At 34.3% G+C, this 66,320-nt stretch overlaps 2 protein-coding genes across 6 annotated transcripts; both read left to right on the top strand.

Moving 5' to 3' along the window:
- The first annotated feature begins 21,442 nt into the window (after nt 1-21,442).
- Nucleotides 21,443-37,568, top strand: LOC110706670 (DDB1- and CUL4-associated factor 6-like). 5 transcript variants are annotated; one of them, XR_002508382.1, is made up of 20 exons: nt 21,445-21,740; nt 22,533-22,601; nt 23,523-23,600; nt 24,112-24,246; nt 24,324-24,431; nt 24,591-24,719; nt 25,940-26,055; nt 26,172-26,289; nt 28,304-28,409; nt 30,051-30,196; nt 30,314-30,481; nt 30,569-30,679; nt 31,936-32,047; nt 32,929-33,254; nt 33,643-33,733; nt 34,675-34,770; nt 34,875-34,945; nt 35,074-35,213; nt 36,400-36,575; nt 37,190-37,568. XR_002508382.1 is itself a non-coding variant. In XM_021884624.1 (19 exons), the coding sequence occupies exons 1-19, from the start codon at nt 21,669-21,671 to the stop codon at nt 36,479-36,481; spliced, it is 2,268 nt and encodes a 755-aa protein (XP_021740316.1). In that variant the 5' UTR covers nt 21,444-21,668; the 3' UTR covers nt 36,482-37,568. The 5 variants fall into 5 exon arrangements, 3 of the variants coding, with proteins under 3 accessions (XP_021740317.1, XP_021740316.1, XP_021740315.1); XR_002508381.1 differs by having other exon boundaries at nt 37,146-37,568; XM_021884624.1 differs by having other exon boundaries at nt 21,444-21,740; nt 32,935-33,254; nt 36,400-37,568.
- A 9,052-nt stretch (nt 37,569-46,620) lies between these two features.
- LOC110706669 (homeobox protein 10-like) lies at nt 46,621-47,935 on the top strand. The gene is made up of 2 exons (XM_021884622.1): nt 46,621-46,876; nt 47,357-47,935. Exons 1-2 carry the CDS (start codon nt 46,770-46,772, stop codon nt 47,874-47,876), a joined length of 627 nt encoding a protein of 208 aa, XP_021740314.1. The 5' UTR covers nt 46,621-46,769; the 3' UTR covers nt 47,877-47,935.
- The last annotated feature ends 18,385 nt before the right edge of the window (nt 47,936-66,320 follow it).

Below are 66,320 nucleotides of genomic sequence, written 5' to 3'. Positions count from 1 at the left end.
AAATATGATTTATTTACATAAAACCAAAATAGAATTACCTTATGCTTAAGCTAGCTTGCTCCTTTTTGTATATGGTTTTGCATCTTTTTGGTGTCTACTTTGTACTTGATTTATTAATGTGAATGTGAATTCTTATAATTTTTAAGTCAAGGGTTTGATGCAGTAATTATGGATTTTTTTTCTTCTAATTATTACCATACCTAATTTGTTACAATGTCTAATATCTTTGGTTGACATTGGAGTGGATTTTATTATCATTGATTTATTTAGTTGAAAGAAGATTATTATTTGTTTTTCGTAGTATGTAAACATATTCTTATAATGTGTCAGCTTGACTCTAGAAAACATCTACTAAAATTAATAATGTTTATGTCGCATAAGTATGTAATGACAATATAACCCTTTCATAACCCTTGAGAATTAGTTGAAATAAAAAGAGTAGATTAAAATATTTTATTGGTGCTAGATATATGATCTTTCATTGGCTGTCACATTCAATTCTCCATATTAAGTTGCACACTTATTGATTTTTTCAAAATACATCTAACCTTAAGCCCAACTATTTGAAGCCATACCCTACCCATTAAAATGATTTGATCTATCTTGATATTTTTATGGAAGAAAAAGATTAGTCGATTGTATCTATTTTCAGTGTCACATTCTAATAATTTAGGAATCCAACATACATAATGTAGAGAAAATAGAAGAGACAAGCATCACCCAACAACACCCATATCGACCATATAAGCAATGTGATTGTGGCCGATTTCTTTTCTTTTGGTGTGAAAGCAACATAAGCAATAACACAGCTATATGGCAAACTGGATTTTTAACTTTTATTTAAATTGTTCTCTGTCCATGGCTCCATCTCGTCCTCTAGTTGCTTTTTTCAGTTTTTCCATAAAAATATGTTAAGTTTAACTTATTCGAACCTTAATAAAAAAAATTAATAAAAAAAAATACAGTATATATTTTTTTAGTTGACATCTTTCTCTTTTCACGTTTGCCAATGCACTTTTTTTAAATCTAAATATCTCTAAATCGCGACATTGTAAAATTATAAGAAACTAGCATAGTGATCGTGCGATGCACGATTTATAAATCATATTATTAATCCCACAGGAAAAAAAAAAAACCAAAAATAATTTAATTAGTAATAAAGGGCTCATTTTCACTAACAATTTAATTATAAAATTTTTGTTCAGTCGTAGTAATGGCCGACACAAAAATTACGGAATGTGATTTGAATAATATTTTATGTCATTGGCATTTGTATTAATATTTTATTCGCCTTTTTTTTAATGGTGTTTTATTAATTGAAAATAAATGAATAATGCTCCACATAACTATATACGAGAAAATAAACAAAGCATCAAAAAAATATATAAGAGAATTAGACAGATTCATTTCCTATCCTCGGTCAGGAAAAACTAATTTTTTTTCTTGTCATATAATGTGCTTCAATCGCTATATAATCTAATATTTATTTTACCCGTCACAATCATCAAATCTATAGACACAATAATAACCTTATCACTTACACACTTTATATAAATTTTTGGCATATTTTTGGCTAGGAATATATTGATCAACTTTTTGTAATAAATTATTTGGAATCAATCAAATTCAATAAAATATATTTTGAATTCACTATAATTTATATAACAAAAACAAACCAAAAATATGCAACAAAATATATAAAGTCTTTGTTATCTCATTACAAATATAAGATAAACGAATGAGTGATTGATTGATTGATTTGTTTGTCTTATTATAATATAACTAGGTTAAAATTCCGTGCAATAATGCACGGTTGTTAAATATTTTTTACAATCAAAATATAAGGGATATTCAGCAATATTTTATTTAGGTATATATAGAATAGGATAAAAAAAAAAAGATTTTGCAAAAAAAAAATAAAAAAATAAAAAAGAGATAAGTGAAAAAGGCGGGAAATTTTTTCACAAGGTAATGACAAGTGTTATAAATGGATTTGCTTTTAGTATAGGTTAATAGATTTGGAGGTTTGGACAAAGAAAATGGTGATGGATTTGGAGGAAGGCGATGACAAAAAAATTGTGAACACCTCTCACGTCAATGGCGGAGTTCAAGAGGTGACTGCTTGTGATATAGCGGAGGATGTGGCTCGTAGTGGTGCTGCTATTTTAGGGTGAAAGTTTGGAGAGAGAAAATGGTGGTGGATTTGGAGGAAGACGATGACATAAAATTGTGAACATTAACATTATAAGAATGAACATTTGATAGTGTGAAAATGAATATTTAATTTTGTAAGAATAAAAAACCTATAGCAAGAAAATGTTCACTTTTTGTTATATTATAAATGTTCATTTTCAAAACGAGGGACCAGCCAGAAATGGCTGGACTTGGGACCAGCTAAAAATTTGCTCGCATCCAACACTATAAACACAGCCCATAAATTTTCGCCCCAATAAAACGCAACCCACCCCACGAATTTTTCATGCTCTGCCTTGTTCAACCGGCATATTAATATTTTTTAAAAAAATAAAAGTTTTAAAAAAAAATCAATCATTTTTACACTTCTGAAAACTTACTTCTACGCTTTTGATTTTCTCTCCTCTCTATCTTTTTCTCTCACTAATCTGGAAAATCACCATGGATGTTTAATAAGAAGAATAATAATAAAATAAATTCTCCCAATTAAAAGTAAATTTATGTGAATATTAATTGTTAGATACTTTTGTTTGAATTGTTAGATACTCTATTAATTTATGTGAATATTAAGTGGCAATATTACTTTTGTTTGAATAGTTAGATACTCTATTAATTTTGAGTAACATGTACTATAATTTTATTGAAATTTCTTGAAAAACCATGAATGAAATCTACAAAAAAAAATGAGATTATATGATGCCCTCATTTCACTTTTTTTTTTTTTTGAGAAATTAAAAAAAAAAAAAAAAGTACTTCAATAACTAATGAAAATCAATTTTTCATTTTATTGTTACATAATTGATCTACATTATTTTTGTTTTAACTTAAAAACCTAATTAACTTGAATAGCCCACTTAGTCAAATGTTCAAGATCTAATTAAAAAAAATGTGAAAAGTCTAATTGTAGAGGAAAAAAAAAAAAAAAAACTGAAGGAAGGAAGTTGGAGAACAACATGAGGAAAATTGGGAAAATAAACATGTTTTTAATTCTTATGTTCATTTTTACAAAACTTTCTATTCATAACCTTTATTTTCTTTTATACATTCTTTGAGAAACTTTATATTCATAAAAAATATGTACTTAACTAGCATAGTGCCCGTGCGATGCACGGTTTATAAATCAAATTATTAAATCCATAGAAAAAATAAAAATAAAAACAAAGGTAATTCATTTATTATTAAAGGACTTGGTTACTAATGGTCAATAAAAATAAAATTAAAGGAACGTTACTTGAATAGTATTTTATGTTATTTGAATTTCTTTTAATTTTTTATAATATTATTTTATTAATTGAAAAATAATTGAATAATACTCCACATAGCTATATAAGAAGTGGACTAATTTATTTATATCTCCCGTTGAGAAAAAACTAAAATTTTCTTATCTTACCATCCGCATCAGTAGCTACAATCAATCTAATATATACATGTTTTATTTACCCGTCGCACTCATTAAATCTATAGACACAATAATAACCTTATATTTGACCTACCAGAACATATATTTTCCTAAGTTAAGGATTGTGCCAAAAACTATATACGTAGTATTATATAATAGTCATATATATAACCAACAGCTAATTAAATATAGTACAACACAAATACTTCGTATATAGGTGTGGATACTGAAAATTTTATATAAATAAAATATACGGAGTATATATTACTAAGATTTATCCCTACCTTAATTATAAAATGGTTAACAAAACTCTTATAATAGTGCATGGACATTTATATATCTAAAAATGTTCTTTTTACATATATTTTTCCCCATTTAATTTTAAAAGCCTTAAAAGTGTCTCTTGAATTCGCTAAATTGATTTAAAAGGTTATGTTTATTTCAATATTTAAAGCCATTTACTATTTTCATTTCCTTTTGTTTTAATTTTTCTATTTAGAATTTATTAGACTATTAGGTTTCAAAATCGAAGTCAATATCTTTTTACCGTACAATCACTAAATCAAAGTCGCTCAACTAAAGTTTTGGACATTGCATAGCTACACAACATTCAAGACATTTAATGATTACATGCAAATAATTTTAATAAAACAACGCATTCGATATAAGTTATTAAACAATTTAACTATATATACATTTTGATAGGTTTATATCTTTCATATTAACAAAAGTTTACAAATGTTATTATTATATTTTGAAAAACATTTAGACTTTGGAGTTTTATATAAGATAGATAAAGGATAGGTTAATTCCCTTCATATATCCATTGAGTTTTGGGTGTTCTATCCGGTTCACCCTTTGGGCTAATCCAGATTTGAGGATCTGTTCTAGGCTATTAGGTTCCACTCCCCTTCCAATTGTTGTTGCAGGGGAGCGAACACAGGTTCTCCCTACCAAGTGTAGTCTCAATCACCACTTTACCAACAACCAAACACTTGTTATGGAGGACACGTGTTATAAAATATTATATTATATACATGTACTTTTTTACATTATAAAAAATATTATATTATATACACATACTATTATAGTTAAAAATATTATTATGTATAAAACAACATAAATTATTGCACATGATTGTTGTATATCTAGTATAGTACATAAGCAATGCACGATTTTTAAATCAAAATGTTAAGTTTTTCTAAAAAAAATTTCATAAGTAATATCATTGTTAATACGAATATTACAATTTAAAACACGAGTAGTAATAGTTATAATACATTTTATATCTATCCCTTTTCCGTCAAATGTCTAATTCAATTTAACTTTTATTCTTCTTGTTTAGATTGGTTATTGGTTCAGGTTTTTTTTTATGCAAGAAAAACAAAAGGTCATTGTAAAATTAAAGAAATTGTATAGAAAATGAAAGGCCGATTAAAATTAAATTTATGTTCAAGATTATGTTTTTTTCCAAGCCAACATTTCGGCTCAGCATTCAGTATTTGTCAAGGAGTACAACAAACGATAAAAGTAATTTTTACACTATTTTGTATCTTTATCAAAAACTTTTGTATTCATCCGATTACTTGAATTGAATTTAGGATAACTTGTAGACTATTTTGGGTAACTTTTATCAACAAAGCATAAATAACTTTCATTCATTACAGGGTAGCTTTTATAATTTGTGCACAATATTTTATTGTACATCTGATTTTTTTTTAAATGTTTGTATTGATTTCATAATTGACGTCAAACTAAATTCTATCGATTTTATTTAATTTTCATAAAAAAAAAAACAATATTAGTCTTTCAAAATACGAAATATTTGTTTCCTTAATTATGCCACTTTAATCATATTGCTTCAAATTAGTTATTATTCTTTAACTTGACTATAAATAAAGATTGGAAAGACTTTATGGATTATTTGTAGTATTGGAAAGTATATATTTATTATAAAAAAAATTAAATCAATATTTATGTTAGGAAATCATGAAAATCTTATGCATGTATAAAAACTTGCTTTTATTGTTTGAAGTTTAACAAAAATAACTATGCTTGAATATGTAAACAGTAATTATATAGATATATTTTATACTTAAGATTAGCTAATGAGAGAGTGACATTTGTCATCCTCACATTGAGGCGCTTGTCTTTTAGTATAATATATAGATGCATTAATTGATTGATGTAAATTAGAATATTCTAATTAACAACATTACTATATGTAGAACAACATAAAACTATTGCCAATAATGGTTATATATAGTATCCACCCGTGCAATGCACGATTTTATTTTGAATCAAAATAATATTTTTTTCTCAAAATCTTAAAAGTAATGGCATTGTCAATATACGAACAGTACTGTGTTAAATACAAGTAGTTGTTGTAAAACATTTTACTCCTATATATATACTTTCCTATCAAATGTCTAATTTAACTTATATTCTTCTCGTTTAGACTATTTTTTTCTTATTTAAAAAAGAAAAGGAAAATGTCATCGCAAGAGACATTGCACAAAAATTGAAAGGGCAATTAAAGTTAAATTTATATTCAAGTTTCTAATTTTTTTTAGAGCAACATTTCAACTTAATATTCAATATTTTTCAAGGAGTACAATAACCGATAAAATTAATTATAACACTATTTTGTATTATACCTTTATTGACTCCATAATTGATCTCAAACTAAAGTCTACCAATAATTTGTTTATTTTTCAGTGGAAAAAACAGTATCAGGCTTTCAATATACAAAATATTTTGTTTCCTTATACCACTTATATATATTTATTCTGTAACTTGATGACTTTTGTATAGATGAATTAAATGTTGGAAAGATATTATGAGTTATTTGTTGTATTAGAGTAAGTAAATCTACGTAGTTACACTATAAAAATTACGACTAACATTTAAGAATTACAATACACATAAATAAAATATAAAATTTTGTTAGGAAATCATGAATATCTTATGCATGTATCGAACTTGCTTTTTATTGATAGATTTAAGTTTGAAGTTTAACAAAAATAACTATGCTTGAATATGTAAACAGTAATTATTAGAAATATTTATATAAATAATATAAGCAAATGAGGGAGTGACATTTCTTGTTAGTCTCATATTGAGGCGCTTGTCTTTTAGGCTTTTAGCATAATATATAGATAGATGGATTTTAATAAAATATAAATATTGAGACGATTCTAACAAGATCCCACTTGACTATATTTTATCATAACTATAAATCACAAAAGCTAGTCAAATTGTAGTTAATGAATAGTGTAAAAGTCAAATGATATCAACTAAAAAAAAACGAAGGTAGTACTAAATAATAGACTAAGGGCCTGTTCACATTTACTGAACTGGGCTGAACCGAACTGAACAGAACAAATTGGAGCTGAGGTGATTGGAGTTGAACTGAACTGAACCGAACTTAGCTGATTGGAATTGAACTAAAATGAAATTAAGTAAATGTGAACAGACCCTAGATAGATTATGAGAATTAAAAAAAAAAAAAAAAAAAAAAAAAAAAAAAAAAAAAAAAAAAAAAGCTCAAAAGCTTATTAGAAAAAATTTAATCAAATTGTACAAAAGACTATTAAAAAATTGAATCACATTTACTACAAGTATAATTTATTTAGTAGGTTGTCAAAAAAAAAAAAAAATTTATTTAGTAAAGATATTGTCACAAGGGTGCATCTTTATAAGTTACACACATATTTGGTCATTTTAGCTAGTTTGGCGTGGTGGTGCGCGAAAATTTCATGGGCCAGGATGCGATAGCCCATTATTTCAGACCTCTGGGCTCATGACTCAAAGTTGTAGGCTTGTAATGTAGGATGAGTTCAAATTTTATGTTAAGAAGAGAAATTCTTATGTTTCAAGTTTTCAACTACTTAGAATTGAAATAAAGACCGTATTTATATACTTGGTCAACTTGGAATTAAAGTTTAAGCCATGAAATAATGAATGTTTGAAAGTTGATTATTTGTGGGATTTTCTAACGTGTGTTGATGAACCTAATACGAAAGACTAACTCCCTTATTTTATTTTATTTTTGGGTTTTGAGGTAAAAAAATTATCTTTATAACTATAATAACATATATTATGAGAATATTTCAATAATTAATTAAATTATCAAAAAAATTCCATTCAGCCTGCCCTTATGTACTCCTATAATTTTTTCTAAAATCTTTCTGTTTTTTCATAAGAATTTCATGATATTATTCAAGTAAAATAGCAAGTGTATTAGGACTTACCAATATAAAAAATTATATTTTATTGTGATATATATTATTCATTTAGATTTTGATGTTATTTAGGAAAGTTAAATATCTGATATCTTAAGCAAAAACTTTTGCTAATTTTATTATACATCGAACATTTTACAAAAAATGACCCTTTTTCGTATAAAGTGACTTTTTTCTTACAAAAGTGACTTTTTTTTTTTCACAAAAAGTGACCCCCTTTTTTTAAAAAAAGCTGACTATTTTTTTTTTAAAAAAAGTGTCCCTTTTTTTCACACAAGTGACTTTTTTTTTTCCACAAAAGTGACCCTTTTTTTTTCACAAAAGTAATTAAGCTGCATATGCAAATAGAATATCAAAATCAACAAAAATAAACACAAAATTAACAATAGTCATGAAAAAACACTACAAAGTCTACAATCACTCAAACAAATCAAAAGTCACCGCCGAAACCACCGCTAGCGACGCCGCTTTCCACCATTTCCGACCATCTCGCCGAGCAAAGACGACGATGGCGATGACGATGACGACGAATGTGCACTTCAAGCTTATTAACTATGAAATTCCATTAAATAACAAAAATCAATAAATAAAAAAGGCAAAAACCTTTGAATCTCAAAATAAATAGAGATAAATCATGGAAGAAAATGAACTGCAGTAAAAAAAGAAGAGAAGAGGAAGTAAGAGTGCATAGAGTAAGTGAAAGAAGAAAGCAATCAAAGAAGGATGTAGATCCAGAAAATGAAAAAGATAGGAAGAAGGTGCTCACGTAGTCACGTGCGAGTCCAAATAAGCTGATTTACAATAATGATATTGTAAACCGGATTTTAATAAATTTTTTTGTTATTATATTGCATATGTCGGAAGTTGTTAGATGCATTACTCATTGTAATTTTGTTTAGGATTTTATCATGTTTACTATATCTCAAATTGCATGCATTAGTTTATATATAGTATTTGTACTATATGTATATAGTAAATCATATTTACAACTTTGATACAAAAAAATATTTATATTTCAATGGTTTTACACTAATGATAAATTAATGATAATGTTGATTTAATAATAGCATGTTATGAATCATGTAAGAAGAGTTCCTGAAAAACTTATATACGACGTATTTAAATACTCAGCCCTACAAAATTTTTGAACATTGTAATTATTATCTAACTCTTGAAAATTTTATGTGACTACATCATTGACATCTCAACCTGAAGTTTGAGTATATAAGAGTTAGTGAGATAAACTATTTGTATTCCAAAAAAAATTATCGTGTAGTTAATTACGAAACTTCTAAAGAAACGGATACTTATGCCATTATGCGTGAGACTGTTTTCTTATGGTCCAGAAGAACCATGATCAATGTATATAATTACATATGTTATTATTTCATATAATATTGAAAGACAACATTAATATTACCATGTATTGCCATATAATTATTATTAAGGAATGTTTGATCAAATAATGATCATCAATTTGTATTATTCACGGCCTCCAAAAGAAGGTATGGTGATATGAAGACTCACTTGTTCGCGTGAAGAGTTAAGAGAATCGAAAATCAAGGAATGATACTATTCTTTATCTCGTGAGAAGACACTCAACTATATTGGATTCATTGCATTAGAAGACCAAAAGTTGTGTATTCGTCAGGGGGAGAAAATACATGCTGCACTATTTTTCCCTTGACTATGGTTTTGTCCCACATTGGGTTTTCCTGGTAAGGTTTTTAATGAGGCGGCATATCGAGCGTATTACGAAGAATGTTGTACTTTTTTCCTTCATTAGGTTTTTATCCCACAGGGTTTTCCTAATAAGGTTTTAAAGAGGCACAGTCTTCGATAATGGACATCCAAGGGGCAGTGTTACGAAATATCGTGTGGATGACCATTATGCTCATTCCGGAATATTCTAGATATAGGGTTTATTCTTATCTAAACATATTTGTGGATGTCCATCTTGTATCACTCTAGAACTTTCTAGATTTTAGGGTTTATTATTCTCCAAGAAAACTCTATCAATTTTATTGTATATATATATATATGTATACCTCCATCATATAAAATATAAGTAAAAAACACATTTCAATTCTCTCTCCAATCTTTATATTTCTCTTTATTTTACAACACTACAATATTTATTTTTAGCCATCTCTATCTTGATTTTTTTTAACCTTTTAGGGGGCGTTTGGTAGCAAGTTAGTAAATGTAAGGGAATGAAAACAAATTAGGAGGGAAAGGGTAATATATAGTGTTACCCTTACTAGTTGTTTAAACACAAACAATTATAACCAATTCCTTTCCTTTTATATGGCATAGAAAAGTTGGAAACAAATAGATTTCCTTTTTTTTTTTGTTGTCTTGGCTAACTATTGCTATATATTATACAATATAGAGCAACACTAATTACCATAATAATATAATATAAATGCATAATAATTAGATAAAAAAAATTACCAGATCATGAAAAACGCATGAAATTTGCAATGAAAGGAGTGGGGAGATGAAAAACGCAGAAGATTTGCAACAAATAAGTCAATAATAGCAAGCAAATAGGTCAATAATAGTCTTCTGCTAGTAATAATCAAAATAACCAACAAATGAACCATCCCAAATCAAAATTCTAATTAAATTAGGAACTTCCAAATAATTGGGGATAATTTTAGGAGGAAACACAAAATAACCAACAATTATAGAGCAATAATTTCAATCGAACAATCAAGTAAAGAATACAAACCAGATACTAAAGTATTTGTTAAAAACAAAAAATTCACTGAACTGCAGTTAAGCTATTGAACAATAAGGTTATTATTATGTCTGTCAGAATATTTTGTAAGTCTCTGTTGCTTAGAATTACAAAGATCAGGGAAAATAGGTGGTAAAATTAATTTGGTTTTACATTTGAGGTGACTCTTTGTGGATTGATATTGGTTTTTGTTGAGAAGTTCCTTTTCCATAACCTTCTTCTTCGTTTTGCATGTGTGTGTGGTGTGATAAGTGATGTGCAGAGCTGAGTAATGTTTCTTAGATTTCAATGTTCTATTTGCTATTGATCTCATGTATGGGTGTTATTGATTGTTTTTAATTTGAATATATGATGGGTGTTATTAATTCTTCATTCTTACTGATGCTCCTTGTATATGACTATATGGTATGCTGATTATAAAATACTTTTGATAGTAAGCTTGTGTGATACATAACCATTTCTTATTGGAGTTTCAAACTACAGGTCCAGAAAGTGAGACTCATGTTAGAGGACTTAGAAAATGTCTATAAAATACCTCCATTTCTTGCTCCTTGTGTATTTAGGACTTTGGATTGCAACTACAGAGTGTTTAACTCTCGAGGTTCTAGGCTTATATATTGTCACATTGAGGGTATGTTGTATCTCTGCTGTTACTTTGTGAGGTAGATCAACATCGAGCACTGAAATTAATGGTAACTGTCAATGTGTTTGTGGCATGTAATTGAGTGTATATTGTTTGAAATCAATTAAGATTAAAATTACATTTTGTAATCATGCAATTTTGATTTTACGCCTATTTTTATAGGTGCGAGGTATTCTGAACTGCTTGAAGGGCTCTTTCATCCATGCATACTACAAGTGTACAAGCGAGGAAAAAGAGGTGTTGAATGTTAAACAAGAAAAACTCAGTAATCTTGTAATGGAAGTTCTCGAACTGTATAGGAGAATTGTGGAAGAAGACCTGTCAGCAGTGGAATTCTCATCGTTGTTGTCTAAGCTAAATTTTCTTGGTGAGTTAATGAAAGCTGACATATCAATGTTCAGTCTTCAGTGAGTTAAACCCGTGAATATCAAGGAACATAATAATTAGCAAAGTAGCAGGAGGGTGCTACTAGTAGGAAAGTAGAATGTTATTGGCCTGAACTAATATTAGCATGTTGTTTAGATTTTTTTTATTTTTTATTATTGGTGCAAGTGTTATTTATATATCTTGATAAACATTTACGGTTTCTTTATGCAAATATATAAAATGAATATATTGTTTTTTTATGCAAATATATACAAGGAATATATTGTTTTTTATGCAAATATATACAATGAATATATAGGTTATCGTGTTCAATTTTTTTTCTTCATAAAAATCATTTATAAGTTATTCAAGGGCGAAGCCTGGAATTATTTTAAGCTATATCGGGAGAATAAATAGATAAATAAATTGCTTATTTAATTTGCTTACGCATCGAACACGTTTCCCACCTAATCCCTACTACAAAGAATTGGGGTAAACTATACCAGGAGCTAACTGGATAGGAAAATGTCACATGAACTGACAGACATCCTGCGCATAATAATAAAAGGAAAAAACATCATCTTGTACTTCCAGTAAAAGCTATGGTTAAATATAAAACCCCATAACTCCCTTCCCCCCCATATGTACATACTCAAGGTATATATGTTTCAAGAGTTTTGGTGCGTAATCTCTTTCACTTTACGTTACTTACATATTTTTAGACTTGGTGATGACTCTTAAACCATAACACAATTAATCATAATAATTTATTCAAGCAATCAAACATACCAATTTAATTCTTGAACAATTAGTGACCACATAAATTTTATGTTAAACCCTTTTAAAACTACCTCGACATTAAATAACACCTTAAGTGCATAAAGCACTGTAAATCCTATCCCTTTATGTTTAGAACACCTTAAGTGCACATAGGCACCGCAATATATTTTACTCCGTCCTGGGTATACTAAGACACTTGATAACTCAATTCCCATGGTTAAAGTATCAATAAAAATTATATGAAATATAATAAAATTCCCATTTTATTCCGAAGCAAATTAAACACTTAGGGCCTGTTCACATTTACTGAACTGAGCCGAACTGATTAGAGCTAAATTGAACTGAATGGAGTTGAATTGAACTGAACTGAATTGAGCTAAAATGAATATTTAATGAGAGAGGGAATCAGGAGCTGAACTGAACTGATTAGAGCTGAACTGAACTGGACTGAACTGAAATTAAGTAAATGTGAACAAACCCTTAGTTTAATTAAACATGCTCTCAACCATGCCAATAATAAAAGTGTAGTTCATATTCAACATGCCAACATGATTAATTCCAATCATTAATCCATCATAAATAATTCATACATAATAAATAAATCACCAACATCAATCCAATCACCAATCCAATCCATACCTATCATGATACTACCATGGAATTAATCACACAAAACCTAGCATGCTTCTATATACTTAAATAATTACCGAGTACGCAAACATATCTCCAATATGATCTCAAAATCGCCACGACTAAATAAAGTCACTCACTTGGAAGTCTCCGGCCTACAACCCAAATTATAAAGAGACATTAATTCCTATTCAATATAATAAATTTTCAGTAATATATACACTCTTTAAATCATTTACAAACCCTCTAAAATAAGTTGAAAATTAAAAATTAATTTAAAACTTTTACTTTTGTTCTCAATTAATGGATACTTAAAAATCCTTTCAAGAAACATAATTATAACCTTTATATAAAAAATTCAAGCTATATAAAACACATGTAAAATTGTTGTAATTATGTTTTAAAACACCTATTTCAATATTTTCAATCATCTATAATCAATTCCCATCAATATACATTAATTTAGAATCCTCGGGTTTTCAATTTGGGGATTTTTAATTTAAAAACTAAATTTGAAAATTATATACATAATAATCATAATCAAACATCATAAAAATCATCACACAACCCAAAAACAATAGTTAAATCAAGGATAAATTAATTTAAAACAAAAGAGAGAGAGTATTTTTTTAATTATTTATTTTATAAAGCCGCACCACACGTCGGGGAGGGGGCTGCTGCCGCCCTCTACGCAGGCGACTGCTGGCGACGGTGGTCAACTGATAGAAGGTTGTGGTGGCGGTCGACCACCTTGGGTGTGTGCGTGTGATGAGTGTAAAATTAAAAGAGGATGGGAAAAATTAAGGGAGAGAAAATAAGAGGAGAGAGCTAGAGAGAGAGAGTTTTTTTTTTTTTTTTACCTTTGGGTATTCTCTACCTTGGGCAAGATCTAACTTGCTCATAAGATGAGTATTTATCTAAAACTATCTCGAGCTTAAATTACCTTTCTACCCTTAATGATCCCTTATCCTATTCAAAATAGTCATTCGACTTCTTTAAAATTCCATTGACTTTAAAACTTCCTTGTATAAAATCATATGCCCCAAGTTTTCTAAATCATGAAATAAAATATTTTCAAGACTATTAAATAAATAAAAATGGACCTTTTATTACAATAATAAACCTTTTTAAATTAATAAAATACCATAAATAATCCATTTCGAATTATTTAAATACTCTACGAAATACTGATTTAAATTAAAGTAATGTATAAAAATACGAGGTATTACACCCACCATCCTCCACCCCTATCCACGAACAAAAATGGGATTTGTTAAACATCGCCCACAAATTACTACATAAAGCCCACAAAATTCACTTGGTTTCCCAAAATTGCCCTTGACCTTAAAAAAAAAAAACACTCACACTCTCATCACTCACACTCTCATTGCTCATCTTCTTTCAACCTCTCTAAAAAAAAAAAAATTCAAAATAACGGCAATGTCGAGGCGGCAAGGCAAGGAAGTGGCGGCGGCGGAGGAAAGGATGTCCCAAGGTGGAAAGGTATATTTTGTTTAAAAAAAAAAAAAAAAAGGGGAAAACCACCGTTAACGCGGTGGGGCGCCCTGGCTGGACGCCCAGCCGGCGGTGGTGGCGCCAGATGCAGACGCCGCCACCAGTTGGCTGGCGCCTGGGCTGGACGCCACCGTCACGGTTGTGGCGTTTAGTCTAAGCGCCGCAGCCGTGGCTGTGGCGTCCAGCCCAAACGCCAGCCAACTGGTGGCGGCGTCTGCATCTGGCGCCACCACCGCCGGCTGGGCGTCCAGCCAGGGCGCCCCCCCCATTTTTTTTTTTTTTTTATTTTTTTTTTAATTTTTTTAAAAAATTGTTTTGAATTTTTTTTTTTTTTTTTTTTTTTTTTTTTTTTTTTTGTAATATAATTTTGAATTGTTTTTATATTTTGTTGTTTATTTTTATAAATTTTTTCAATTTCGTTGTATTTTTTCTACGTTTATATTTTGTTTACTATTATTTGTTTGTTTTTAGTGTATTTGATTTGCGATGATGATTATTTATCGTATAAATTTTTGTATGTTTATATATTTTAAAATTTTGTGTAGGGTCGTCATGGTGGGGGGAAGAATATAGAGCTTCTTAGTAGAAGTTATTCAGTGGAGAGGTCGGGGCATAGACATGTCAGATCCCGTGGTATTTCGGCCTCAGTTCGTAGAGAACGGATCCACCGTCGGGATGAGGATGACGATGACGATGATGATGCTGAGGAGGGTGACCAGGAGGAGGAGCAGGAGGAGGGCGCAGATGAGGATGAGGATGTGGACGATGGCAGTGGACCGTATGATGATTACGGTCCATTCAGTCAGAGGGTTGATGACATGTACGAGACGCATATGGTGGAGGTGCGTAAGGGTAGGGGTGGTAGGTTTGTTAGTAGATCTGGCACATCATCTGCGTCCACTGTCTCTGGGGCAAGCAGGAAACGGTCGAGGGCGGGTAATGATTCTTGGGTTGTTAGGAGTGAGGTGCCCGGTGGGCCTGTTGACGGGAGTGTGATTCCTAGCTTTCTAGGACACATAGCTGCCCGTATTTGGGAGGACCAGGAGAGGCCTTCAGTTACGGGGTTGTTGAAATGTCATACCCGGGAAAAGACTTGTAGTTTTTTGCGTACATGGGCTGAGGCCTGGCCGGCGGAGAGCGAGATGTTCGAGCGACTGGAGGGCACTGGGGTGAAGCACGTTCCTGCCACCATGCACGATAAGATTGACAGTACGCTGATCACGGCTTTCATTGAGCGATGGCAGCCGGATACAAACTCTTTTCACCTTCCGTTCGGTGAGATGACGATCATGTTACATGACGTCGAGGCCATTCTGGGGATTCGTGTTGAGGGTAAACGACTTTGTGCTGTGGCTGATGCGGATCAGGCAGATTCGCTGGCGGAGTTGTTGGCGGTGGACAGGGCTGCACTGTACACCGAGGCGCTAGGTGTTTGGGAACACGGAGGTGTGAAGATCGCATCTGTGTTGCAGCGGTGTTTGTACCCGAGTGCACGTAGGACGCCCGACGCACAGCTGAGTGCTTATGTTTTTCTACTCCTCGGATGTACCTTGTTTCCGGATAAGAGCGGCGGAAACAAGCTCAGGCCACGCGACATCGTAGAGGCGTGTGACCCCGACAGTGTAGGCCAGTTTTCCTGGGGATCGGCTACGTTGGCGTATTTGTATCGCCAACTAGGATTTGCGAGTCGGGCTGACGCGGCAGGTATCACTGGGTGTCTGACTCTATTGCAGATTTGGATATACGAGTACTTTCCTGCATTGCGACCACATCGTGACCCAGTTCCTATTGATGAGGGGATGCCGCGTGCTTGTGCGTGGAGTCCGCGCTCGGAGAAGAAGTCCGTTGACCGCCTCCGATCGATACGGTTATTGCTGGACAGGCTGTCCCCCTTAGAGGTAACGTTTATTTATAGAGTCTACATTTTATTATTTGCACATATTATATTCATGTTATTATATTTTATATGTTGTAATTGTACAGGTGAACTGGATGCCTTTCGGCCCGAACCCTAGTGTTAGGGTACCCAGGACCCTGTACACGGGACTCATTCAGTATCGTGACATCGTCGAAGCGTACATGCCCCAACGTTGTCTTCGCCAGCTTGGATTTGTCCAAGTTGTCCCTCCTCCCCCGGCGTGCCCGATGAAGGCGGTCCGACCTGCATCGTCGAGGGAGTACGTCGTGGAATGGCCGGATATCATGACCGGGACGTGGGACCAGTTTCCGATGGTGGCTCGATTATGGACAGCGGAGTTGCAGCGGCCGCCCTCTGGGGTTACTCCCATGTGTGACCATTACTACATGGAATGGTTCAACCGGTATTCGCACCCGAGGTTGATCGCTGATCTCGACCACAACGATGATGATTATGTGCCACCGCCTACTGCCACGGAAGCGGTATGTCTTTTATTATATTTATCGTTGTCTTTTAATTAAGTTTTATTTGTTGTTATTGTATTTCATCTTCTGTTTTTTGTTGTATGCAGTGGATGGGAAAGATAATGCAAGACGTTCAGAAACTCTCTCTTGAGAAGGACAGCATGAGTGCAACAGGGAGAGCTGTTGTTGATAGTCTGGAACAGACCCTTGCGCAGTGGGAGTCGTCGTCGAGGAGGGATTACTGATGGTTATTGTATTTTATTTATAGAGCATTATGTTGGACATTATGTTGTAAAATTGTAACATTTTAGATTGTTCTTTTAGCTTCCAACTTAAACATATTATCAGTGCTGTTTTTAAATTTTGATATAACCGTTCGTGGATCCGCGCAACTTACCCATGCAACATATAGAATGCAGTAAGCAATACAATATAAAATATTAATGTTCTCATTAAAAGAGCAACGTACAAATAAGATTACAAATAAAGAATGTAAACAAGAAAAACTAAAATGCAGCTAGGGTGTTCCATTCGTGGATCCGGTCATTATATAGCGCATCCCAACCCTCTACGCTCGCTGTGCGAATGTTGTACCACCGAGGTATAATCGGTGGCACCGGAAAATCGGTTGACATGTCTAGTCGGATGAAATGTCTGTATGACGACCCAAGAAACGCAATAGCTAGCTCTCTGACCGGTGTGGTGACAGTCTCACGCGACCGCCAAGGGAGAACCGTGGTACAAGGATAATAAGCTTGACTATACATCGTACCATGTCGTCGTCTGGAGTCCTCTAGAGAGTTCCTGATGTCGTTCTTCTGAGTTTCAATTGACTTGTTCAGTCTAGCGAACAGTGTATCCAAAGCAGCGGTCGATGAATCAATCCAGTCCTTGGTAGCTCTATGAGCGCTCTCAACTCTACATGTTGTAGTGTTCCCAAAATGAAGTACCTGGTTTGTCCAATATTTGACAAACTTTTCCCTATGAGGGACCCATTGATGCATCACATAGTCCACCAGTGCCGGACACCACTGGTACGAATCCCTGAAGTTAGCCAATGCTCGCTCATACGCTTCCTCTGTGGTAGCCTGTAGGATCTTCCGCCACTTACCATTCACCAATCTCTCTGCCATTTCCAAATTCTTCTTGAAAAGGTTGTAGGCTTTCACTTTCACGCAGTTGTTGATGTGCCATGTGCACAATAAGTGGTTCGATTCGGGAAACAGCTCTGCTATGGGGGCAAAGAGACCTCCCTCACAGTCGCTGACGATGGCTGCTGGATGAACATTAGGCCCGATGTAGTTTCTCAGCTTCTCCAAAACCCAATAATAACTTGGAGCCGTCTCATCCCTGATGATTGCATGACCAATCAGAAAGTTCTGGTGCGTTGGAGCCATCCCAACCATCTCAACCAGAGGGAACTTGTACTTGTTTGTCTTGTACGTTGAGTCGATCAAAATCACAAATGGCCAAGACTTGATCATATCAGCACAATCAGGATGCACAAGGAAAAGATGAGTCACCTCCGCTGTATCTTCATCAGAATCAAACCAGAACAGGTAACCACGTGATTGTGCCTGGTGTAGCAGCTGCTGTATAGGGTTCCTTCCCTCTGACCGTTCAAACCTGAGTTGCTGTCTGACGTTGTAGATGTGTCTTCGGTTTGGATGGTCTTCTGGAAATTTCTCTAACACAGATGCTAATATTTTAGCAGGCTTCACTTGAGCATCACTCATTTCTTTCACAACTAGTTTCGCAGCAGGACTTAAGCCGCTCAGTTGTCGATGACCCTCTTCATATACTATCATCTCATGGTTGTGATACCCCCATTTAGAGTAACCTATCACTTCCCAACCGTCACGACTCCGTAGTTGTCGAACCTTTACTCTGAACTCACACCCACAACCTTTCCGCTTTGTGTCAAACCGAGTGGCTGTACGAAAATCTCTTTCTTCTCTTTTGCGATAACGGTCACATCTCAAAATGCGATCCATTCTACCATCCCGTTGAGATTTATGAGTTGCTACTACCAAGCAAAATCCAGCTGCAATTGCAACCTGTTTTGCCCAATCAATCGCCTGTTGAGCTTCTTCGAATGGACCATCATGTCCAAATATCTCACTGTAATCATTTCCGTCTCCACCATATTCCTACATCAATTATATATTACAATAAATACATTTAACGGATAATACATTTAATTTCTATATTTCCACATAATTAACACAAAAAAAAAACATAATTATATATAATCAAACTTAATTTTTATAAAAACCCAATTCGAATTTTCAAACTAAATTTAAAAATATACCATTTCGAATTTTCAAATTTAATTTAAAAAAAACCTATTTCGAATTTTCAAATTTAATTTACAAAAAACCCATTTCGAATTTTTTTAAAAAATCATTTTCGATTTTTTATTTTCACAAAAAAATTAAATAAAAAACAACAACAAAATCAAAAAGGAAAAAATAAAAATTAATTATTAAAGGTGGCGTCTGCCAGGGCTGCCACACCCACTGGACTGGCGCCTGGCAGGGCCGCCTCACCCAGTGGAGTGGCGTCTGCCCAGGACGCCAGTCTGGTAGTCTGGGCGTCTGGGCTGGACGCCACTCTGGTGGTCTGGGCGTCTAGCTTGGACGCCACTCTGGTGGTTCTGGCGTCCGGCTTGGACGTCCAGGCTACGGTTTGGGCGTCCACCCTAGGCGTCGTAGCCACTACGACGGTAAACCGTGAATTTAGCGGTCACTTACCTCGTTTTCCGTCGACGACGACGTACCTCCGGCGTCCCCCGCATCTCCGGCCTGCCATCCGGTCTCCCCCGACGAGCCAATACGGCTCCACATTTTTTACACCGAGATTATCTCAATTTTAGCAAAAGGGCATAATGATCAAATCATAACATATTTGTGGGCTTTATATGGTAAATTGCGGGCGATGTTTAGCGTTTCACACAAAAAATACCGCCCTACACCCATCAAAACCTGTCAACACCACCCTTACTCACCACGGACCACCACCAACACGAACCCCAAACGACCCTTAAATTTTAAATCCCAAACTTATTTTTAAAATTTCAATTATGGTTTTATTTGGTTAAATTTAACCATCAAAACCTCACACTGGAGAGCTTTAATGGTGGTGAAAAATTGGAAAAAAAAGGGAATTTAAAGTAATCTGAATGGAGGTGGCAGTTATAATATGGAAGGAGGCGGATGAGGGAGAAGAGAGTGTGAAAGCAATTTTGACGACAGTGGTGGTGGGGAGGAGAGAGAAAGACGCGGTAGTTAAAGGAGAGAGAAAGAACTAGTGGTTAAAGGGGTTTCGACCGGGTTTGTGGTGGGGGTGACGGAAATGGAGGTGGGTGGGAATTTGGGGCCAGATTTGTGGTGTTTCTTGTGGGTTGTAGTGATGTTGTTGGTGGGTAAGTGGGAGGGGAGGTAAGGACATAAGGTGGTAGTGAAGGAGGTGGTCATGGAGAAAGAGAGAGGAGAGAGAAAGAAGTGGTGGTGGTGATTTTATTTTTTATTTTTTTAAAATTGTAAATTAAAAAAATATATTAATAAGAAAATAAAATGTAGGCAAGGTAACCGCTATACCGGCTATATTGATTTTTATATGTAACAGCTAGTCAACCGCTACTTTACCGAACACTCACATCTAAATTATTTATCTTCACAGCTAACAACTTGTTGACAACTAATAGCTACCCACACAACTAACAGTTACCTCCACAGCTACAACTACCTTCACAGCTATATTTTGTCGAACACGCCCATAATATAAAAGTTGATTTATTTTGAAAGGATGGGGCAAAGATTGAATTATTTAATCTAATTTTTCTAATAAAATAAAATCAATTGTCTATTCAAAAAAAGAAAAAAAAAAATCAATAAAACATCCCAGGTGGCCGACGTTCTACATTACATGACGGTCCCTCTGCAAAAGGAAGTGCTAAAAAACTCTATTTCCCTCTCTATTTCTCTCTCCTACTTCTTCAACTTCTTCTTAACAATATACTGAACGTTTAATAAACTACTTCAATTGTGATCGTTTATAGGCGAAAATTTGCATGTTCGGCATATTATTTGCATAATACAATGACACGGTACACCTAATGAAAAAGTAAACAAGTAATAAAACTGATAATACATGTATTTTGGGAAAATGTTTCTTTATACTTCCCCCGTTATGTTAATATTGCAACAAGGAAGAAATTACGCATCTCAAAACACATTTTATATGCTAAATATCTATAATTGCGTAAGATTAAAAATTATAAAAAGTTGATATTGTGAAAGTATTATATGAGACGAATCCAACAAGATCTCAATTGAGTATATTTTGCTTAACGTATAACTCATATATGGTCAAATAAGAGTGATGAATAGTGCAAAATGTCCATTATTACAATATTAATAGACGGAGGACGTATCTATTGAATTACAAGTAGAAAATAAGAATATCTCTAATAATCCCAAGCATTGCTAGCTAAGAAACGGCCTATGACGTGCGTTAGCCACCCTAGTCGAAATAAAAGGGGAAGAGTGCACTCCCCTTCTCCGTAAGAACATCCCAGATTGCCAAGTGATTGACGTTCTACAATACACGAGGGGCCCTCTCGCCAGCAAAATGCTACGAGTGCAAAAGTAACAAAACCCTCTCTAATTGTTTCCCTCTCTATTTCTCTCCTACTTCTTCAGCTTCAATTCTTAACTACTTCGTCTTCTTCACCGATCATCTTAGGGTTTCAGAATTTCTCTCTCCTCGACCATGGATTCCTTCCCCTTTCACGACGGCAACATTTCCAGTTTCATTGACAGCCGAAACATCGACTTCCGCCATGTAATTTCTCTCTCTTATTCATTGTGTAATCGTACTGTTTATTCAATTTCGATCATTTTCTTTATTTTATTCAATTCGATCATTTTTTGTGCTTTGGATTATAATTTGATTGGTTTTGATTTCAGTTTAAATGATTTCAGCTTTGATTTTGTGTTTTGAATGTTTGATTTTGGAAGTGAATTTTCGCCTGAAAGTATGAGATTGAAATTATTGTAAATTTGAATTTATTTAATACTTCGTAACAATGCTAGCATAAGGTTAACGTCTGTGGCATTGTATAATTTTGAAGCAGGAAAATAGTTAGAGCTGATTCTTGATTGTTCTCTGTGTTATTATGCGAGGGATGATTGTTATTGTTTTTAATCATCGAACGAGGTATATTAGTAGGATGTTTGTGAGCTTGGAAGAGTATCTTGCCCTGACTGGTATAACTGGCGTCACAATAATTTTCGCCTGAAAGTAGGAGAGTGTAATTGGAGGGTTGTTGATCAAATTCTATTATTCGGAAGCTAAAAAACAGTTTCTTGAGGGTTCTTTGTATTGGTAGGCTACGATAATTGTAGCGTGTGAAATTGTTATTGTTTTATCAAGTCATTGAATGAGGTATTTGAAGGATGTTTGTGAACTCTTTGGAGTATCTTGGTCTGACTGTTGTAAGCTGGTGTTGCAATGGTCTACTGTTTTGCTGAAAAATTATGGTTTTCAGCATGTTTGATGTGCATATATAAGTGTGTATATAGTTGTTTTACTACCAAAAATTAGTACTTATTTTTTTTTTGTTTTGTATTGTAGGATGTCAAGCATACTTTACAAATGCACTCGTCCATGGTGCGAAGGCTGTCATTGGAAAGGGAAATGGAGGTTTGGTCTGCTAAGCCAGATTTTTACCTTTGTTTTCATGAAGTTTATGTAGTTATCATTATGTTCCAGCTTGAGAGTGTTGCATTTTTCAATTAATTGCAAAACAATGTGAAGTTTACTTTTACTTTTCTTCCGGTTTGCGTCATTGATTATCAAAACGCAGTAAAATTTGCTAGATATATAGTGTTATCAACACTATAATTGACAGTTTAGATTGATGTTAGTTGGTGAACATATAGCCACTAGAAAAATTAATCTTTTCAATTTTGTTACCGTGCCACATATCTTGCCAAGCAAGAGTAGGAATTCTAAAGGAAAGTATCAAAAGATAGGTTTAAAATTGTGTTAAAGCAAAACAATTATTCAGTTGACCATTGATTATTTTAGCACCTCTATGTAAGAACAAACAAAAAAAACTATGTAGTGTCAACTGTCAAGTGTGTGGTTGATTCCCCTCAAAAAAAAAAAAAAAAAGGTGTGTGGCTGATTTATTGTTCATATAGTTCCTACTTAGCTTTAGATATTGGTCATAAAGGAGAGAGTTAGACTATTTAGTATTTACTCTTCAAATGTGAATTTATCCCAAAGCCAATTGACAATGGTTAAGATGTCTTATGTAAAAGTTAATTGTTGACGCCTCTGCAGCGAATTCTATAAATTCTTATCCTTAATTTAGTGCAAAGATAGGTAGACTTTAGAACAGACATTGACCTTCAATTTAATCAAATAATTGGCTGGAGGCAAATCTTTATGTGCAAATAGCCAAAACATGTAAAGACATAATATATTTTACATGGCACCCTAGTACCTACCAACAGAGTGTTGAATTGCTTTTTCTTATTCTTGATTTACATTTTGCTGCTCGTTTTTACTCCCTGTGCTTCTGTTTTTTTATGTATTTTGATTTTACTTTGCTTACAGGGACACACAGGTTGTGTAAATACTATTGCATGGAACTCAACTGGTTCACTCTTGATATCTGGATCAGATGACACCCAGGTACTTTCTTTTTACAATCTCAATTTTTTTTTCATGACTTGGGCAGTGTATAGGCTCGCCTTGGTGCAAGGTGACTGTGCCATGCACTTTTTTTGCCCCCCCCCCAACAAAAAAAAAAGTAAAAAAAAAATGCAATGAAGCAAAAAGGACCGGAAATGTAATTTTTTTTGAAGAGTTGTTCACCAAATTGTAGTCTGTTGTTCAGTAACTTACCAGGATTCAAGAAGTTATCACTGTTTAATAAGGATACCGTTGCGAGATTTTTTAATTTTTTTTTTTAATTGTTATTGTTATTTATGTATTTATTTATTTTTTTGGTGTCAAACAATGAAAATTTTGGAGAAGAACTTTGCTATTTTCTAGAACATTAGGTATCTCATCCTTGGTTGAACTAGCTGATGGGGAAGTTGAATGTTATTTTTCAAAGAATGTTTCTTATTGGCATTAACCCAGAGATTTACTACCAAGACATTTCAGAATGTCTATTTATTTCATACACTGTTGCTCACAGATTAATATATGGAGATACTCTGATCGTAAGCTTTTGAACTGCATTGATACGGGTCATTCTACCAACATATTCTGTACAAAATTTATACCTGAGACTTCTGATGAGAAAGTGGCGTCTGGGGCTGGTGATGCAGAGGTAATACATTGTGTTAAATTTTTGAAGATTTCCGTGGATGGGCAAGTATTGTTGGTCACAAGCTCTTATGATTTTAGGTCCGTGTGTTCAATCTCTCTTATTTAAGTGGAGGAAGGGTTGAAGAGACAGCTATGACTCCTTATGCTCATTTTCAGTGTCATACTAAGAGAGTCAAAAAATTAGCGGTGAGACTTTTTTTAGCTTTCATCCTGTTTCTATTGTGCAATCCTTATTTGCTTTATATGATAACAAGGGCTTCAATATTGTTTCAAAATGGAAAATGCTTTATTATATAATCTCAGTATTTTCTTCTTTTACATATGTGGTCCTTGTGGTCTTTGTAGGTTGAGGTTGGAAACCCAAATGTGATCTGGAGTGCCAGTGAAGATGGAACCTTGAGGCAGCATGACCTTCGTGAGGGTTGTTCATGTCCTCCCGCTGGATCTTCCAATCAAGAATGCCGCAGTGTACTAGTGAGTTTGCTATCCCCTTTGACTGTCTACAATTGTCTTACCATGATAGTAGTGATAATGTATAGCACTTGATACTCCCTCCACTGTCAAACTGCTGTCATCTTAAACTTGGGTAGCATATTAATAGTAGATCTTAAGGTAGTGTTGACCATTCTTTATTTATTTATTTTTGGATATTGGAGAAGTAAAAAAAAAAGTTGATTGAGGGAGAAAGAGATAGTAGCCGGGGTCTCCACATGGACCACATCACATGAGATATGAGGAGACAGAATGTGATAGTGAGATAGTCACGCAGGTTGAAAAATAAAGTGAGGTGAACTTTCCATTTAGGTTCCGTTTGTTTTGATGGAAAACATATTTCATTTTTATGGAAAATCATTTTCGAAGAAATCAATTGTCAAGTGAAAACATTATTGTGAAAATAGTTATCCTTTGTTTGATTATAGGAAATTTTTTAGAGATAAAAGAAAATGGAAGTAAAAAGGAGGGGAAGGATAAAGGACAGAAAATAGAGAAGTAAGGAGTAAATAAGAAAATGTGTCATACCTTCTTTACAAAAAGAAAATGGATTTTCTTTACTTGAAAGTAACTTTTCACCTGTAGAAAACTTATTTTCCACCCTTCAACGGAACAGTAAAGGAAAATGGAGAAATGAAGGGAAATCACGAAGGAAAATCATTTCCGAGAAGATGTTTTCCATCAAACCAAATGGATTCAGAATGTAAAAAGACAATTATTTGGTGTCTTACCAAGAGACTATGCTAGACAATTAATTAGATAATGAAGGGAGAACAATGAATTGATCTTATAGTTTTTATGATATCTTCATTTTCTAGTTTTAGGATTATTTTTAATTATTATCTTTATATTTCAGTAAAAATTATAGGGTATACTTATGTTAAAGTGTTTTCCGAGATGAATTAAATCATATTTATTTCAAATGTAAAAGTTTGACTTTGATCTCAAAAGAATAGTGCTTTCCTGCTGCCACTTATAGCCTTATAGGATATAGCAGTCGAAGGAGGCCTTTTTGGTTCATACGACTGTTCTAATTCTAATTAAATGTTTTTTTTTTTAATATCTATATATTATGGGGAAATGAATTGTATCTGAAGGTTTATTCATTTATGGGAAAATATCTGCCTAACTTTCTTTGTTTGGGGACAGGGGAATTTGCTTTGTTCAAGTGTCATTGACTAACAACTAGGATTTCATGCCAGCTTGACTTGCGAGGTGCTGCAAAAAGGTCCTTGGCTGAACCTCCTAAACACCCACTTCAATTAAAGTCTTGTGATATCAGTGTGACAAGGCCACATCTGCTTCTTGTCGGAGGAAGGTGCTTTTCAGCTATCCAATCAATCTCTGAATTTGTTTTTATTAGTTTGTAGCTGTTGAATTTTAAAGAGGTTGTGCTAATGTGTGCCAATTTTTCTGGATGCTAAATGCTTGCAGTGATGCATTTGCTCGTTTGTATGATAGAAGGATGCTGCATCCAATGTCTTCCTGCCGGAGAAAAAATTCACCACCTCCTTGTGTTAACTATTTTTGCCCAATTCATCTCTCTGAGAGGGTTAGTATGAAGAATGATTCCTGTGCTCGAAATTTTCCTTGAATTTTATTGTCGCTTAGGTAGCATTTGGTAGCAGTGTAATCTCATATGCATTCAATCCTGGTACTCTTAAATGGGTTTAGTCTGACATTGCTAAAGATTCCTTTCCACAATGGAAAATTCATCCAATATGGGTAAAAATCTATAGCAAATTATAAATATGTCTCCTTGGATAACTACCTCCAGGAAGTGGGACATTATATTAACATAATAACAAATTTGTGCAAGTAGGTCTTGCTTCCTTTGGTTAAGTTATCTTGCCATCTCTGTAGAAGAACTGAATAGTCTCCTTTGCCTTTAGTGTACTACCTTATGAGACTTATAGCTTTCTCTTTGCTTTGTTTGCATTTGAACCAGTGCCCTTTAGTTGGTTTGTCATCTTAGAATATGGGCTGCATCAAAATTTGGGGAATGTAGGATGCTTAGGTAGCTACAAGAGTGACACATGTTTGCCCTTGGCAGTTCATTTCGGACTTCATCACTTTCTTCTCATCTCTAGTGAGGTTCAATTGTTCTAGATAGGGGATAGTTGCATTTGTTTTGGGATGATATTTGGACAAGAGATCAGCTTTTTTGTACTTATTTCCCTTGGTTACTCCATTTATCCTTTCTTTGTAACGTAGGAGTGTGTTTTTTTATTGTGATGATGACATAATGAGATTTTCATTTCTGATGACTGCTACAAGATATGGAGTTGAGTATCTTTCTGCCTTAATGGAGATTTTGGGTTTTTAATTAGTATCAGCGGATTTCAGGGTGTGGGTAAGAGGGGGAGGGCGTTGTCAGGGTCTTCTATTTTGTAAATAATTTCTTTGTTTCTCAACTCAACACCCTCACCAGCTTTTCCTGCAGAAAACATTATTTGGAAGGTGAGGTGGGGAATTTTTTTATGTTGGCTTTGGCTTCTGTTAAGAACAATACTAGTGACATGCATTAAAGTTAAGGCCGGGTTTTGTTACTTATTCTTAACCAGCTATCTGCTTGCCAGTCAAGTTGCTAATGAAATCTTTTTCAGTTTTCACTATATCCTACTTTTTGACAAGGCAAGATCCCTCTGCGGGAGCCTGTTTGCTTGCATGAGGATTCTAGGTTTTTCCTTTTAGAGGTTGTGGATTGGTGCAGATTATATTTCTAGGGTTTAATTAGGATAAATAGAATAAGTTGTGGCGGAATGCTTTCATGGAATTCATGCGGTGTGTGTGGCTAAAGTAGATTCAAGGGTCAACTCAGAAGTTTGTTTTGTCTTCTCAAATGTCATGGGGACAAAGTCACTTATTAAGCTATTATGGGCTAAGGCAGCAGGGACTTTCAAGAGTTACTCGATTGGGGAGGTCAATATGTCTCTTTTGCACCTGTTTAGACTCTTTAGAGGACGACTTGTTATCCCTATTTTCTACTCTCTAGAGGTTGTAGGTTGGTGCAGGTTAGGTTTCAGGGCTTTAAATTCTAGTTAATAGATCAAAATGTTTCACACTTTATTTTTGAGCTTTGACTTTTTACATAAATGTGACTTCAGTTTTCTGAAAGGTGTCAAAATTTTTGTGGAAGGATTAGTTCAGTCTTAACTTTTAACATTGTGGTTGATTTTAAAATTCTTACATGTGCATTCCTTGTAGTTCTTGGACTGTTTATTACTTCCTCCGCTTTTTTTTTTTTTTTTTGGTTGACACGTTTTGACTTTGACACTATACACTATACACAAATCCTACTTTGACTAGCTTTTGTGATCTGTAGTTACGGCATAACATAGTCATATACTCATATGGGGTCTTAGAACCATATCAAAATATATCTTCATAACATCAACTTTTTATAATTTTTACTTATTGATAATTAGAGATATTAACCAAAATAGTGTGTTGGCAAAAGTGGGAAAAAAAGAAATGTGTCAACTTAAATATAAAAAAAACAGAGGAAGTAGTATTTTTCGTTTTGCTGACCTCTAATCTTATTTAACTGTGCAATTTTTATTCAGGGACGATCAAGCTTGCATTTAACTCATGTTACATTTAGTCCCAATGGCGAAGAAGTTCTTACAAGTTATAGTGGAGAGCATGTCTACTTGATGGACCTGAAGCAAGGTTTACAGTTGCATTTACCTTATTTATGTTTTCTCAATTTCATTCTGTCTGGAGCAGTGTCTTCAACTTCAAAGATCTGGATAATTTGACCTCGAATCAGAGCTTATGCTAATTTTAAGTGTTCATATCATTTGGTTTCAGGACAAAATTCTTTGTTTCTTTGTCAGCACTTCTTTTAGAAACCTTGAGTAGGAGCCAATTATCGATCACTTTCTAAAAAAAATATATTGTATGTCTGGCGTAAAGTTTGAGTAATTCTGCATGAATTTGTGGCACATGAAAATCTGGTTATTGAAATAGTCAATCTGCTAGAAGATGATTTTTTTTTTCTCTTATAAAAAATGCTCATTGAAAAGGGACTATGGAGCTGATAATTACAATGAACTTATTTAATTTTATAATCATTGATACGAGTATACTTGACTTGGTTCTGATGCATTTCTGCTGTTGTACGGTATTGCAACTGTATATTCAACCAGATGCTTTATCTTATCTAGACCTAAGATTCATGGAAGTTCTATGAAACGAAGGCTATCAGTGATGACCATATATTTCTATTCTATTTTGCGTTGGTATGATACTTTGTCTTAGGTTCTTGTGTCAGACATGGGTATGCCCTAAGTGCTTGGCTCTGCTTTTTTTTATGCAAAACTAGTGGCCTAGGCGATGCCCCGGGTTTATATTATTTATATGTGATGTAAGATTGAAAGAAATTTTATTTACTTAACACAATTGGGTATAAAGGTCATACAATATAATTAATATTTAAATAATGTGTATATGCTATCCATCGGATTATAGTCTCTTTCAATTACAGAATATTATAGCTTTGGTATGATAAATAAACCAAATAAATTTGAATAGATGAGTTTGTAAATTCTTTGCTTTTTAAAGTGAGAGGTTAGGGTTCATTTTTTATGTGAGGATTGGTGGTTAGAGAACAGGCGGCAACACATGGCGAGGTAATACGTCTGTCTTGGGTTTTAGGAGTAATATAGATTTCCATCTTATTTGTCTATGATAAAGGATAATGTCCATACCCATGTTGGAGTGACTGATGTAGAGTCAGAGTTAACATAGGTGGCTGTTTATTAATTTGTTTGTTTTCACTTTTTTTTTTTTTTTTTTTTTTTTTTTTGAGAGGGGGGGGGGGGGAATGGGTTTGGTATGGAATTTAGGAATTTTATTTACTCAAATTTAGGTTGGTCCAAACTAACTGCCGAGCATCTATCAAACTTGGAGCAATACATGTATGCGCGCATACACACTGTTTTCCTCGTATTATGTTACTCCTTTTCTTGGGGGTGGCTGCAAGTGGCGGAAACGCTATGCAGTACACATGCAGAGATGCTGCAAAACATAGGTAGTACCGTAGTAATTGACTAGTTGAGAAGATGTGTGTGTGTGTGTGGGGGGGTGGGGGTGGGGGGGAAGGGAGGCCATGGGTTGGCATGGAATTTGGGAATTTTTTGAATGCAAATTTATGTTGGGCCAAACTAACTCTGCTGGGCATCATTTAAACTTGTTTACTCTTTTCCAAATACACACACACACACTCAAACCTATGAGACTGCAGTTTATCACTCTGTTTTTCCTCATTTTATGGTTTTATATTATTTCTTTCCTTGGGTGTGTTTGTAGGCGGTGAAAATTCTATGCAGTACACATGTGGAGATGTTGCAAAGCATTGGAGCTTTTCTCCTGTTCTTGATGGAGTAGAATTTTCACCTGTAGAAGCTGTTGCTTCTAAAAATATTTCCTCGGCAAAAAGCTATGATACCGTGCAGGTTTTTTTTTAATTTAATTTTTTATTTTTAATAATTTAATCTGAAGAATTGGCTTTTTACCGTTCACATTCTCTAGAGTAGTACAATATGATCAACTTTTGAACTATATCTTCACAGATTGGCAAGTGCAAAAAACTGATGGAAATTGCAAAAACATGTTTGGAAGAGGGAGCAAAGTATTATTATGGAATTGAAGCATGTAATGAAGTTCTGGATGGAGGTTATAAAATTGATCGCCAGCTTAGGCATGATTGTCTCTGTACACGTGCTGCCTTGTTTCTTCAGGTTTAGCTCAAATTCTTGGTTGATGTTGGCAATATTTGTGTTTCTGATTCGGGCCATGCTTATTGCTGACGACTTCTCATTTTCCAGCGGAAGTGGAAAAATGACGCCCACATGGCTGTTAGGGATTTGAATCAAGCTCAGAAAATTAATTCATCTTCATTTAAAGCACGTTTCTGCATGTCTGAAGCTCTATCTCAGGTTAGGATCCATTTTTTGTGCTACCTACCTCTGGCATTTGGTATATCCATTAGATCATTTATTTGGTAATTAGAAGATTGTCACTTAATGATTTGATAATTTCAGTTTAGCCCATTTTTAGCTAGAGATATCAATTAATGACTGCACATTTTCTGTGAAATAAAAATAATTAAGAGAGAATTTCTTTTACACCCTCAATCTGGGACAGCTGCCTGGCTAATATGAAATAGTTGTGTTTAACAACAAATAAGGCATTGGTTTCTGATACTGAAATATGACTGCCGTAATCCAAATATAAAAGTACTTTGACTTTTCTAATCTTGATAATTAAACTAATCTTAATATAATTTTGGTGGCTTAAAATTTATTTCTGTGTTAAGCCTGATTTGGGATATTATATTCTTCTGGATGATCAATTTGATGTTGCCTGTCAAAGACTTTCTTAAGAAATCAACAATCAGGAAAAGGCTGATACCTTGAAAGTTATTAGTCTTGTTCTTTTCTTGAGAGACATGTCTTTATAGTATAAATTTCCCACGAGTGTATAGTAATGGATTAGACAATTTCTCAGATACCAATGTTCAGGCAATCCAGATTGGATGCTAGGACAAACTATAAAGGACCTTGAAGAAGGGCGAACATTTTGATGATAAGAATTGATTGAAATTGAATCTTTTGGCACCGATTGTCACTTCCAAGTAGGAATTTTCTTTGTTATTGTATAAATATGTACTACCTCCAAATCTGAAAGTGTTGATACTTACTATTTGCATAGACTCTAATGCAACCCTTTGGCGAATCTGACAAGATCCCATGCAAAATTTTGATATCCAAAGTGTTTAATAGTAAGAATTTGTGGTCAAAGTTTTCATACTTTGGATACGAATTTCAAAGTGTTTAACACCTTTCAGATTTGGAGGTATTTGAGAATTTCACTTCCAAAATTACTGGACTAAATCATGGGACTCTATCTTTAAAGGTGGTGAGACCTTGGAATTCCTGTTTCGTTTTACTTTATTGTTACAAATTCGATCCAGAAGTTCATCGTAAGCATAAACTTTATGATGTCAGAAGTTTTAGATGATTCATGTTAAATGCTATACAATTGTTACGGACATTGCACATAAGGATTTCTCCCATACTTGTGCCTTTCGGACCACAGCCTATCCTTTTCTGGATCTGCTGATTCTTTAACTTCCTAAGGAGTTTTTGGCGCTGTTAATTTATTTACTTTCTTTCATCATCCTTGTGTGCAGTTGGGAAAGCATAAAGAAGCTCTAGATTTTGCTCTTGCAGCTCAGTCTCTGGATCCCTCAAGAGCCGAAGCGTTGGATAGGGTAGAAAGTATACAAAAGGAGCTTTCAGCAGGTCTGTGTTTAAAACTTGTAGTTACATTTATTTATATGTCTCTTTGAGTTAGGTTTTCGGGTTTACCATTTTTTTAACCAGGCAGGGGATGATTTGTTGAGTGTTGCCTCTTGAAGCTTTTATTTTGCATTATTTTTGGTTACTTTTGATGATGATGGGTGTTTGGCAACATCAACAAGCTGCTGCTTATAATGTATTGGGTTGCTGATTTGTATATCGACGGGCCTCTTTGTCATTCAATCTATCGATAAGTGAAAATCATTCTTAAAAGAAGGAAAAAGTAACTTTGTTGAGATGAAGTAATCAAATTGCATATTCGTTTTATGAAGGAATTGTTGTTATTGGGAGAATTACATGCTGTATATCCTATGCACTATGTTGACAGAGTGTCATAAACTTTTCCCTGGTTTTTAAAATTGCAAATAAAATGTCTTACTTCTCCATTTGATTAATTCAACATTCAAGAAGTAGCCTCTGGAGTTTGGGACATTGTGAGGAAGTGTTAATTGCTGCTATGTTAGAGAAGTATGCACTCAGTGTGGGACACATGAAGTTGAAAAAGTGCAAATATTTGAGAAGTCACTTGCATCTCTGCATGTTTTACATTTTAGAGCTGCAAGGATGATGTTTGTATTCAGTTGTACTGCTAGTCGAGTCTTTCCCTCTCATTAGGTCTTTGACTCATTGGTACATAGTATTATTACTGCTGCAACATTCAAACATTGGTTTGTTGAAAGTGCAATTCCATTTTTCTTCTTGTTTCTGGCATAGACTTTACTGTTGTCAACTTTGATAGAAGTGTTGGGAATTGAAGACTTGAAAGTTTGCCCTAGTCTCTGTTTCGTACCTGATGTGATTTTATTTTTTCGAAACATGACTAGCTGAAGCTGAAAAGAATAAGAAGTTGAATGATGTGGGATCCAAGACTGAACCACGTGCTGGCAGAGTAATATCATTAAGTGACATACTTTACCGCTCAGAGGCTAATAGTGATGCTTCACAAGATGGTCCTAGATCTGACAGAGAAGATTCTGATTATGATGAAGAACTAGAGTTGGATTTTGAAACATCAATGTCAGGTGATGAGGGCCGTGATGCTGAACCGGTTCATGGAAGTCTGAATTTGAGGATTCATAGAAAAGCTGGTAGTTCTAATGGCTCTTGTGGATCTCCATCTTCTTCCCAAAATGTCAGAACAAGTTATCAGGTTTTTTTTTTTTTATTATTTTTTTTCTAAACTAAAGCCAGCTTTTAGCCTTATGCATGAAGACACACACACAAGCATGCACGCACACACTACGTTACTTTTTGAAGGCATGATGAGATCAAATTTTCTTTCTTTGCCATACTTCTTGAGAATTGTGTATGTGATGGCCTATTGATGCTTTATAACCAGCTGTTCAACTGGCCGCTACTTTAATTTTTTAATGTTCTATTATTTATTTTTACGTACAGTAGTGAACAGTCCTTTTTTTATCTTGCTTTTACACTCTAGTAGAAGCTTTTTCTCAGTGTCATTTTAGTATGAGCAATGTGGTTTAAGTTTTTAATTTTGGTCGGTACTTATCCTGACTTTGAGTTTTCTTGAATTGCAGCCAGAAGCAGTCATAGATATGAAACAGAGATATGTTGGTCACTGTAATGTGGGAACAGACATTAAACAGGCTAGTTTCTTGGGTCAGAATGGTATGCTGTACTTTTTATTTTTTGTTATGTTATCGATTGAAAGTTATCAATATATTATTCTTGACTCCTGTAGTGATGAGTATTATTCTGTTTTATTTTTTATTTTTATTGAAATCTAATATCTTGTAGTGAATTCCTATGTAATTAGCGTCATGAATGGGCCTTGTACTATTGGGTTGGGAGCCAAACTTGGAGAAGGTCAAGTATTGACCTTTAATGAAAAAATGTATATTTCTTTGTAAAACAGAATGCTGTTAGCCAGACTTGGGCTCTGCTATCCTCGGCTACTTATTTTTTCTGAGTATTATTTAAATAAATTGAGGTTAACATTGCCTTACCTTTAAATGTTGTGACTTGTAATTCTGCCAGAAGTTCTGGGTCAAACATGCATCTCAGGATGTCACCCCAAAAGTGTCAAACGAACAAGGTAGAGAAGTATCAAAAACTCTTTCCAGAAGCTCCCAATCTACTCATAACAATCCTAGGACTTGGGCAATGAAATGAACCCTTTATTATAATTTTGGGAAAATCTTAAGTTGTATGATGATCTTCTTGTAGTGTGTCAGGAAGGCAGGAATAACCCCATAATTTATAATGGATGAATAATTACTTTTGGAGTGCCTTGCACAAGTTTGTATTGTTTTGAAATTTTATTTTATTTTTCAAAGATGATGTTTTGAACTTTTTCTTGTGCTCCCCCCTTTTCTCCTCTCATTCATTCACTCTGCTCTTTGCCTATGAGTCAATTGGTTTGTCTTTCTGGTTACCTGTGCTATGTGGCCTAAACCTTATATCTTTTTCAACCCTTATACATGCCTCTGCAGTCATACTGCTAACATTTGTGAATGAATGATTACCGTGCTGCTTAAATGGGGTTCCTTTAAGGTGCTCATAATGTACCCAGCGATACCCTTTTGGTAACTTGGTATTACCAATTGTAGGTGATTATATTGCCAGTGGAAGTGATGATGGAAAATGGTATATTTGGGAAAAGAAAACTGGCAGATTGGTCAAAATGCTTGTTGGAGACGAAGCTGGTAAAGCTTTCCATATTCTGATTGTTTCATAGGACAATGATTATTCTCATCAGGGTAAAATCTTATTGCTTTATTGTACTTCTCATCCCTTACTTTCTTTTTAGTGGTAAATTGTGTCCAGTGCCATCCATTTGATTCAGTTGTGGCTACTAGCGGAATTGATAACACAATAAAGGTGAGTGCTGGAAGGGCCTAATGATGCAGTATTTTTTATTTTTTATTTTTTGCTTGTTTCCGATTGTTTACTATGCGGAAGCATGCAGTTAATTGATTGTTTGATTATATTTGCGAAAATGGTTCTAGATTTGGACTCCAAGTGCTCCCACCCCGTCGGTGGCAGGCGGTTCAGCCGACCTTGATACAGAAGGTTCTGATGCAGCTAATGTCTTGGAAGCAATGGAAGGCAATCAACGCAGATTATGCCAGACACGTGAAGCTATTCTGTAAGATTTATGTGCTTTGGCATGTGAAGCTATTGAGGACAAACATTAATTAGAGAGCTACAATAAAAATCCTGATTTCTTTTGATGCCAAAGGACCCTTTAGCTGACTGTAGCACACCGGTCTTGTTTCCTTAGTCGCCTCTTGTCACTTTTGGTGCTTATGTTAACCTCAATGGCTTGAAGTGTTAATCTATTCTATTATGGTGCTGTTAGGATGCCTTTCTTTCCTGTTAGGAAAACAAGGAGTTTTAGCCTCTGTTAAACAAGATGTTGGATCAAGAAGTTTTTTTTAAAACAAACCCTGTTTAGTAATTAAGCCATGACTGTGTTTTCAAGTCATTATCCTTTCATGTGCCACATGGGGTTTTCTAGTGTTTTCTTTGGGTGTTTTGCAGCTGTAATGCAAGCACTGAACTTTATCTTAACTTATAATTTGCTAAAACTTATACGAAGTATATATTCTTTCCATTTTAATAGCTTAAGGATAAGTAAGAAGCTGAATAGAATTTTGGTCTGTATCCAAATTATATGCTGTGATTCTAGTCCCTCATAAAATGTACTCGTAGAAGATTTGACCAGTTGCCTTGTCTCTGGTTAAAACTTGAAGGTTTCTGTGATTTTTCCCCATACGAGTTTTAAATGAATTGGACATGAAAGTCTTTAAGTTCTGTATTCCATAAAGTGAGACTTTTATAACCATACTAACCTAAGGCTTTACCACTGGTTTTTGCTCAGCCTATTGCTGAATTTGTCTACTTTGAAATCAGAGGGTTGATAGGCTAGCTTTGACATGGTTTAAGCTGTTATTTTCTTGAAAATAATTGCCTTTCTAATTGTTATGGCGCTTTTATGTGTGTGTGGTGGTTTTTTTTTTTTTTTTTTTTTTTCCTTTTTTTTTCGGGTGTGTGTGTGGGGGGGGGGGGGGTGGGGTTGTCTGCTTTCCCCCCTCTAGTAAACGAGGGTGGAAGATTAGTCCCCCATTAACTGAGTCATAACTATGTAACTCTCATATTGCGAATTTTTCTGCAGACGTTACAGATTTTGTAGCTCTCATTGGTTTGTTTACTTAAGGTTTTTATCATTTAATGTCCTGCTGATGAATCTGATTACCACATCATTTTGTAAAGGTCTCATGTAGGTAATCTCATTGTTCTAATATTTAACCTATATATTTTCTATTGTGCAGGCCACTTGAGCTGTTGGAGAGGTTTCGCATGCATGATTTTGCCGAAGGAACACTGCATCCCTTTGAATGCGCTCAGAGCTAGTTCCCCTCCATTTTCAAGGCTAGTCTCTGGTAGATTTGACTACAGTTTTGTGCCATAAGCTTCCCTGCATCTCATTATCCTGTAAAAGTTCTTGGTAAGAGTTTCAGCTTCTTTTTTTCAGTTCTTTCATGATCCATTGTATGGATATTGCATGGTTAAACATCTCTCATCTATTGCTTTTAATCTAAATGGATAGGTCTAGATGAATATTAATAGATATATTTAGGATCCTATGACCCAGGTAAAATTTTACAGAATTCATTAGGGTGCCAACCAGAGAATAACGAGCCAGGATGGTGCACTAATGCTCATAGGACACATTTAGCCAATATTCATTGAGGGGGACCTATTGTGGCTATTGTATCCTTTTCTAAAAAAAAACAAAAAAACAAAAAAAAAAACAAAAAAAAAACCACATTTTCTCACTCTCCATTTTGTACACAGTAGCAGCAATACCAGCTTGTTGTCTGAAGCTGGCCCTTTATACCTAATCGTCAAATATTAAATTACTCGTACACTATTTTTTGAACAAGTAATAGTGTTTTGATATTTAAATGACAAATCTTTTGGAATGAGAAAAGTTCCATGGTCAAGTAATATAAATAGAGGGAGTTTTATCTTTGTAACACCTTTAATAATCAAGGTACACTCGTTTTTGCGTTAGATTTCGAAGATATGAGGCATAATCACCCATGGGTTTTACTGCAGTTTGTATAGTTGGTTGTATATGGTGAAGCACTGAAGCTAGCATGGTTTCAACATGTTGCTGATTTTTTTTATTTTTATTTTTTTTTCACCGATATTTTTTTTTTTTTTTATTGGTGCTGAGCCGCTGACTGGAGGTCGAAAAGCCAATAGTAAGGTATATGGTTGTAAATTGCTGTCTATGTAAATTGTTCTGTACTTAACAATAAGCTTGGGCAAACAGTACAGGCAGTATTTTATTATTTTTTTTTTGTTTTTTTTCACCATAGGACATTTGTACCGTGTAATTTTAATTGAGCTCAATTCAACTGTAAAGTAGGCTGAATAGTTGGTTGCATAGGCAAATCTTTCTAACCCCTTGAAAAATCTGCTTTCGGCTTTACTATTTTCTATTAAGCAGAACAACAAAACATATACTTCGTACAATAATTATTTGCCTTGCGTTTAACTGTTAAGGACAAATCTCTATTTAATACGAGAATGTAGTAATTCCTTAATCCAACCTCATAATTAGAACTCTACGGTCTTACTCTAACATTATGGTATGATCTAAATCTTCTAATTATTGATTCATTCTATGACTTGACATCTTTATTTGTTTCTTTTGACTTGTTTTGTACTGTATTTCCTTTGTTGTGGGCGTGTGAATTTATAGATTACCTCCAATAGCTCAAAGGCCTCAAACTAGTGAAATTTCCAAAGGGTGTAATTGTACTCCATATTTGGACCGTGTAGGTTAAGTGGTTAACTCATGCTCATACAAAACTATTGCTACAAGCGTTAATTATCTTACTTGGGAATTTGGGATCAATTCGCGTTTAGAAGAATTCCATCCTGCTAATTATATTTAGCGTTTCATCTTTTGTTTTGTAAATGGGTACGTTCTAAAAGATGGATCATTTTGTGAAAATGTTTCCAATGTGATATCAAAATTTATCTTCCTAGACCTTAATATTCGAAACTAAAGCACCTAATAGAGTCACTACATAGCACGGCACAACGTTGATATAATGCAACTTTCTTGGCCTTCACTTCATCACTTGTTTCTTTCATCATCGTTCACCTTTATATTTTCTTCTCTTATTAAGATGCTTATCTTTTTATGCTTTTACCATCATTAAAATAAAATCTTTATATGCTTTTTGTATTTTATTCTCTCGTGCTAACTAGTGAATTTACATATGATAGAAATAGGAATCCATTCCTTTTACTACTTTCTGCAAGCATTTTTAGGTATAGCCGTCTAGGGAAGAACAAAATTATAAATTAAAATTATTCTAAAAAATAAAAAGTTGATACCAACTTTTAACTTGGTCAATCAAAAATTTTGAAATTCACAACCACCATTAAGGAATAATTAATGTTATAGGCCAAAGATTGAGTATATAATTTGAAGGGTGTTGGACCAAATTAGGAAGTTCTAACCTCCACCTCTAAATCTCTAATCTTATAATAACTAAAATAAAATATCATTGAAAAGCTTGATTTTGACATATCTGTTTTATTGCAACTATGAAGCAATTTGTTTGTAGAAACTAGAAAGAAAAAGATAAAGTTGCATTGGTGTTTGTCCCGCAACTTTCAAGCAATGGTGCAATCTATAAATGTTTATCCGTATAAATGTTGCTTTATTTTCTACATCAAATAAATGAGATGAGCATCTAGATTTATCTTTTTGCAAGTATATAATATCAACGTCTCCATCCTTCGGTCTTGCTGAGTTGCTTCCTAGCAATTGAGTTCATCCATATTTCACATTTGTTTTGTTTTCCCGGCCACCCAATTAACACACATATTCTTCTTACTTTTGTTGTCTTAAGCCTTTATGTTTTGTTCGATCTATTTTGACTTATTGAAAAAGTTTAGATAAATACATAATTTTAAATAAAATAAGTTCTAATACACGTACACATAAGTTCAATAAATACTACTATATGATAATATAAGTTCTAATAAGTTCAGCTCAGACAAATGTAATAAGTAGTCAAATCAAACAAATCTTAGTTGTATTCAACAAAACAATTAGAAAGTATAACAATCAATTGTTGTATTAGCGGTTAATAATTTATCATTAGCTAAGATTTGGCAAAGTACCTGAATTTTATTTAGGTTTTCAACACAACAAAATATCGAAGAATGAAATTAAAACAATAAAAAGCTATAGTCGAGCACATTCTTAAAAAATTGTATGTGTTTCACTAATTGATTATTAAGCTTAATCACCCCAATTACTAACTTGATAAATCCATAATGGCAGAAGAATCTTACAAAAATTTACTCAAGTCAGGCTATAATGCTATTTAACTTAAATGCCTCATAAGAAGACCAATGAAACTGAGTTAAAGCAACGAAGATAATATTGCAAACATTTGGGCATTTGTCTGATTGTCTGAAATAGTGGCCCCTAAACTGTTGCAAATATGCTTTTCTTGATCGCCTCATACTTCCATAGATTCTATATCAATACTCAACTTTTCAATATAATATACTCCACATTCTAATTAAAGGACCACTTCTTCCACTTCCATTATTATTGCCTTGAAGCAATATACTAAGACAAAATTATGTCCTGTGCAGCTGCATGGACACAGGGTCATCTTGCACCTCCATAACTTTCACCACAGTTGTTGCCACTTAAGCTATACGTCCACGTGTTATCAGCGTGTACATCTCACTTGCCAGTTATGTATATATATCTATACCATGAATGAATGAATGATACACTACCAATATCATTCATGGTATAGATGCATGATACACTACCACTTAAGCAATATCGCAGATGCATGATACACAATCGTGCCCTTACATATATACTATGGAGCACATGTATAATTTATGATATACTTAGGGGCGTTAGGGCCTGTTCTCATTGACTGTACTCAACTGAATTGAACTGAACTTATTAGAGTTGAACTTATTAGAACTGAGCTGAACTGAAATGAATATTTTATAAGAGAAGGAAATTAGGAACTAAATTGAACTGAACTTAACTTAACTTTTTATAGCTGAACTGAGCTGACTGAATTGAAAATAAACGTATGAGAACAGACAAATGACCAAAAATTAGTTCACTACATGGTTCAATTGTATATGTACAAGACTACAAGTTGAAAAGACTAGTAGTGCGTGATTTTGAGGATGTTGTGATCATGAACAACCAATGTACTTGGAAAGATGGAAACTATAATTAAGAGTATAGATTTTTTATTTTTCAAGACTTTGATTGGTATATAATATTATTGGCTAGCTTTGAATATTAGTGCATGCATGAAATTGGAATAAGTATATCATATGTAAAGGACGTTACTTTTGACCTAAAAAATGAATATTAGTGCGTGGGTACAATTTTACATGGTATTTCAAAATTTTAACTATAGTTTCATTAGATAGCGTAGATGATAAATTAATAAATATTGTCGGCCAATATCTCAATTATTTATTAATTAATTTGGAAGGTGACACTCTTTTTTTGGTCGTATAGAATTATTCTTATATAAACTATTAAGAGTCCACAATGTACAATTGTTTAATTTATTTTCAATAACGTAGTATATTGAACTGTCAGCACTTTGCAATTTCTTCGTTCAATAAAATCCTGTTCATCATCATCTTTTACTTCCTGTATAGTCAAGTTTGTTGCTTTATTATAATCATGTAAATGACTATTGTGTACGAATTCAATTTTAATTAATAAATTTTATTTGTAAGGTAGGAAGGATGGCACGTCTAGCAAGAGAAGGGAAGAAAACCCTTTGAGTGTGTAATTTATAGATTCGACCTCGGGTCGCATGCTTAAACATTGAATCGATCTCAACTAATTATCCCAAAATCCCAATCATGTATATATACAAGTACTTTAATTTTCATGAAATAAATATGCTAAGCAAATGTACATAAATATTTTCTTTTTTTATTGTCTTGCTCATTTACTTGGACTATAATCTAGCTAATATGTACCAGAGCAAAACACATTGTCACGTATCATATTTACATTAAAATTAGGGCATAGAACAATTAAGAAATATTTCTACAAACTTAAAAAGGCATCTATAAAATTTATACAAAAATACATTGGTTAGGTTATTGAGGAGTAGTTGACACTTGACACCATGGCTCACATGATTTTGAGTAATATTTGTTTGTTGTTGTTGTTGACTTGTGGAAGATACAACATTGTTTATTTAGTCTCCTTCCTATGACCCTCCATCACAATAGCAAAATACTTGAATTCCAAACATTTGGGTCAATAATATTATGTCTATAATTTATTAATTATAATAAATTATCTTTATATATTCTCGGGGATAGATGTTAAAACCACCATTCTTTAAACTATGAGGTCGGATAGAAAAAAAAATTAAAATAAAAAAACTATAGATATAAACTTGTACAAGTACACAACAGTTGTAGTTTGTAACAACTTGTTTCTATTAAATTTTTTTTATTATTATTTATTTATTTATTTATGAAATGTATACAGCATGTTAAGTCGCTTATAAACTTTTCTTTATCAGCGCGTTTCTGGTGTGGCTGGCCGCACAGTGCGGCAAGGTGCTATATCAGTAACCCTTCTAGTAACCCCTCAAGTAACCCCATTTAAGTATGTAACCCCTGACTGACTTAGTAACCCCTGACCAAGTAACCCCTGACTGATTTGGTAACCCCTAGTAACCCCTGACTGACCTGGTAACCCCTAGTAACCCCCAACCTAGTAACCCCTGACCAAGTAACCCCTGACTGACCTGGTAACCCCTAGTAACCCCTGACCGACCTAGTAACCCCTAACTGACCTAGTAACCCCTAACCTAGTAACCCTAAGTAACCCTAACCGACCTAGTAACCCTCAGTAACTCCCTACCTAGTAACCCCTAACCGACCTAGTAACCCTTAGTAACCCCTTACCTAGTAACCCTAAGTAACCCTAACCGACCTAGTAACCCTCAGTAACTCCCTACCTAGTAACCCCTAACCGACCTAGTAACCCTTAGTAACCCCTTACCTAGTAACCCCTAACCGACCTAGTAACCCTTAGTAACCCCCTACCTAGTAACCCCTAACAGATCTAGTAACCCCTGACCAACCAAGTAAACCCTAGTAGCCCCCGACCTAGTAACCACTAACCCACACCCAAACCCACCGTAACCACCATCAACACCAACCTTTCTCAACCGCCGTCCTTAAAACCTTAAACTCCACCACACCACCACCAACCCCGTACCACTAACAACCATTAAAATTGTTAAAAAAAATTATTAATCAAAAATCGCCCAAAAAATCATCAAATTCTTCGAAAATTTTAGAGTATAACTTACCTTTGCATTTGAGAACAAAATTTTGTACGAGTTTATTGTTCTTTACCTCATTCAATTCAAATTTTCTTCAATTTGTTCTTTTGTCATAACAAGGTTCGTAGTTGCAAAAATTCTAATCAAATTGGTCACTTCAACTTGTTTATATGTAAGTTTGACTAAAATTTGTTGAATTTTGAGAAAAAGTAGAACAAAATTGCTTGAATTTTGGAGCAGTTACAAAGGATTTTAGAGAAAAATTGATGGTTTTAAGAGAGATAAGATGATGGGAGTGTGAAAAGTGTTTGAGGAGAGAGAAAATCAAGATGTCTTTTTTTGGGTAATGTTATACATAGCCCTTAGGGCTATATATAAGCATTAAAAACACTATTGGAAATTGTATAAAATTAGGAATTCATGACAAAAACACGCGTAGATCAGTGTAATAAGTGTGTTTTTGTCATGATTTTCTAAACTTATACAATTTTCAAGACTGTTTTTATTACTTATATGTAGCCCTAAGGGTTATGTATAACATTTTCCTTTTTTTTCTAAGCTTGGAGAAGAAGAAAAGAGGAGAGAGAAAAAGAATTAAAAAAAATTATAAAAAAATTGTGGTTGGCCGCACGGTGTGGCCAGCCACATATGAAACTTTGTGTTTCTTTATAAAGTTGTAATGTGTTTCTTTATAAAGTTGTAATCATACAAGTTTTGATTTTTATGTGATTTAAATAACGATAAACATGTTATTGTTAATCATTATTGTGAATTACTTTACACCCGTTATATACAAGACTATTATAGCTAGCTATCAAGATAAATTTATTAGGGCATGTTCTGATTAGCTGAACTGAACTTATTGGAGCTGAACTGAAGTGAATTAAATATTTTATGAGAGAAGGAAATTAAGAACTGAACTGAACTAAACTTATATTGGAGCAGAAATGAAGTAAACTGAACTGAAATTAAGGTGAATAAAATAGGCCCCTATTTAAAGCTTGGGGATTATTTAGGGTTGGGGGAATCTAAAGAAAGGAGTGGTGTATGAATCAAGATAATTTGGTCGTTTACCTAACAGGCCAGTCACGTGCGTTCCATGTGATTTGTGGGACTAAGGAAGCTTGGAGGGACCAAATGCTTAATTATCAAATTTCTTAGGTTTCTTCATGAGTGAAGTGGTCAAGGTCAATAATAAATAAAGTTTGGAAATTTTATTTTTAAGGAAAATAAAGTTACAAAAATTCAGTAGCATTGCTTTATTGGTTGTCCGGACACGTGTTGCTATTTCGTCTTAATCTTCTGAAGTTTCCTTCCAGTTGCTTCTGGAATAATCCCTAGAATACTCTGCAGGTGTTACCTCAATTAATATTTATTTCTTGTTTGTTTATTTCGTGTTCTAATTAAGACTTTGTACATGCAAATTTACGTAGTTGCTCCCTCGTATGAACAAGGCCTGCAATTGTTTACTAGTTCTTCAGATTTTGATGAATGAACACCCTTAATTTATATGAGTTTAATAATCAATGAATGAAATATATAGTCTACATTCTTTTAATACAGTTTTGGTTCGGGCTTTAAAATGGCTAGAGTAGAACTGTAGAATTATTGTAGAATTGTAATTATTTGAATAATTTTTTTTTTTTTGACATATAATTATTTGAACATTTATTGAGAGCTAACAATTATATATATACATACACTACATTTTAAATAGACTTAAATTAAATTGAAGCTTCTGCAACTTTGCTATTCTGGCTAAGGTTTTATAGTTGGTTGTTTAAAATAAGACTTCATGTATAATTTGTCCAACACATAATACTTCTTATATAATGCTTTCAAAACTAACTCATGTGAACAAAAAGATATGCAATATACTTTGCACAACACTAGGCGTCCACAATTACCGGTCATGTAGAAATTTGAGACTACTTCAACTCTTACACATTGGTTGGATTGAGAGAATTAGAGGTAAAGGAAGAGAACAAAAAACAAAGGATTTATCCTCCCTTTTTTGGATATCTTTTGATAAGAGGGAAGGGAAGGAAAGGAAAGGAAAATGGAAGGACTCTTCTTCCCTCCCTCTTTAATAAATCAAATCATTGCAATGTTGGAAAGATTTCGAGGGAAAATATAATCTTCGTTCCGTTCTCCCTCCCCCTTCCTTCTTCTTTCCTCCCTTCCCTTTCTCTTCCACTTTACTATCCAAACAAACCGTTATCTCCTTTTTTTTCATTTAGTTGAATATCATGTAAATGAAAGATTAATGGCTTGTTCTCATTAACTGAACTGAACTGAACTGAACTGAAATTAATATTTTATAAGAGAAGGAAATTAGGAGCTGAGCTGAACTGAATTGAACTGAATTTCAACGTAAGAGAACAGGCCCTAAGCCTTAGGCTTGGAGAGTGATCTTTAATATTCTTCATCATCTTATTTCTTCTTGTTGATCTTTGTGGAAATTAAAGTATTTCTTAATTACTCCATAACTCTGTTACATACATTATGTTCTTGCTATGTTATGCTAGATATGATTATCATTTAACAAGATTAGTATTTTTTTTATCAAGATTTATATAAAGGCACCAAAAATATTAACAAAAAGAACTACCTCTACATTTAGCTTACGTCTACTTACATATATAGGAGCTAACTCAAATATGTAACAAGCTAAGTTTCAATTCGTATACATGATCATATGAACTGAGAGGTCGAAGCTTGGGCTTGGAGATTGTGTTATCTTAGCTTTGTTTTATTAATCTTGTTGTTAATCCATCTTTCGTAGAAATTATTTCCTTTTTAACTACTCCATTAATCTACTTTATGCTAGATTATTGAACATAGATCTTAGATTGGATCGAGATTAAAGCACCAAGGAGGAAAAGGACACTTGCAAAAGGAGTGCATCTGGTTTAATGCTTGTTCATCCACAGAATAAATTATTAAATAGTGAGCTATTAGTGATTTTGTCTTGAGCTAGAATTATCATAGAAATCTCTAAGAACTTAAAAAGTAAGTTTATTAGTTGAGTTTTATTAATGACAATTGACAAATGAATGTTACTCAATTTTTGTTATATATTGTGATGAACTATCATCTTTGATTTTCATACACTTGAAAACCTAAAATATTTGTTTTATACTGTACAAAGTAATCTATATGTGTATGCAAGAAAGAAAACGAAAAACAACAAATAAGAACATTATACAAATGTGACATGGTTTACTAATATTGTGTTAGTTACGTTTTTGGATAAATGAATGAGAGGAATAGTTTCCATTATTGAAGAAAATTAAAATTTATCACAAAAATCCAAGGTAAGTTACCTTACTTCCAAAGCAGAGTTTTATACAATACGTCCTCCGTTAATAAACTTACTTTGCACTATTTTACACGTGATTAAAAATAAAAAGATATACTACATACGTATTATTTATTATTGAAGACATACTCCGATAAATTGTAATTCATTCACTCGAAGTGACATATTAATTTAAGGCTTATTCCAACAGTTTACGCTCAATTTAAGAAGATTATTAAATATTTAAAGATGATAGTTTCTCTATTCCTTTTGTCCTATTAAAGTGAATTATATATATTACATGCTTATACTTTAATATATAAAGGAAACTTCAACAAGTCGATCACCACCTACATAATTGAGACCGAAATTATTGAGACGTTTAGCCAATTTGTCTTCTCATTACGTTTCCCTTTAATTTCATTCATCCAATTAGACAAATAAATCATCATCAATTAAAATGAAAACAAAGTTCCCTCAAACTTTCTTTCATGTGGAAAACTTTAGATTGTCCAAAATTATTTAATTTTGATGATGTTGACATCATTGTCAATTCAAACAACCACCATTTTTCTAATCAATTTACTAACAAAAGAATGTTGCCATCACTCCCTGCCCCATACACTACGTTTTTATTTATTTATTTTTATTTTTTTTTTGGGTCCCGACACTCCCAAAATAATTATATTAAAATTATATACACTATAGTTCTTATAACTTTTCATACACGGGACACGGAAAATGATCTAATTTTAGTATTTAAATAAAGTCTATTTTACTTTTATTAAAAAAAATAATAATAAATAAATAAATAAAATGAATGAATTTAAGGCAATAAAATGCCGTGTGAGGAGCTAAGCTTCGTGTGTGGAGGACTGCCTACCCACTTATTCTCTTCAGTTTCTCTCTCTAAAAATCTATTTCTTTCTCTCTCTAAAAATAAATTATCTCATTATTTTGTGTTTGTTCTCTATCAAATGATCATACGAGGAAGATGATGACAACCAAAACACATAATTATGAATGTTGCATGTGTGGTGACCATGGCCTTTCTTATGAGCTCTTTCGTTGCAAAGTTTGTCATTTCAGATCTCAACATAGGTATGTTTTCCCATCGCCTCTTTTTGACTATTTCATCTATCTCGTTGTGGATTTGACCCTTACTTTTAATTTGTCGGCCGGTTCTATCCATAAATGAATAGAATCGTGCAGTATTGTTAAAAAAACGGAGAGATTTTGTATTAAAAAAAAATCTATCTATTTTGAAGTACTAATCTTTATAATAGCCAGTGAAAACTAGTTTTATTGATCTTAATCAACTACAAAATTTATATTATTTATAAGTTAGTAGTTCAGAACTGAGATAGTCACAAAAGACGATGATAAATAAATAATAAATCATGAAATATATTTAATTTTAACTGGGTTTTTAATTCTGATCAATTAAGTTAAACTTTAAATTCATTATTCCATTGATTAGAGCTAGATCTTATCAAAAAGTTTGAGCACATTAATTGATTAAATCCAATAAATTAATTTGTTCATTAATTCTAACCTTTTATTTGGGAATTATTGGAATAGGTATTGTAGCAATCTATACCCAAAAGCGGAGTCATATAGAGTATGCAATTGGTGCCTAATTCAAAAGAATAATAATGATCATCAACAAGACACTCTCACTCCCACCACAACAACTACTACATCAAACTCTCCTTCTTCACAAGATCACCACCACCAATTAGCCAAGACTCCCAATAAGAGGTTCATCAACAACCATGTTGGTGGGCCGAGGACCGGTAACGGGGCGAAAAGCTTACAACCCACAAGCCCAATTAAGAAGCCGGCCGGGGGCGACACTCGATCGCCTTCGGCCCGTAAAAGGATCATCAACGGAAGAGGAGGCTCGGGGCAAAATGATAATGAAAAGATAAGGAGGACTAAGTCTGAAGAATTATCCAACAATACCAATAATTCAAGTAGTAGTAGTAGAAGTAGTGGTGGTAACGGTAATGGTGGTGGTGGTGGTGGTCCAGCTGTTATCAAACATGTTTTTAGAAATAAGGTGAGAAGGTATAAGCTTTTGGAAGAGGTCTCTAGTTGACATTAATAACATCTCTATCAATTATCATAGTATTATAAATCATAATATTAATTTTAATATATAGTATTATAGTATTACTATTAATATCATTATCATCTAGCTAAGCTTGCTCCCTCAAATATATTTTTGTGGTTTTTTTTTTTTTTTTTTTTTTTTTTTTTTTTTTTTTTTTTTTTTGGGTTCAAAAAATGAATGAAACACCTTGAGCCCTTTGATAAAGTATTGTATATATACGGGAATCCGAATTTTGAGTTTTTTCTATATTCTAAACCAATGGATTCTATAATTTCAGCTGTCTTTTTCTTCATTTTTTAAAATTTTATTTATAAATTTTTATTCTAGGGGTTGGGGTATTTATTGTACTCATTTGGTTGCATGGGATATGGATTAACGTGCCATTATGCATGCATATTATCTAACCCATGCTTCTCTCTAATGAGCGCAAAAAACATATATATGCTTAATTAATAAGGTGTGTATACAAAACTTAGCTAAATTGTCATTATTAATTGCTTGCATAATATTATTGTACGTAGAAGAGTACTAGTTATAATATATATTGTCCATACAAGTCTTTCATATATAAGAAAATTCAAACAAAAACTATAATATATATTGAACTTCTCGATTATCATCTATATTCTCCACATAACTACATGGCTCCGACCATGCTTGCTCCCATCGACCTAAGTTGTTTTAGCCTAACATCGTAATTTATTGATTAGTACATGGCTTGTATGTGGAGTTTATTATGTCGATATCATTTATTACTTCCGTTATTTAATACTTGCAATATTATTTTTGAATGATAGAAACATTTTATTTTTTGATACATCTTGTTTTAGGTGCATGCGATAATAGAAATAATGCATATGACTTAGTGTATATTTTTTTTATCGAAATAATAACTTCATTTTGAGTATGTAAGATCGATTAGTGTGCTAGCTAGAAGATAATCTTACAAACTAGCTAGTTGTATTGCGTTCATTTATACATATCATTCATATCTCCATTTTCGTATCTTTGCTTATTGCATTATCAAACACAGAGTGTTTCATAACAATACCCTAGATTATCTCAATTGAATAATAATTAAGGATCCTTAATTTGTTGATACTTTTAGTAAAGGTGGCCTAAAGAGTAATCATGTCGCTTAATAGGCGCCATTAACCTTGTTTAAAGCCACATAAAATTATACGTAACTAAAATTAGATGATATGAAACTAATGAAAGTATTATTTTCACATCGGTTAGTGTAAGTTGTAACCTAATGAAAATTAAAAATGGCATGTTGTTTGATTAGAATAGTAATTAATCATGATTGTGAACGTGTGAAGTACCCTTTCCCGTTATTTCTGCAGAGAACATGCTTGATTATGATTTGAAGATGATAATGATAGCGATTACAATCAGCAGATTGGATGGAATTAAAATAATCAAGATTTAATTTAGTATATGGTTAATTAATTAAATAAATCATAGAGTAGTTAAAAAATTATAGGTTGCTTTGCTAGAATGATGATTGATGAGGCGCCAATTTCGTTATTAATGTATCATAAAGTTACTTTTGATATAACATATGATCGGATGAAATTCTAGGTTGCTTTAATTTATTTAGTTATAACTAATGGACCCTAATTTTTCTTATTATATTGGACAATGTTAGTGATTGTGTGATTAACAATTTGGTCAAAAAATAGTATTACAACTTTGGCATCCAAGGCGTCAGAAGTGAATTGCGTGTGCAAAGTGTGTCTACTATCACTAGCAACAACTTCCTACCACGTAAATAGAACGTAATTGCTAATACCATGACTTCTGACACAGTTCAATATTATGTAAAGTTGTTAATAATATAAATCTCGACTAGTTTAGTTGGTTGATTAAACTTTTTAAAAGAAGATGATACAGTGTATATCCAAGATCTGAAATTGAATTTCGGATCATATAACAATTTACCTATATAGACAGATCGATTAACTAATTCATTTTCAGAACGTGTTATATAATGTTGAATTCATACAAGGTTTATTTGTTGTAACATCATTCAATTACTCATGGACAAGATTGCTTATGGCTTATATAAAGTGACAAACTATATAATCACTATTTGAAGGTACAATAAGAAAGTAGACCATCAGACCATGCAAGTTGCAAGATACATGTTATAAAATGTTGTAAAAGTGGCATACGTAATTCAAAGCGAGGTTTACCACTCAATATAATTGTGGAAATTGACATTGACAAAACTTAAGATTGAGGTTAATATAAGTTAATCATCAAGTAAACACACGCATACACCATTAACATTATTATTATTATTGTAAGTGAAATTATGAAGTCATTAACTACTCCCAATAAAGTAACTGGTAGTTAGTTGAGTGAGTATATAGTAGTACGTCGAAGTATGATCATTTAGTTGACTTTGGTGTGGATGTGGGGGTGCTTATGACATGGCTCTTAATTTGGAGTTGAGGGCACCAACATATAACAGGTGTGTGGTGTTGCTGTTTTGCATGGTTTAAAGGGTATTTCATATGTATTTTTTCATGCCTTTGGGTTGAAGAATATTAGCCCATAATTCAATCCAAATTCCAAAGTATGGGTATTTGCATATTATATAATTCCTCCGTTTCTCTATATTTGACATAGTTTTTAAGCGTATTTGTCAATGCACAAATTTAAAAACTTTAATTGACAAAATTCATTAAAAAAAAAGGATTGATAACTATACTTTGAAATAAATCTAACAACATGTTGAAATCCAACTCCTTTTGATGTATTAGATTCCCTTTAGATGCTTTCTTAGAGTTTAGTTTATATTTTCTTAGTTTGAGGTCCCATTAATGTGTTACTGTCAGTTCAGTGTTAAGTAAGGATTCTCCTAGTAATCAAATAAAAGCTCTTTAGACGGTGAATAATTAATGAAATCTTAAGCCTTCTACCCAGTATTGCTTTGCTCTTATGCTTGTTTGTTGTTAGACCTTTATTATAGATATTGTGTCTTACTTGCATAATAGCTCCCCTCCAAACCAACTTGATGCATTAAGAACTCGTGGTTCGGACCAGCTTGTGCCCGCCTTGAAGTATCGGCCGTCACAAGCCCCGACCACCCGCACCCCGTCGCCCAAATAGATATGAGTGCTCATTTGATTTAATTGCCCACTTGTGTTGCTTTGTGATCACAAGTCCCTCTTCCGCTCAAGGCTAGCGTTCTTGCCGCTAAAAGGCTAGAGAACGCCGTACATTTCGGGGTCCAAACTCCCGGACTGTGACAATAAATCTAAGAACGTATCACATGACTTTTTTTTTTGTCAGAAGTAAAAATTAAAAAAATCAAAGTAACTTATTTGATTAGCATCAAAGTCAAGACATGTCAGCTATATATAAATAATAAGAATTTATTAGACTTTAATTACTTTACGAAGTATTTCGGCAAAAAATGAGCTAACCGGGCCTCGAAGGATGGACCCAGGGCGGAGCCTCCGACGCCCAAGTTAGTAGCCAAACAATGCATTTATTGAGAGGAGTTTAGGAGAGAGAGCTATGCAAGAGTATTAATTGCTTGAGGCTATATGTGAATATCTGATAAATGGTGTAACTGAAGGCTTTTATACCTTAGCATGATAAGGAGAAATGGGCTTAGAGTCATATGGGCTGACCATGCTGATTGGGCCGTTGACTTGAGCTTGACTTGGCATGATTGGAGGCTTGGGCCTTGACCTTGAACTTGGAATTGAATCATTTATGGACTAGGCCCAATTAGGCTTAATTGGACCCAAACACGAAGTAATTATTTTGTACATGGATTTGGTTAGTGTTAAATGGTGTTGATATATATCCAGAGAAGATAATACGGAGTAGGGTTACAGGCTTATAGCTAGGTTAAGTAAGGTGGCAAATTGATCGTTCAACTCTGATCAACTTTGGATCAGATCATGAAATAACTAACAACCTCATAATAATAATATTATAAGTCTATCATCGACCCTTCTGTTTATGAAGTATGAAACGGCCTCTCAACCAAAAAAGAAAAAAAAAAAAGGTGTTCTTTTAATTTATTGTGCGCGGAATTTTTTCTAGAAGACCTAACTTGATACATACAGTATGATCTAATGATTCTAATCAGTACTTCGTAAAATGATAGTGTTGGACTGTCCTAAACTACTAATGTGTTTATCAGTTATGTGATTACTACATAGTGATGTCATGACATCTTCAAGCCTTTCTCTTGGAGTCTTGGTTAACAATTGATATTGGGCTTATGTGTTAGATAATAGATTTATATATTATCTTGTTAATATTCTATAAATGATATATCTTGTGTAATTAGGCCTCTCATAATTAGGTTGTACACACCTATATTGTAATACCCGAATATTTTATGATTTTATATAATATATTTTATTAAACAATAGTTTATTTTTATTTATTAAATAACTTTTCTAATCTTATATTTTTTATTTTAAAGTTCGAAAAGGTTTAAAACCTATTTTAATTTAAATATGACTCTCTATTTTTAAGCATATATAAACTATTCTAACCCTATTAAGTTTTTGGGATACAATAATATTGTGCAGCCGTTTTTATTTATAATTCTTAGCTTTTCCTTCGTGCGTTTATAGCTGTAGCCTTCTATCAATCTTGGCTTTAGAATAAGTTTATCTCCATGATCAGTAATTGGTCAAACTAACTACCCTTTATTCCAAATTGAGTCATGCACTCATGCGCATAGTGGTGAATTGGTGATCGAGCTGAGCAGTGGAAGTTTGGAGTAATCATGTCATGTGAAATTACATTATTGCGTCCTTGTATCTACGTAGTATTAGATCGGTAATCACACTACCTTAATTAATTTTTTTGACTTGTTTGATTATAAATTGTTAGTAATAATTGTACTCCGTATTGTTATGTGTAAATTTTATAATTTGTGAATTATATATGATCATGATTTATATGTATATGATTAGTGTGTGGTATTATATGATTCTAATTGTCGTATTATTTTTGTGGTATTGATTGATTGTGTTATTTTTCTAGGGTTTTTAATGTTGTTTTTATAAGGAGTATTGTTTTATTGAGGTTTTAGGGTTATTAATGCAGAATATTATTTTTGGGTTGAGAATTAATTATTTTGGGAACTAGTTTTATTTTCCTAAGAGTTGAGATGTTTTTGAATTGGATTGTTATGTTATTTGGGAACATTTGCCAATATTGAGATATTATAAATTAATTTATGAATGGTTAATTTGATCAAGTATGAGATCAAAAGGTTGAGAATTATTTATTTTGTTCTTGGTTTGAGGCTTGGCGTTATATAACTTAGTCCTTGGCTTGTTGGTAAAAGGGTAATAATCATGAGTTAAGAATGAGGTACAATCTTTATTATTTATTTTTCTATGGTCTCCTACAGTGGGAATTGGCCCGTATGTGGTCTGGTTTAAGATGTTTTCTGGTTATTGAGAGTATTCAAGTTTTTATACTTGTTGGTTTATTATTCGAATTACCCATGTCCAAGGCTAGGTATAGAACAAAGAGCATGGCACACTTATTGGTTACGAGTTAGTCGAGTAAAGGATTATTATTGTTCGAGGTTGAGTTAATAAAGGTTATTTTTTTTCAGAGTACAATGTGTAATGTAGTTTCGAACTACATTGTTTAAGTGAGTTAATTATATTAATTGTTATATTATTCTTTGTATTCTGATATGTGGTGATTACTCAGCTTTTTGCTGACGTGTGTGTTATTTTGTTGTGCTATTTGTGTTTGCGGCCATGTCTTTTTCTTATGGTGGCCCTGCAACGATCTATTTTGGAATTTGTCCTTAATGGTGAGCAGTCAAGATTGTTTAAGCAGGTTGATCAAGTAATCGTAGCTAAAGGAGCTCAAGTGATCGATTAGTGTTTTTATATCAAGTTTGTAAAGTTGTATAAATAGTTCACTTAGTTTATTGGGTTGTAATATAATTATTGGGATTTTGTAAGCCTTAACACTTGACAGGTTGTTGAGTGTGGCGGTAATACCTCTGATTTAGGTGTATGCTTCCGCTATTTTATTTAAAGGTTGTTTATTTTTCCTTTAATTCTTATTTATTATTGGTTAGTAAATCGGGGGTGTTACATATATATATTGATTAATGAGAATACTCCAACTAAGGAGAATTACATACTTCTACATGGTATTAGATTCTTTCTAGGGGTTTTCCTCTCTTTTCTCTCAAAACCCTAAACGATCCTTAGTCGTTTACCTCCATCACCACCGTCCCTCCTTCTCATCTTCAACCGATCATGCAGTGGCGGACTTGGGCTTAGACCTGGTGGGTCAAGTGACTCACCAGGCCCAAAAAAAAAATTTAAGTTATTTTTAAAAAAAAAAAAATTAAAATCAGTTTTCCCCAAAAAAACCAAAATTCAGTTCAAGACTTCAAGCCCTAGCCTTCTTCTCTTCGCGACTTCGCCTCATCTCCATTCTTCAGTTCGCCTCTTCGCTTCGTCCCAGCCAGGCAGCCACCGTTCTCTTCGCCTGGTGGTCGGACGTCGGTGGTCGTGGACTCCGTCCTCTTCGTGGCTTCTCGCATAGTCGCATAATCGCATTTCGAAATCGCTACTCGCTAGTAAGTTGATTTCTAATTTTTATTTTTAATTTCTAATCTTCAAATTAATTCAGTCTAATTAGTTAATTTTATTAAACTTTGGTTTAAACTTTGGTTGATTTGTTAATTTGTAGTTGGCTGTGCTGCTGAATTGGCGAATTGATGTCTTGCTGAGTGCGTGCCTCGGTGCCTGAGACTTGAGTGCTGCCGACTGCCGTGCTGCGGTGCTGGCCGACTGCCCGTGGCCCTATTGCAGTGCTGCTCCGCCTGCTCCGCTGCTCGCCTCCGCCTAGCAAGGTAGGTAATCAACTAATCATCAATTGATTCTTTTTGTGAAATCTGTTTTGTGTAATTGTGTTTTGTGTAATTGTGTTTTGTGTAATTGAAATCTCTTGAACTTATTAGTTATTACTTATGTGAAATCTGTTTTGTGTAATTGTGTTTTTGGAAGTGGACAGTAATTGGAGATGATTACTAATTGATGATGATGGTGTGGAAAAAGTCAGGGAGACTAGTTTTTTTGTGAGGAGTTGGCTAGTTGATTGCTGATCGTTGGATTTGTATGATGTTAACTCCACACAGCTAAGGACATGATTCAGGTGGTGGTGGTTGGGGCGGGCATGTAATCGGTAGTTGGAAATTAGGGTGGTGGTTACAGTTTGGGAATGAGGGAGGTGAGTTTGTAGAGAGGAGAATAAATATGAAAAAATTGGCATTTTGGGGTAGAGGTTCTGGAAATTGCAGAAAATGGTGTGGAAGAAAAGAAGTGCAAAAGATGACGTAGTCGGTAAATGGTGGGTTATCTGATTTATTTTTACTGCAGTTTTTGTTTTATTTTCGTAAGTGTTAAGTGGAAGATTAAGAAAACTTGGAGGGTGACGAAAGTGATATGAGTCTTTTGGGGGTTGAGGAAAATATGGTGTTGGATAGGGTGGAGTGTTTTAGAGAAAGTACACCGAGGACATGTCATGACTTTATATATGTATATATACTCCTTGCAACTGAACTCATTGTGTTTTGCATATTTGATTATCGATTGTGACTCACCAGTCGGAAAATCCTGGGTCCGCCACTGATCATGCCCGGTGATGATACCCCTCCTCCCCCCCTCCTCCACCACCATCACAACCCCCTTTCCATCCGACTTTCGCCGTCCCCAACATCAAAAACCATATCAACGTAACCCTTGACCATCACAATGCTCAATACGCAACATGGGTAGAGCTCTTTCAAATAACAGCGTGTGCCTTCAATGTAACTGACCACATTGATGCTAAAGCCACTCGTTCTAAGGAGATCGGTGATGTTACATGGAAACGTTTAGATTCTATAGTGAAGAATTGGATCTATGGGACTATTTCCCGAGACCTAGTTACCACAATCATGAAACCGGGTGCAACGGCTCTTGAATTATAGACCCGGCTTGAGGAGATATTTCATGATAACAAGCATACTAGGGCTGTGTATTTGGAGGAACAATTTGCAAAAACAAAACTTGAAAATTTTGCAAATATGTCTGATTATTGTAAGGAACTCAAGCTTCTCGCGGATCAACTTGCTAATGTTGATTGCCCGGTCTCCGATCGCAAGATGGTTATGCAACTTATTTCCGGTCTCACGTTGGGTGAATATGACACAGACGCTGCCAGTGGCGGATCCAGGATTTTCCGATTGGTGAGTCACAATCGATAATCAAATATGCAAAACACAATGAGTTCAGTTGCAAGGAGTATATATACATATATAAAGTCATGACATGTCCTCGGTGTACTTTCTCTAAAACACTCCACCCTATCCAACACCATATTTTCCTCAACCCCCAAAAGACTCATATCACTTTCGTCACCCTCCAAGTTTTCTTAATCTTCCACTTAACACTTACGAAAATAAAACAAAACTGCAGTAAAAATAAATCAGATAACCCACCATTTACCGACTACGTCATCTTTTGCACTTCTTTTCTTCCACACCATTTTCTGCAATTTCCAGAACCTCTACCCCAAAATGCCAATTTTTTCATATTTATTCTCCTCTCTACAAACTCACCTCCCTCATTCCCAAACTGTAACCACCACCCTAATTTCCAACTACCGATTACATGCCCGCCCCAACCACCACCACCTGAATCATGTCCTTAGCTCTGTGGAGTTAACATCATACAAATCCAACGATCAGCAATCAACTAGCCAACTCCTCACAAAAAAACTAGTCTCCCTGACTTTTTCCACACCATCATCATCAATTAGTAATCATCTCCAATTACTGTCCACTTCCAAAAACACAATTACACAAAACAGATTTCACATAAGTAATAACTAATAAGTTCAAGAGATTTCAATTACACAAAACACAATTACACAAAACACAATTACACAAAACAGATTTCACAAAAAGAATCAATTGATGATTAGTTGATTACCTACCTTGCTAGGCGGAGGCGAGCAGCGGAGCAGGCGGAGCAGCACTGCAATAGGGCCACGGGCAGTCGACCAGCACCGCAGCACGGCAGTCGGCAGCACTCAAGTCTCAGGCACCGAGGCACGCACTCAGCAAGACAGCAATTCGCCAATTTAGCAGCACAGCCAACTACAAATTAACAAATCAACCAAAGTTTAAACCAAAGTTTAATAAAATTAACTAATTAGACTGAATTAATTTGAAGATTAGAAATTAAAAATAAAAATTAGAAATCAACTTACTAGCGAGTAGCGATTTCGAAATGCGATTATGCGACTATGCGAGAAGCCACGAAGAGGACGGAGTCCACGACCACCGACGTCCGACCACCAGGCGAAGAGAACGGTGGCTGCCTGGCTGGGACGAAGCGAAGAGGCGAACTGAAGAATGGAGATGAGGCGAAGTCGCGAAGAGAAGAAGGCTAGGGCTTGAAGTCTTGAACTGAATTTTGGTTTTTTGGGGGAAAACTGATTTTAATTTTTTTTTTTTTAAAATAACTTAAATTTTTTTTTTGGGCCTGGTGAGTCACTTGACCCACCAGGTCTAAGCCCAAGTCCGCCACTGGACGCTGCCATTGTATCTCAGTCCAAACCGACCCCTAGCTTCAACAAGGCACGATCAATGTTTATTTTGGAGGAAACCCGTCAAAATAGGCAATCCGAATCCGGCCACCATGCTCTAGTGGCACAGCAGTCTCAACCCCCTACCTCCGGCGCATCTCCGGCGACACAACCACCGGCGACCGACCAGCAGCAGGCCGGCGGTGGTCGCGACAGGGGTAAGGGTCGTGGCAATAATACAAAGGGGAAGGTTCGTGGGAAGAACTGTGCAAAAAACAACAGCAATAATCAACAACAACAAGGAGCAGGGCCCAATTCCAATCAAGCCCAACAGCAGGCCCCTCAATGGGGCTGCCCATACAGCTGGGCTCCTCAACAGCATGGTCAGTGGGTTGCACCTCCTTGCCCCTTTCCCACTGGCCCAGCTCCTTCTTTTGGTTACCGTGGACAGCAGGGTTCCATATTGGGCCCACAACCAGCCCAGAACCAAGCATTCTACGCAGGTCAGCCCGGTTACAGCCTACCAATGTCTCCTACGGAGTTGGGTCAAGCCTATAGCTCGATGAGTCTTCAACCCCCGAATAATGGATGGTACATGGACACGGGGGCTACTACTCACATGACTCGCAACTCGGGTACTCTTTCTAAACTCTCTAGTTTGGGCTTTCCTCAATATATTTTTGTTGGTGATGGAGAACGTATTCCTGTTTAAGGTTATGGCACTACCACTACTCCCTCACCTAATCCACCTTTTCACCTTAAGAATGTCCTCTTTGTTCCTAACATTATTAAGAACTTAATCTCTGTTAGAAAATTTAATTGTGACAATTCTGTTTCTGTCAAGTTTGACCCTCTTGGTTTTTCTGTGAAGGACCTTCTTTCGGGGACAACTCTAGCTCGGTGCAATAGGGTGGGGGACCTCTATCCATTTTCAACCTCTTCCGCTCCTTATGGCTGTTGTCATCTTTCACTAGCTGCACTTTCTCCTTCTATTTGGCATCATAGACTTGGACACCCTGGCGAATCAGTTTTTGACATTCTTAGAAACAAAAATTTAATTCGTTGTAATAAGAGAGATAGTTCTCAGTTTTGCTATTCTTGTCCATTGGGAAAACATGTTCGACTTCCTTTTAAGTCATCTAATACTATTACTTTTGCCCCCTTTGATATTATTCATATGGATTTATGGACGTCTCCTATTTCTAGCAAATTGGGTCACAAATATTATCTTGTGTTGCTTGATAATTTTTCTCAATTTATTTGGGTGTTTCCTATCAAATATAAGTCACAAGTCTTTGTCATTCTTCTTAATTTCCGAGCATATGTTAAAACTCAATTTGAAAGGCACATTAAGACCTTTCAAAGTGACAATGGACGTGAATTTGATAATACTCCATTTCGAAATTTTTGTGCAACTGATGGCATAGTTTTTCGACTCTCTTTCCCAAACACTTCTTCCCAAAATGGCAAAGCCGAAAGAATTATTCGCACAATTAATAACATGTCTCGTACTTTTCTCTTTCATGCCTCTCTTCCTCCTTCGTTTTGGGTATATGCGATTCATATGGTTGCTTACACTCTTAATATTCTTCCATCTACAACTATACAAAATCACACTCCAACCGATATTCTTTTTCGAAGGACCCCTACTTATGATCACCTTCGTATTTTCGGTTGTCTATGCTACCCAAACTTAAGTGCCACGGCACCTCATAAGCTTGCCCCTCGGTCTACTCCGTGTGTCTTTTTGGGATTTCCGTTTAATCATAGAGGTTATTTGTGTTATGATCTTTCTTCAAATAAAATAATCATTTCTCGCCACGTGACTTTAGTTGAGGATCATTTTCCCTTTTCTAACCTTCAACAATTTAAAAATCATGATTATGAATTTTTGGAGTCACAAACCTCTACTGATGTGCACCCTTTTCACGTGTACCAGCAATCCCTCCCTAGCCCACACACGCAGCCCAACCCACAAACAGCAAGCCCAATTTCCACAAACCCACCGCCAAACTCACCAATTCATTCCCTCACTCCACAGACCAAACCGCAGGTGGGCTGCTGGATTCCTCAGCAGGCCGAGGCCCAACCTCGGACCCCCCTGCCCACTGCACCTAATTCACCTTCTAGCCCACCTCACTCTCCCATTTCACCATCAATTCAGTTCGGTTCTCTACCAAACCCAACTCTGGTCTCTACTCCTCACTCTAGGCCCACTCTACAGCCTTCCCACACTATGACAACCCGTGCTAAGGTCGGGATTTTTAAGCCGAACCCCAAATATCAAGCCAACATTGTGGTTACCGCTATTTCTCCTCTTCCCAAAAACCCCAAATTAGCCATGCTTGACCATAACTGGAATGTTGCCATGAATGAGGAATTTAATGCTCTTACTAATCAGCATACTTGGGATCTTGTTCCAAGGCCGGAGGGTGTCAATATTATTCGTTGTATGTGGTTGTTTAAACACAAGTACAAGGAAAATGGTGAATTGGAGAGGCACAAAGCAAGACTTGTTGTCAATGGAAAGTCTAAACAGGTTGGTGTTGATTGTGATGAAACTTTTAGTCCTGTGGTGAAACCGGCGACTACTCGTACGGTCTTGAGTATTGCTCTGCATAGAGATTGGCCCATTCATCAGTTAGATGTGAAAAATACGTTTCTTCATGGTGACCTCAAAGAAACGGTTCATATGCATCAACCACCGGGATTTGTTAATCCCGATGCTCCCACTCATGTTTGTCGACTCAATAGGTCTCTTTATGGCCTTAAACAAGCCCCACGGGCTTGGTACCAACGGTTTGCTAATTTTCTCTTGCAAATTGGTTTTGTATGCAGCAAAAGTGATAATTCCCTCTTTATTTTGTGACATGGTGCAAATGTTGCATATCTATTGCTCTATGTTGATGACATTGTCCTTACAGCTTCCTCCGAACAGCTCAAAGGCGATATTATTGCTCTTCTCAAGTCCGAATTCTCCATGTCTGATTTAGGGAAGTTGAGATATTTTATGGGAATTTCCGTCACTCGCACGAAGGACTCCATGGTCCTTTGTCAGAGTAAGTATGCAGAAGAAATTATTCACAGGGCTAAGATGGATAATTGCAAGTCGGTTGTTACACCCGTCGACACTAAGTCGAAGCTTAGCGCTCATGTAATCCCCCGTATTTTTAAATATTTTATAAATGAAAATTTATTTTATTTATAATATTTATTTGTTATTTTTCATAATTTAATTTCAAAAGTTTAAAATTATTAATCTGGGTCAAAAATTATTTGAACAAATTATTTTATGCACCTTTATTCTACAATTTATGTCCAATCACACAAGCCTAACCCATTTGTTTACTTAATCGAACCATTATTTTTATGAAGCCCAATCTTTCTTTTTACCCTACAATAATTCTCTCCTATAAATACCCCATGAATCTCTAAAAAGTTCCCACACAAAAAGGTTAGTCTTATTTTCATCCTCCTTTGTTTCATTATTTTGCTTAATGTTAATTTAATTGTTTTGGGTTTTGATTTTAGTATAAAGATTATATTTTTAGTATCAAATTATATTTTAATGGTATAAAGATTATAAATTTCAGATTATATTTATGTTATAAATTTCATATTTTATGAATTATAAACCTAGGGTTTTAATTTATTGAAAATCATGATTTTAGGGTTTTTATGAACAATTGATTTAGGGCTTTTATAGTAATGATGTTTTGAAATTTTGGTGATTATAACTAATGATTAGTTTAACTTAATTCCAGATTATTTTGAACACGTAGATTCGTGTTTTAATTTTTAGATTTCCGTTCGTTAATATTAATCTCGTTTTAATCCCGATCAGATTCTGAACTCATCCTATTTTGATAAAAAAAAGTAGTGTTTTCCATGTGGAAACAACTTTTTAAGAAAGACTCACTACCTTTGGTAGTGAGCACCACCTTCTCGTGGCCATATTCAGCTTCTAAATATGATTTTCGGGCAGTTTTTGATTTTAACGAAGTTTTTTTATACTTCAAATATTATCCTTGAGTTTGATTAATAAAATTAATTATGTTTAAAGTTAATTAAGCATAAATATATGTTTTTATTGAAGTTTTAACTGTTGGAAATAGTTTTTAAGTACTACTTTTGATGTTTTATAAAGAGGGTTTAATCACCCATTAAAAAGGGAGATTTTTAGGGGTTTTTATATAATTTTCAGATTTTTATTAGACTTTGAACTTTCTGTAATTTCATGTATAAGAGTGTATTTTAAGGTTTTTATGAAGAAAATTTAAAGAAATATATATAAGCCTTTAATTTTAACTAAAGGGAAGGTTTTAAAGTGTTGTTTGATTTGGATTTTGAAGGTTTTAAAGTAAGTTAGTATTGCTGTAAATTTGATTAATTTTGGGTATTGATTGAGATGTTATTATTTGGCTTAGGAGAGAAGTTTATTGAAGGTGATTTCTAGTTAGTAAAGTGGCATACCAATTCGTTTGCTCAAGGTACGTACAAGTTACGAAACCTTTCTTTTAGGTGCATGTTTAATGACGACGGATTGAGAACTTAGTATCATGTATAGGGATGACTGAGTTAAATTGTTTGGTTATACATTGTGAATTTCGTATGACGTGCACTATTTTATATTGCAAGTATTATTTGTGCTCTAATTATGCAAGGTGCGCTTAGAGGCAAAGGTATATGATTGGTGTAATGATTAATTTATTACTCATTCATGATTATGCAAGAAGGATGAGTAAAGGAAGAATTTAAGTCTTCTAAGACGAGGTTAAGGTTTTGGGGTGCCTTATGCACTCAAGGTGATTATACACCGAGGTAGTAAAGGAATAAATAATAAATGTTGCTTGCAACTAATAAATCAAGAATTGAAATTGAAAAGTTGTTTTACTTGATTGAATTGATATTGGATTGATTGTATTATTATGCATATGAGTCATCACCAAGTCTAAACCTGTAAATCACGCAAAGTGCAAGATGGATGAGCAATAAAACTTTGGATTGGTGCACTTCTGGAGTAATAACAATCAAGGGTTGGGGTACATGGGGTATTAGCCGTGTACTTTTCTCGAGGCCATCTGATCTATGAGTCTCTTATTTCAAATATTTTTCAAAACTAGGAGTTAGGTGAGATCTCATACTAACTACGGTCGCGGAGTCGCGCCCGTGGTCGTTGGATGTTTATTGATGTTTCCGAAAGGAGGCATGGGGTTTTTCTTTTATTGATGTTCCAAATGGAGCATGGGTTGGACAACCTTGTCTAAGCTATTGCGTAATCCAATGAATAAAAATAACGATTTACCTATTATTAATTAATGGAGTCTTAGTAATATAAATAGTTGAGTCGTGTGTTGAGTCTATAATTTAATGATGCATGATGATTGATTATTAGTAGCATGTTATGGATTTCTTAATTTATTTCGCAGCTTGTATGTACTCAGCTTTGTTGATTGTGTGCTTTATGTGTCTTTCTTTGGTCATGGCCTTCGCCTTTCAATGAACCTGTGACGATCCAATTTTTACACTTGTAATATTGGGGAGTGGAATTACAACAGGTTCTTACACATGCATCATTCATCAGGGTTGTGGGATCTTGAGTAGAGAGTTGAATTGGTTGTTTGCATTTTATTTATTTTGCAAGTTTGAATTTATTTTAATTCGATTTTATTCGACACTATTTCTTTTGGGTTTGAATTTATTTGAACACTGAATTTAATCACTTATTACTTTTATTGGGTTTTGAATAAGGGCCTTAATGGTTCCAAGTTGTATGACTTAATTTGGTTTCATTCGTTGGTTTTGAAACTTATTTATAACTGATTTAATTTTTCCGCTGCTATTTTCTGATAAAGCCTTAACGTTTGAACACGTGGCGGTAGCACGCCAGTAATTCTCTTGAATATTGTTCAGGGTCCTCACAGGTTTAAAGAGAGAATTATTGGGGTGTTACAGCTCATGATGGTGAGCCAACGCAGGATCCCTCACTCTACAGGAGCCTAGCAGGTGCCCTTTAGTACCTCACTTTCACGAGACCTGACATTGCTTATTGATGTGTCTATTTTATATAGTATTTTACCACCGTCCCTTGGTCATAATTAGTAGTGTTTCTGGCTCTTTAGAGCCACTTTTATTACTAATTGGTGTTTTCTAGTGTTTTCGTAGATTTGGTTGACTTTTGCAGGGATTTACACTTTTGAAGTATTTTCCCGAGATATTTTGGAGCAATCACGAGCATTGGAGAAGCACGACCAGATTTTATAGCCCAGGGTCGGTTAGAGCCATCGAACTGGTGATTAAGGGCTTGGTATGTGTGATACCTTGGCATTTGGACCGAGTATTCAAGACCCAAAGAGGAAACCCAGATTGGCCCGAAGAATTGGAGCCCAATCGTAGTCCAAATAGTGGCCCAAGAGAGCCTCCCGGCCAAAAAGGCTGGCGCCCGAAGGCGCGCCCGGCCGGGCGAGGGAAGCAAAGGCTGGCGCCCGAAGGCGCGCCCGATCGGGCGCGTGTTATTGTTAGGAGACGATTAGCGTCGTTTAAGTTTGTTTTAGTTTAGGATTCTTACGGAGTATAAATACTTCTCCGTAAAACGAATTTAGTACTTTTTTTACCTTCTTTTTACTCTTTCTTAATTTTTCTGAGATTTTCTCTCTCTAACTCTTTTTTCTCTCCTCTTAAACTCTTAGTATTATTTTCTCTCTATATAACTCTTGGTTTAATTTCAGTAATTTATTCTCTTTCTTTGATCATGTCTCCTCTAATTGCTTTGATTAGTTTAGTTTTAATTATGTGTGAGTAGTTTTATTTCTACGGTTTATGGGGATCCATAAATAATATGAAGGGGTAATTTATTGTTGTTAATCATCAATGCTAGATTAATTTCCTATTGATTGATTTAATGCTCTGTGACTAGATTAGGCCTGATCTTTTATGCATGAGTTTGACAATATTGATTCGAGATTCGACAGATGAGAATTAATGTTTAGGTCTAGTTTCAATAGGCAGGTTAATTTATAAATGGTTAAGTCGAGATCGAGAGATGAGATTTAATATCGGTAGATTAATTTTGTGATTGTAATACGTAGCGAAAGCCCTTTACAATCTGGTTAATTGATGCATTGATGATTGACTATTATTGATTATTGGTATTGTATGATAATTTCTTATTGAATTGTTTTGACGCTTTACAATTGCGGCTTGTAAAAGTATAGCAATATTGAATTAATGAATCGAGCAGATGTTAATTTGATATTAAAGGCTATTTTCAATAGGAACTTAGATCTAGTAAATTGCGAGAGCCTGTTAGATCTATGTTGGTTAATAAATTGCGAGAGCCTGTTAATCATGTTATTTATGCAATGTCAATGATTGATTATTATGTTTTACCCTAGAGTATTATTTATTGGTGAACCTATACCCTAGATCCTTTTATTCATTGTTTTCTCCTTACTCTTAATCTTCGTAGTTTAGTTTCCTTTGATTACAATATACTGGTTACTTTATAATCTGGATTATATTAATTAATTAGGAATAGAAAGACTCGTTTCTCTGTGGATTCGACCCTACTTCCCTATCTACGTTAGTTAGAGGATTTAGGAATTACTTTTGATTAGGGGATACGACTTTACCCTGTCACTTATGCGGTTCAGCAGGTTTGTCTTTTCATGCATGCTCCTAGGGAACCTCATTTTAACGCTCTGAAGCGTATTATCAGATATATCAAAGGCACTTTTGATCATGGATTACATTTGTCCTGTTCTGCACCTACGAGCCTTACATCATACACGGATGCCGATTGGGCCGGCTGCCCGGACACTCGGCGCTCTACTTCAGGGTATTGTGTTTATTTGGGTGATAATCTGGTTTCATGGTCCGCAAAACGACAGGCTACATTGTCCAAATCAAGTGCCGAAGCAGAATATAGAGGTGTCGCTAATGTTGTTTCTAAAATATGTTGGCTCCGGAATCTTCTTCTAGAGTTACATTGCCCTGTTCGACGGGCATCCTTGGTTTATTGTGATAACATTTCTGCCGTATACTTATCTTGCAACTCGGCACAACACCACCGTACCAAGCACATTGAGATAGACATTCACTTTGTCCGCGACAAGGTTGCTCTAGGTGAGATTAAGGTCTTACATGTTCCTTCTTCCTCACAGTACGCAGATATTTTCACTAAAGGGTTACCTCGCCAACTTTACCTGGATTTCAGAGACAGTCTCAGCGTCCGTCCTCCTCCCGCTACGACTGCGGGGGTGTGTTAGATAATAGATTTATATATTATCTTGTTAATATTCTGTAAATGATATATCTTGTGTAATTAGGCCTCTCATAATTAGGTGTACACACCTATATATATTGATTAATGAGAATACTCCAACTAAGGAGAATTACACACTTCTACATTATGAATTGCACTTACAACATGATGGTGTACTAATGTACTTTGGAATTATGATGGTTGATATTAGGCTAATTACATGCTTTAAAGTACGGACTATTGAGTTCTAAATAAATAGGTGTAGCCCATTGATCGTTATATTGAATTGGGCTTTAAGCCTTTTATTTTAATAGTTGCATTTATAACACATTTTGCATCTAAATATTACTTCTTCGTTTTCTTGGTGTTTAGAATGTCCTAAAGGGCGGGGTGAAAATTAATTTCAAGATCTCTTAAAATTGGGAGGGAGGCTTATCACTTAGTTATTCTTCACTCTCAAATATTACTTCTTCGTGTTATAGTTTCATTTAAAAAAAAAAATATACAGATAAAGCAAAATGTTAAAGTTAATCCGCATGCAACCTTACAAATGTATTTGAGTATGTGAAACT

This window comes from Chenopodium quinoa, unplaced genomic scaffold, assembly GCF_001683475.1.
Source record: "Chenopodium quinoa cultivar QQ74 unplaced genomic scaffold, ASM168347v1, whole genome shotgun sequence".
Taxonomy (NCBI): Eukaryota; Viridiplantae; Streptophyta; class Magnoliopsida; order Caryophyllales; family Amaranthaceae; genus Chenopodium; species Chenopodium quinoa.
The sequence above is the reverse complement of the archived record's forward strand: the minus strand, read 5'-3'. Positions and strand labels throughout refer to the sequence as shown.

Coding starts and splice junctions, on each gene's coding strand:
- LOC110706670 (XM_021884623.1), top strand. CDS start 21,669: ATGGATTCCTTCCCCTTTCACGACGGCAACATTTCCAGTTTCATTGAC. Junction 24,247..24,323: donor CTGGGGCTGGTGATGCAGAG/GTAATACATTGT, acceptor TTATGATTTTAG/GTCCGTGTGTTCAATCTCTC. Junction 32,048..32,928: donor ACAAAAGGAGCTTTCAGCAG/GTCTGTGTTTAA, acceptor AAACATGACTAG/CTGAAGCTGAAAAGAATAAG.
- LOC110706669 (XM_021884622.1), top strand. CDS start 46,770: ATGATGACAACCAAAACACATAATTATGAATGTTGCATGTGTGGTGAC. Junction 46,877..47,356: donor CATTTCAGATCTCAACATAG/GTATGTTTTCCC, acceptor TTATTGGAATAG/GTATTGTAGCAATCTATACC.